Source organism: Ursus maritimus, unplaced genomic scaffold, assembly GCF_017311325.1.
Source record: "Ursus maritimus isolate PB19 unplaced genomic scaffold, ASM1731132v1 scaffold_20, whole genome shotgun sequence".
Taxonomy (NCBI): Eukaryota; Metazoa; Chordata; class Mammalia; order Carnivora; family Ursidae; genus Ursus; species Ursus maritimus.
The window spans coordinates 17,653,005-17,721,498 of NW_024424453.1; the positions used below are offsets into that span (position 1 = coordinate 17,653,005).

The 68,494-nt window shown below is 37.4% G+C and overlaps 1 protein-coding gene and 1 long non-coding RNA gene across 8 annotated transcripts in view; both read left to right on the top strand.

Moving 5' to 3' along the window:
- Positions 1–1,476, top strand: part of LOC103678262 — a 76,244-nt gene extending 74,768 nt beyond the window's left edge. For all 3 annotated transcript variants that reach the window (XR_005836550.1, XR_005836551.1, XR_005836552.1), the window contains one exon: positions 953–1,476. This is a non-coding gene — a long non-coding RNA (uncharacterized LOC103678262). The remainder of the gene's footprint in view (positions 1–952) is intronic.
- Positions 1,477–12,461: 10,985 nt separating this feature from the next.
- Positions 12,462–54,420, top strand: PLSCR4 (phospholipid scramblase 4). 5 transcript variants are annotated; one of them, XM_040636704.1, is made up of 11 exons: positions 12,462–12,554; positions 13,047–13,095; positions 34,192–34,411; positions 34,991–35,018; positions 35,925–36,035; positions 44,809–45,044; positions 47,738–47,780; positions 48,707–48,930; positions 51,522–51,683; positions 53,304–53,462; positions 54,325–54,420. In XM_040636704.1, the coding sequence occupies exons 4-11, from the start codon at positions 35,012–35,014 to the stop codon at positions 54,370–54,372; spliced, it is 990 nt and encodes a 329-aa protein (XP_040492638.1). In that variant the 5' UTR covers positions 12,462–12,554; positions 13,047–13,095; positions 34,192–34,411; positions 34,991–35,011; the 3' UTR covers positions 54,373–54,420. The 5 variants fall into 5 exon arrangements, with proteins under 5 accessions (XP_040492638.1, XP_040492640.1, XP_040492642.1 ...); XM_040636706.1 differs by having other exon boundaries at positions 34,195–34,411; XM_040636708.1 differs by lacking the exon at positions 34,192–34,411.
- Positions 54,421–68,494: the final 14,074 nt, after the last annotated feature.

Genomic DNA, 68,494 nt, shown 5'->3' on the forward strand with positions numbered 1-68,494 from the left:
TTTTATTGCTTTTCTCATTCTTCGATGAGTTTTTCACGTATTTCTTCTGATATTTGCTCTAGATTTTTGATATGCACTTCACGCACTGGAAGATTCAATCTGGTTTGGACATAATTTCTTTTTAATTTAATTTCTATAAGCCCCTTCTCTTTAACTTGGTACCTACTTCTCTGTATCCAAATTAAGAAGCAGTGTTCGCATCACCCAGTTTTGTTACCTTAATGTCTCCTGATCTATCCCTGAGGGAGATAAAGATTGATGTTCGTAAAGGGTATCTTCACATAATTTAGATTTTGTCTGTTAATGTCCAGCAATTTGCTTAGTCATAAAGTAAACATAAATATTGTGAATCCAAATATTTCCCTTAATGCAAACGTTAAAAAAAGTCACCATGCCTTCATTCTAGGATGATGGTGTTCGTTTTTCTTATGTTCATACACAGGGGCCAGTTACCTTACTTCCTTCAAGTCCCGCTGTGACCGTGTATCTGGCCATCTGTGTGACTGACCAACATTCAGAGCGGTTGCCATCACAGTTAGTGGTTCAAAAGCATTGCTTTTGTACATCGTATTTGTTTGATTGGTTACTTGTTTTTGTACAGTATATTTCAATTCTCTGGAATCTGCCCTAAAATAGAGCACTCAAAATGTGTTCACTATGTTAAGAAGATTTTTTTTTTTTTTTAGAACTCAACAAGTGAGGTCATGCCAAATTTTACTTCTTTCACCAAAATGTTCTTTTAGCATACCTGCCTTTTAGTTATGCTATCATTGTGTTTAATTGACATATCCTACTTATTTGTACCCCAGAATTAATCTCATTTTCTCTTCCCTCTCTTTTCACTGTGTCCTACTGTTCCATTGGCTGAAATTTCTCTTTTGGTGCCACTCAATGAGTCAGAAATTCATGGTTATCAGCAAACCTTTCATTTTTGTTTGTTTTTGTTTTCTAGGAGATAGAGAACTCTTTGATAAAAAGATGGAGAATTCTTCCATTTTTTTATAGGTGGACAGATTCACTGTTTCCAAACAGCCTAGGAGAGGAACATATCCAAAGTATATTGCAAGGAATATTTTAATGTACTGTCCCACTGGGAGGAAATACTGTTTTGTAAATTTGGCAGACATGTTTTATTCTATCAGCTCAGAAATGATGGCCAGGTAATCTGAAAAAGTGAAACAAAGAATTAATCAAACCAGCAAGCTAAGAAGATCCCAAAGAGAAGCGTTCTTTTCAATGCTGCTAAAAAGTCTCATTTGAATTACTATTTAACTGAATGTTCAGCAAGTACTTATTAATTGGCTGCTGTGCCAGGACTGTACTAATTCCTGGAGATTCAGAAGTGAAGAAACTGTACTGATGGACTTGCAGTCTTATCTCCTTAAATCATCGAAAGATTCTTTGATATAGGAGGGCTGGGATTAATGTGTCAATAATAAATAAGAATAAAGATCTAATGGCTTGTCATAGATCAAACTGGAACTTAAATGCCTTTATTCCTTTTTCGTGGTTTTTTTTTTCCCCCAAACTATAGTAATGTAATTTTGTTGTAATTTTTAAAAAACTATTATCAAGACAGTAAATGAAATTTAAAGCAGGAAAGAAACATTCTTAACTGATACCATTCAGATTCTGTTCTTTTTATCTTGAATAATTTACGGTTTGAATTAATATAACTTGGTTGCTTATTTCATAAACTCTTCCCCAAGCAAGAAAGTCAGACATTTTAGCTATGGGTACTCCTCCTTACTTCTTTACTTGGACTCATTCCTTTGTTCTGTAAATAATTTAGTGCTAGTTATGTGTCAAGCTCTATGCTTGGTTCTGCTCAAACTTCTTCCAAATTAATGAAAGAATCGGCACAGACTTTCTGCAGCCCGATTGCATATTCTTTCCACTAAAACTTCTGCACTTGTTCTCATCTTCTGGTACATCTGACAGGTACACTCTGTACAAATTAAACTGAAAGTCAAGAGGTCTGTTGGATCTGCTTTTATGAAGCTGTAGTGTTCCTCCATCTGTGGTGTGTTCAACACACTTCTCATGCATTAGGAAATCTTAATTCTTTGGCGTACTATGCATGTATTATCTCCCCTCCACTGTAAAATTATAGACTACTCTTTCCAAACTCTTTCTTATACAATCCAAAGAACACACCTAATATACTAACTTAATGAGACATGCTTTCTTCAAATTGTATTGTAGATTTTCATTTTTATTGAAACGTGGGCCCTGTAGACACTTTACAACTATATTCTGCTGGACAAACATTATTTAGGCTACTCCAGGTTAATACATTGTTTCTCAGTTCCCTGCCCTTCATCTGCCCTTCTCTACCAGAAAGTGTAGTAAGATTGAGGTATTGTTGAAAAAAGAAAGATAACAGTAATCTCAGTTATCTTATTTTTTTTCTTTTACAGGTCAAGGATTTTTTTTTCTTTTTATTTGTAGATATGGTATATTTATCTAATCCGTGAAGCTTGGTAGAGAGGTGAAAAAGTGTTAATATGGAAGAGATGTGAAACTAAGAACTGATAATCAGACTGAACAGCATCCCACAAGACAGAGGTATGGTGGGAGCAAGTGGTGGCTAGTTGAGAAGCAGGCAGTAATGATTGCATTATTAGGGTCACAAGGCAAATTTCTATCACCTGTACCCAACCCAGAGTCTCTTTTGCCTATGCCTTCCTAGGTGTAAGACAGGGATCACATATTTCTGAATCAGTTTTGTTATTCTTGTTCTTTTATACATTCAAAAAATGTTTCTTTTTTAAATTTAAGTTTGGTGCTTTCAAATGGAAGCATTATTCCACTATTTGTCCCTTACCTGATTCCCAAGGAATCCATACAGATGGCTCAGGAGAGATACTTTTAAAGTATCTGTTGAATGAATGATAACAGAATAACAATTTGATGTATGCTTCAACTCTCTTGTTTCATTGGAGTGCTAAATGCTGAATTTATTAGCTTTCCAAATTATGTACGAATATGGGCTTATATTCTTTACTGTATAAATTCAACTTCAAATCTTCTGCAGCTTTTTTAGTTTTCTGGTTCTAGATTCTTCCTTCTTGCAAAACACCCTGCAGACTCCGTTGAAATTATGGCATCTTTTATAACTGTATCATGTGCATTGCTAAGTGTAATAATGATAACATTTCAGAATATATATGGTTGAAGTATATATCAAATTTAATTCATCACATATTCACACCTATAGACCATAATTACAAAAGAAATCTGCAGGATATAATATCACTGTGAGAATTTCAATGCTGATAATTTGTTCTATGTTAAGCGGGAATCACAGACGTAAATGGAAATGGAAAAGAACATAAAACTCCTAGAATAAAACATAGGAAGAAACTTATATGAGTTTGGGTATGATGATGTCTTTTTAGATCAAGATTAAAAACAAGATCCATGAAGAAATCATTAATAAGCCAAGCTTCATTAAATTAAAAACTTATGCTCTGTGAAAGACATTGTCAAGAGAATGAGAAGGCAAGCCACAGATGGGGAGAAAATACTTGAAAAAGATATCTGATACAGGACTGTTATGTAAAATATACAAACAACTCTTAAAACTCAACAATTAAAAAAAATAAACAATGCAATTTTAAAAATGGGCCAAAGACCTTAACAGACACCTCACCAAAAAAGATAGACAGATGGCAAATAGGCACATGAAAAGATGTTCCACACCATATGCCATCAGAGAAATGCAAATTAAAACAGTAAGATACCACCACACACTAGAATGGCCAAAACCCAGGACACAAACAACAAATGCTTGGCAAAGACGTAGAGCAACAGAACCCGTCACACATTGCTGATGGGAATGGAAAATAGTACAGACACTTTAGAAGACAGTTTGTTGGTTTCTTACAAAACTAAAAGTCTTAGGACCCAGCAAGTAAGTGGGCTCCTTGGTATTTGCACAAATTAATAAAAAAATTGTGTCCTTAAAACAACCTGCACCTGGATGTTTATAGCAGCTTTATTCATAATTGCCAAAACTTGGAAGCAACCAGGATGTCCTTCAGTAGGTAAATAGGCAAATAAACTGTGATACATCCAGACAATGAAATTATTCAATGATAAAAAGAAATGAGTTGTCAAGCCATATAAAGACATGAAGGAATACTAAATGCCTATTAGTAAGTGAAAGAAGCCAATCTGAAAAAGCTACATACTGCATGATTTTAACTCTGTAACATTCTAGAAAAGGCAAAACTATGGGGACACTAAAAACATGAGTAGTTGCCTGGGACAGGGTGGAGGGCAAAGGGATATGAATAAGCAGAGTAGAGAGGATATTTAGAGCAGTCAAAATACTCTATATTATAATGATAGACATATGTCAATATGCATTTGTCCAAACTCAATAGAATGTACACCAAGAGTGACCCTAAAGTAAACCATGAATTTGGGTTATTATAATGTGTCAATGTAAATTCATCCTTGGTTAAAAAAAAAAAAAGTACTATTCTGGTGAGTGATGTTGATAGTGGGAAGCCTATGCATGTATGGCCTCAGAGGAAATACAGGAAATCTCTGTACCTCCCTCTCACAATTTTGTGATAAACCTAAAAATGCTCTTTAAAAAAAAATCTTATTTTTCAAAAAAGGTATGGAGCTTACCCTAAGCATTCACATTTCTGAATATATTTGTAAAATGTCCATAGCTCTGATTCAGCCAAAAACTTTTAAATCAGTAAATAATTCACTTTGCATACAAATACAATACAGAAAGATGCTCTGCTAATAAGTTAATGAATTATCTACCTACATTTAAGGACAAAGACCAATTCTTAGGTCTTTAGTCACAACATGAACACTCATTTCATTGAGTCTTAAATTCTGATGTCATAATAATTGTGAAAATGTGGCATTTGGAACTGCCATGTGTAAAAATTGAATTTGAGATACCCTTCTCATCTACATATAGTTAAATATTTATCTGATTTCAAGAAATATTTCCTTTTCTCCTTTTTGCTTTTGGAAGTGCTGACCTCTTAAATTTCCTAGTTCTTTAAATTTTTATTGAAGTGCCTTGGGTATTTTGGGATTTTGCAAACATGCATAAGTAAATATATGATGACCACATGGCCTAGTTGATAGTGTCTAAGAAATATACTTTCATTAAAGAATATTTTATATGTTCCATAGACACACATAAGAATCAGTCTGAAGTGGACCTAAGATTTAAAAAAAAAAAAATTGTTAGATAAAAAAAAGTAAGAGTAAGTTTTAAATACACTTATGTGAATGGACAGAAAAGTTATTTAATATGTTCTATGAAAGGAAAAATAAGAAAATGTAATATAGGGGCTCCTGGGTTGCTCAGTCATTAAGCATCTGCCTTCGGCTCAGGGCGTGATCCCAAAGTCCTGGGATCGAGCCCTGCATTGGGCTCCCTGCTCCACTGGGAGCCTGCTTCTTCCTCTCCCACTCCCCCTGTTCGTGTTCCTTCTCTCGCTGGCTGTCTCTCTCTCTGTCAAATAAATAAATAAAATCTTTAAAAAAAAGAAAATATAATATAATTAGATTTCAAGAACAGAACACATCTTTTTAAAAAAGATTATTCCAATGTCCCTTTCTACATCGAAGTGAGTATCATAACATTTAGAACAAAGCCTATGACAATAGTCTCAATATTCAAGATAGAGTTGGTTCAGATCTCAATCCTATTACCTGCTGGGCCAGTTACCTCATTGTCTCTAAGCCACAGTTTTCTCATTCCTTCCATCTTTCCACCACTGCCACATCCCACATAGCCCATGTTTATAACAGCGTGGTGTTCTTCTATTTTTTTTCTCCAAGCTCATAAATTATATATGAGCATATCTAGTGTATGCATACATCTATGCATGGTGTATATACCTATGTCCACATATATGCATGTATACAAGATATCTTTTTAGCAGAGAATCACCCCATGTTTTTGAGTATAATTTTACTTCAGAAAGAATTATGTTCTCTTTTTCTTCTTGATCAATCATATCTATTTGTGCCTCCTTGAGATGATATTGAAATCATTTTGATTAAGGTTCTATGTGTTCCCCACTCAGTCATTCTTTTCCATTCTTTATTGCTATGTTCTTGGAGTTGCAACTCACTTTCTACTTCATGTAGCATGGCAGTTGATCCAGATGGTATAAATGAGTTTAAGCTTTTAAAATCATATAAACTACATCCATGGGCACAAAATAACATGAAAATATATCTTTGAAACCACTGTCAATTATATTTTCAACATCATAGAATATGTGAAGACTCAGAAAACTTGTGAATGGCAAACTCTTCCAATTCTGGAAATCCAATTTTCCAGAGGATAAAAAGCAATATTGACTTGTAGAAATCACACACACACACACACACACACACATTCTATTTTAATTTTCTACGGTTGCTTTAACAAATTACCACAAACTAGATCACATTAAATAACAGAATTCTACTCTGTCACAGTTTTGGGGGCTAGAAATCTGAAGAAAAGGTGTTATCAAGGTCGATTCATTCTTGTGGACTCAGGAAGAATCATTTCTATGCCCCTCTCCCAGGTTCTGGTGGTTCCTAGTAATCCTGGGTGCTCCTTGCTTTATACATACATCACTCCAATCTCTGCCTCCACTGTCACATGGTACTTTCCTATGTCTGCCTCTGTGTTCCAATTTCTCTCCTCTTGTAAGACACTAGTCATTGGATTAGAATCACCCCAATTTAATATGGTTTCATCTTAATTTAATTACATCTGTAAAGGCCCTATGTCCAAATAAGACCGATCACATGCACAGGTACCAAGGGTTAGGGTAGTAACTGATCTTTTAGGGCATGCCATTCAACCCACAATATACTGCAATGTCAATTTCAGGCAAATTTCTAGTACTTTTTTAAAATAATAGTATGCGAGCACTTAGCAAAAGGAGTGGTGAACGATATTAACAATTTTGTGTTCTCAAATATCAAAACTCATAAAACGGACACATTTGCCTTTCCTGCTTGTAACTATAAAGAGATCATGAGAACACCATGATGAACATTGTTTTTAACATACATGTAGCAGAAATTTTCATTTTAATTGCTTTGGGCAAGGAAAAAAGTGATTACATAACAGGACAGTCTAAGTAAATTTTTAACTGATCGAATGATTATAGAATTCAGTAATCAACACTGAATTTCTGTCATCCTGAGATTAGCCTCTAGTAACAACTTATCAGATTCTTTATTTGTCCCAGCATTTGTATCAATGACATGAATGTAGACATAAAAAAAGCAAACATAAAAAAGTCAAATTTTAATGACAAAGTCTAAGAAAAAAGCTAACATGATAGGTTAACAGAATACAAATTCAAATTAACCTTAATAGGCTACATCTAATTTTAGTCATAAGGCTGAGGAGCTAAATGGGTTTAATGAAGAAGATGAGATTATATAGGCAAATATGAGTTTCTGTTTCTAAAATTAAAAGTCAGTTGCCCATACAGAAACTCTATCTATAGCTTTAAAGAGCTAGTTTGATGATATCACCCATAAATGGCTAACCAGATTGTGTTCTTAAATTGCCATTAAATGAATTTCTGGGTGATGGGGCCTGGCTGGCTCAGTCAGTTTCGCGTCTGCCTTTGGCTCAGGTCATGAACTCAGGGTCCTGGGATGGAGCCCCACGAAGGGGCTCCCTGCTCCCTGCTCAGGGAGGAGTCTGCTTCTCTGTCTCCCTCTGCCCCTCCGCCCCTCTCCCCTCCAATTCTGTGTTTGCTCTCTCTTTCTCTCTCTCAAATAAATAAAATCGTTTTTTAAAAAATGAGTTTCTGGGTGAGACCTCCCTAAATTAGCCCTAAGTGAGCAGGTAAGATTCCAAAGAGAGCAAAAAACTTCTATTACTTGTGGTCTGGAGAGAAACAATTTCATGACAAGGATTTCTGTTTTTATTGACTGGTTAATGTGCGAGAGAAGTTAGTTTGAAACACAGCATTTATGTCAAGTCTGTCCGTAATGAGAAACCTGACAATGAGAAACTTTACTGTGAAGCATATGGTTGCTGGCATCCTGTTCATATCTAATGCTGTGCACAAACAGAAATATTTCCCATTGTCCAAATGCTCTTATCATTGCTGGCATCCTGTTCATATCTAATGATATATAGAAATATTTCCCATTGTTCAAATACTCTCCTTACACTGATTAGTTGGAAGCAAAGTTTATTTTCTGGGTCAGTGTTATAATGTATGAAGACTGTGGGAGCCATGGAGTACTTTAACTCCAAAAATTTTGAGAGCAGCAAGGAAGATTATCATTGAAAACTGGGCAATTTGCCGTATATTGTTTGCTGGCAAAACCATTAAGCTATTACTCTAGTTGCTGGGAAGAGTTTCTCTCCCATGCTCATCTCCCTCCACCCCCAACTTCAGCCTACTCTCATTTCTTGTTACCTTTATTTGCTCTTTTGTTAAAATTCTTTGGGTTCCATTTCCCCTATCCCTTATATACAGACCTTACTAAAGAACTGAGGTCATATACCAAATGCTAGTAAATAAAAGGTCATCTACCAAATACTAATAAGTAAAATTTCTCTAGTATACAATGAAAAGACAGACTCCACGGTAACTAATGTTGGGATTTAATCACCACAAATATACTAGAAATGGTTAATATGCTGATAAAGCTAATGTAATTGGGCCTCATTAATAGAGCCCTATTGATATTTCATTGTGTTACATAAGTATCAGACCAACTATTAGAAAGCAATTAATACCTCTAAGGAAAGTAATCTCAATGTAAGGAATCTGTGATTATGACAAATAGAAATAGCAAAAAGAAGGTGTTCAATCTTAGGAAGAAAATATCTAAGGAAAAGTGGATAACGACTTATAAAAACTCAAAAGGCTACTGAATTAAAGTTAGAAATATATTCTCTTTTGGAACAAACAATAGAGTCAAGAAAAAACAATGTCTTCTGGATATAGATTTTGTTTAATAAAAAGAGCTTTCTAACAGTTTGGTTTATCTAGCAATGAACTGCTTAAAAATGTTATGAGTTTGTGAGAGTTAAAGTTTCAATAATGGTAAGTTAGCTTGTACAGGGATAACTCTCCCATTGATAAGAATTAGTAAACCCGAAAAAAAAAAAAAACACAGCTATTTGAAGACATTGGACAGCTGTCAAAAGCTGACCAAAACTGTAGGGGATTTGACCAGTAAAAGAAGGTAATTATAATAACCGAGTGAGATGCATGTTTATACAGCCTTTTCCCTGTGGACATTCCCCAGTCCTCAGGTGCAGGGCAGCTAGAACTCAAGTAGAATGCTTTAGTTTTACCGACCTGTGATGTCACTGAAGAGATTTCAGGTAGCACATTGAGGGTATCAGACAGTAGATGATACCGAGGGAAGAACATTAATACCTGCCTATAAAAAGCCCTAAAATCCTTGACTGACCATTGAATTATACATGTGCTGGAGATACTCCAGTGATGTCAGCAAAAAGTAGCAGGTGAAAGAACTGGACAGAAATTTCAGTTGCTGTTCACTGCAAGCAAATAGAATTTGGAATATGAGGACTGCCAAGGATAGAGGGGTTTGTTAAAACCTTCAGGCATTTGACAGATTGGTGTTAACAAAGCATAAACCAAAGGCTCCAGAAGTTAAAGATGATTTGCCTTCAGTTACATATCAGAGAATAATTAATTCTTTTCAGAGGAAGAAGACCAAAATCAGAAACTTTACAATATATTATCCTTAACATCCTATACACAATACAAAATTAATATATATCCTAAGAAACAGAAAATTGTGGGTGTTTGTGCTCTGTCAAAAAAAAAAAAAAAAAAAAGAAAAAAAAGCAACCTATAGAAACAGATCCCAAGATGAATCACCTATTGGCATAGCGTAGTAAACAGGTATTATAAATATGTTTAATAATTTAAAGAAAATGATGGTCAAAATGAATGAACAGGTGTGCAATCTCAGCAGGTACATAGAAGCTGTGAAAAAGAACCGAACAGAAATACTAGAACTGAAAAGTGTAATATCTGTAATGACCTTAATAGCAGATTGAAATAAGGCCAGTATATTATGAAAAGCAAGCCACAGAAATTATTCAACTTAAAGAGAAAAAAATTAGAAAAAAGTAAACAAAGTCTTGGTGACATGAGGCAATATTAAGTAAGTAGTCTAACAAACATTTCATTGGATTCACAGAAGGAAAGGAAAGAGCAAGAATGGGCTACGGAAGTAATTTAACAATAATGGTTGAAAGTTTACCATGATCAACCTACATACCTATGACACTCAGAGGACTCTAAGTAGGATAAATACAAGGAATACCACACATCATAAACTAACCACAGAAAACCAAAGCTAAAAAATTTCATCTCAAAACCAGTAAGATGAATCCCATCAGACAAAAATGGAAGTTAAAACTGGAGGGAAAGAAAAAAATCTGTTTGCCCAAAATTCTTTATCTAGTGAAGATACCATTAAAATGCATATAAAATAAAAATACTTTCAGATTTAAAATTGAGAGAATTTCTAAGTAGCTGTTCTGAACTACAAGAAATAGTAAAGAAAATTCTCCAGCCTGAAGGGAAGTGAGATAAGTTTCTATCTACAAGAAAAAATGAAGAGCAAAAATTATGCATATCTGGGTAAATATAAAAGTTATTTTTTTTCTTTTCTTAACATCTGTAAAAGACAACCAACTGCTTTATCAAAACAACATTTTGTTACATAGTTTATAATTTGTGTGCATGTAAAGCACGAGAGCAAGGACACATAGTACTGAGGAACCAAAAAGTCTTGTGGCAAATTTTTAAATTTTATATGAAGCAGTACAATATTAACTCTAAGCAGAGTTCGGAAATGTAGGAACAACTAGTAAAAAGAAAATACAAAGAGATGTAGCTAAGAACAACTAGAATAGGATTAGTACAAAAAAATAATTTGTCATTTCTTGAAAGTATCCAAGTAGAAATGTCATCAGATCAGGAATCTCAGGAAGACTTGGGTTCGAATCATTTTTATTCCCCACAAAACTTCTGATTTGGGCATAAGACACACTTTCATTAATTTCTTTTCCCGTCCCCCTCAAGGCAGTATGTTTCACAGGGCATGTTTTGCTTTTGAATTTTTTGCCATCTTTCATGTGGCCATTGTGGATGTTTGCATTCATAAGCTCAATTTCTTGATTACTCATGAATTCAGAACAAAACTAATAGTAAAATATTTTGCTGCAGTTTTGGCACCAGTTTGTTTTATGCTTTCCATATAACTTTCTGTATTTATGTAATGTCTTGTGCAATTATTACTGAGAAATACAATATAAATTTTTAAAACCTATTCTCACGTGCATACTAACAAACAGCATACAAAGAAAAATGGAAAATTCCAGAAATCCACTCCCATATGCCTTCCCCTATCCAAACTTTTGCTGCAGTTTTGGCACCAGTTTGTTTTATGCTTTCCATATAACTTTCTGTATTTATGTAATGTCTTGTGCAATTATTACTGAGAAATACAATATAAATTTTTAAAACCTATTCTCACGTGCATACTAACAAACAGCATACAAAGAAAAATGGAAAATTCCAGAACTCCACTCCCATATGCCTTCCCCTATCCAAACTTCTCTCATAGTGAAGCACTGCCAAGTACTCTTCAGATCTTAATCTAATTTACTTCTGCCCAGTTCTGATTTTTTTTTTTATAACGTCAGGGACCTTTTTAGGCTCCCCAGCTTTAGTCAGGGGATTGTGCTTCTCCCCATGGACCACCCCAGAGCTGAACCCCAGGAGTTTGGATAAAAAAGCATTTGTGCTCAACAATGGTAATTAACAAATGGCAGTTTTCTCCCAACTCAAAAAACTAGGCAACCCTGCTCCCCTTCCCTTTTTCCTGGACTCCCTCCCTCCAACATCAAATTGGCCTCCTCCAATCCCGCGGAAAAGAAAACAGAATGCCTGGGCCTGCGCCTGAGTGTTTCCAGCCAGCGTTGCATTGCCAAGGCCAACTCTCCAAGCCAAGGGTCTAGCGGGGTGGGAGCAGATGCAAATTAACCGGGCTGTTGCGAAAGAGTGGTTTCTTCTTTTCCTTTCCGTGCACAGTAATCTCAGCAAAACTCTCAGGCTGTGGAACTTGCCTCCCTCATTACAGGCAACCGTCGACAGGTCCTTACCTTTCTCTACACCTCACACTAGAGCTGTGACAACTTTTCTCTCCGTGTCCCCGTCCCCCTTTTTTTTCCTGTGGACGCCCACGCTAGTGGCGCCCCGCGCCTCCCGGGACAACCCACCCGCGGCGGCCGAGCTCCAAGCGCGGGGGGCGGGGTCCGAGGCCAGCGCGACCGCGCGCCCTGGGGGAGGGTCTGGGCGAGCCGGGACCACGCCCCTGAGCCCCGCACCGCCCCGTCCCCTCCGGGCACTAGTTTGTTTTTAATTTGAAAAGTCCTCCTCTTCCTTCTCTCTTTCCCCGCCCCTTGTCTTTACCCCGCTCGGCGGGGAAAGTTAGACCCCGGGCCTGGCGTCGTGGGTGCGGAGAGGACAGCGAGCCGGGCGGTGAGTGGGGCCCAGCGGCGGGCGAGGAGCGGGGTCCGGGAGGCGCGGGGTCCGGGAGGCGCGGGCGCGGAGCTGCGTGATGAGGGGAGGCCGGGAACTGGCGGACGCCGGGACGCACGGCGCTGTGGGCTGGCACTCGCCCGCCCGCTGTGCCGCGCGCTGCATCCTCAGGTGCTGCGGGAGTTTCGGGGCTCCGGGCGCGCGTCTGTCCGGAGACGCGGCGGGGGACAGGCAGAGCCTGTTTCCATCCCTGGGTTGGGGGTCGGGCAGCGGCAGCGGCCCCGGAATGAAAGCTTCTGTTGGGAAGACCGTTCTTCAGGAGCAAAAATGCGCTCTGGGAGAGTTGGCTGCGCTTCCCGGCCCTCCCCGTCTCCTTTCTAGCGTGTCCCGCGGGAGGAAGGCGCGTTGCTTGGGGGCCGCCCTGGCCACCCGAGGATCTCTGCCCCGCAGGCCGGGTCCTTCCTGACCGGGCTCCCCTTGCGTCTCTCGCAGGCATCCCCTCGGCGCAGCACTCAGGTACTCCTTCCAGGCTGATTCGCAGGTAAAAGGGTTTGTGGTAACTTCACAGATTTGGCGGGCGGAGGGGCGTGGGTTACAGGAGAGAACCCTTCTCTCATTTTAAAAATGCGGACAAACTGAGGAGATGTAATTTATCTTGGGGTGTACTTGGTATGTTTCTATAAAACAAGACGTTTATGTTTCAAGACTTAGATTTTTCTTTCGTTTACTTTTCTGGTATTTTTATCTTAGGATCTACAGTTCAGTTGAGTTTTTGATTCTGTATTGCATATTTAAAGTGTAGCTACCAAAACGAGTACAGATGAAGCTATTAGGATTGATTTCATACCATATAAAAAAAAAGATTGATTTCCCACCTACTTAAGACTATGGATTTAATATTTCACTCAATTGTCTTCGTTAATTTTGAAATATTAGCGTCATTTCCATTAGATTTGGAAAAGCCAAGAATGCTCATGACATTCTGTGACGTTGTGAATGGTATATATAGGTCAGTGATATCTGGCAAGGGAACACATTAACATTCTGAGTAGGGGAAAAAGAAACGAAATTATTTCTTTTTACACATAATGTGATTGTGTATCTTGAATGTCTATAGGAAACAACTGAAAATATCCTAGAAAAAGAATTTAATGAAGTGTCCAATTGCATCTAGCCTATAGATAGATTATAGGATCCAATTGCATCTAACTAATAGGTATCAATAGATGTTACATAAACAAAAAAATACAACTGAACAAAATAAACCATTTTAGCCTGAAATAACACGAAATTGAAAACTTACTAAAAAAAAAGGTAAAACTACAGACGTGAACATACAATGAATGCATAAGTAAAAATGCTGTAAAATACGGTTTTTCTAAATATACAATTTCTTTAAGAGAATATATAAATTAAATAGATTCCTGATTTTTTTTGTTTCTAAGTCAGCTGTTTAGCCCATGTGCAAAAACAGTAGATATTCTTTACTACATAATAAAAGGTATTATCAAGCTATAGTGGTTAAAAGACTGTGGAATAGGGAATAGACCAGACAAGTCAATGAAACTGGACAGATTTCAGAATAAAAGGAATGCTCCCATTTTATAAACATACATGTTAAATCAGGTGGGGAAGAAATGTCATGTAATTGATCATATTTAAATAATGTATTTATTTGGGAAAACTCGTAATAAAACTGGAACTTTCTTACTCTTAGCACACAAATGTAATCTAGATGACTTATTAATTTTAATCTTAAGGTATGAAACCTGAAAGTAAAAGAGGAAAACCCAAATGAATATTTGTGAACATGGCATGTGGGTAAATTTTTTTGAGGTTGATACAAAAACCTACAGCCTATTTAGGGACATGATTCTTACTAACAATTTGCGTTCAGAAAACATACAAATAGGGAAATTGTTAACAGAAAAAGAGCTAATTATACTAGTATGCCTAGAATTCTCATTAAGACTTTTAAAATCAACAATCAATTTGAGGACATAAAGAGTCAGTTCAAAGCAAGAGAAATGCAAATGGCAAGCAGTATACTTGGCCAGGCTAATTATCAGAAAAGTACAATTAAAGTGAGAGTTTTTATGTGTCTTACTGATTTTGAAAGTCTGATAATATTCAGTATTGTTGATAATGTAATGAGAGAAATACAGTCTAACAAACTCTTAGTGGAAGTTTTATTGGTAAAGCTTTTTTATGGTGATAGCTATTAAACTTTTCAAATATTCAGTCACTGGAGTTTATCATGCTCTTAAGCGTGCAAATAAAAGTCTGTCAAAGATGTTCACAGCATTATTTGTAATACAGAAAACTTGGAAACAATTTCATAACCATTGTTTGGAATTTGGTTACATAATTTATGGTACATCCAAAGGTGGGATAATGTATAGTTTGAAACATTTAATAGCTCTAAATGTTGGTGGAAATATGTCCAAAGTATATTATAAGTTGGAACACAAAAAACAAGTTGAAACAGTATATATATATATAAATAGAATATATATACAGTAACAACATTTTTGTAAATAAAATGTAGAACCAGACTGAATTATATTATGTGTATTCACGTTCTCTTAGTTCTGTAATATATGTGTGTCTAAGGGAAAAGTGATGTTATTATAATAGGAAAAATAATAAATAATAAAGGTCCTGGAAGTGTATTTAGTAATTTATATAGATTAATTCCTTTCTGGATATATTAGTTGTCATTCAATGTGGAAAAAATATATTTTCTTTCACAAAGCTTTCCATGTTGTTCTCTTCATTTACTTTATTTTTGAATGTCCTCTTTGTGTCTTCCTTTGAAAATTCCTTCCTTTATCTCCTTTCTTAGTATTGAGTACTATGATGTTTCTTAGAGGCACACAACTGAAAACTTTTGCCTGAGGGATTTTACAGCCTGTTAACTTTCTTACAAATAAAAAATGCAGGGAATGTTCATGTTCTTAATGTATTTCAGCAGCATTGTACTAAAAATTAACCTTTACAGTACTTCAGGATAAGAGAGAGATGCTTAAAAAGAAAAATAAAATTGGACTACAAAAAGTAGAAAAGAGTGTATGGCAAAAATGAAGAAAAAATAAATGACAAATTTGGGGGAAAACATTCTTAAAGTTCTAATACTATTCATATGAATAAAATCTAAAAAAAAAAGACAAACAGAAAAATGGACAAATGACAAACAGTTCACAGAAATGGGGTTGCATATTACTTTTAAATGTAATAAAAACTGCTCAACTTACTCATAAGATCTAGAAAATAAAGTGGTTTTACTTTTCAGATTGGCAATGACAAAAATGTTGATAAAACATCATATTAGGAATCTCACACATTTTTGTCTCATATGAACCAATTCAAATTGTTTGGAATACAATTTGAGAATATATGTCAAAATAAAAATGTACAATACTTTGATCCAGCAGTCTGCTTCCAGGAATTTAAGACTCAGGCACAAAAAGAAGTATATATAAGTCTATTATAGCATGCTTTTAATTGCATGTATTTGGAAACTATTTAAATTTTCATCATTAATAGACCAGTTAAAACTGATGACTACCAAAATGGAGCTGGGCAGGCAGATGGGTTAAATAGGTGATGGGGATTAAGGAGGACACTTGTGATGAGCACCAGGCGATATATGGGAGTATTGAATCACTCTATTGTACACCTGAAACTAATATTATACTGTGTTTACTAACTGGAATTTAAAATAGGCCAATTAAATTGTACAGCCATTCAAAAGAATAAGGTTATATGAATTGTAGTCAACATCAAAACATTTTAACACATGCAGAAACAAAGTGCAGAAAGGTATATAGAAGACTGTCATTTGTATTAAAAGATATATTAGTTTGTGTATACTTAGAAAATCTCATGGAAGACAAAAAGTCCATCTATGGTTGCCTTTTGAAATGAGAAATGGGGATCTAGGTAGGAGGGATTTTTACTTTTCATGGTATAAGTATATGTACTCCTTGACTACTTGATTAATTTCAGTGTTTGTTTGCAGATAATACCTATTTTAAAATATGTTCTTATAAATGTAAGGTTTCTTATCAAAATGACTTAATTGTAGGTCATATACCATCATGTTTTGGTACAGTTTTTAATACTAGAAGACTAGCCAGAAAATGACACAATAAGGCATTTTATGGTAATCTTCCAGGTATCATAATTGACATGGTAATGTTTCCTTAAATGTATTGTATAAATATTATGAATAATATTACTCTTCTGGTATTTTTGTACTCCAAGTAACAAAAACATTTCTCCCTTGAAAGCTAAAATGGAGAAGCCTAATATTCTTTTCAAACAATTGAAACCAATTTAGTGTCTAATAAAACTATTTACGAACTGTGGCTGTCACTTTGCTTAGAGAGAGAGGTGTGGGCACATGCACAGGAGCGCTGCAGGGAGGGGCAGAGGGAGAGAGAATCTCAAGCACACTTCCTGCTGAGCACAGAGCCCTATGTGGAGCTCAATCTCAGGACCCTGAGGTCATGACCTGAGTCCAAATCAAGAGTCAGACACAATCCACTAAGCCAACCAGATGCCCCACTTTGCTTCTATTTAATCTCATTCTCTTATTTTATTTATTTATTTTTTTAATGTTTATTTGAGAGAGAGAAAGTGCACACACGAGTGGGGAAAGGGACAGAGGGAGAGGGAGAGAAGCAGTCTCCCTACTGAGCATGCAGAGCCTACCCTAGGGCTTGATCTCAGGAACCTGAGGTCATGACCTGAGCCTAAACCAAGAGTCAGGCACAACTGACTGAGCCACCGAGGCACCTCCTAATCTCATTCTTTTATTTTAAAACAAAGCCAAATAACCAACCTCCAAGATTCTTCTCTGCTAAAAAGAAGTAAATATTCCACCACAGACCTTTCATTGGGAAGGAATCATGGTGTGACCAAAATAAGAAATATGTTTATATCGATTATAAAAACATAACAGTAAAAATTGATTAGATTTTGCCAACATTTTTGTTCCTAGTGAAAACCACAGTTTCTTTGAAGTTTTTTGTAGGGCTGATTTCATGCAAAGATATAATTAAATAAATACATGTTCTACAAATAGTCTTAATGAGAGATTCTGTGCATCTTCGGGACATTTCTACTGCATATTTTATCCTAAAGTAACAGACCGAGGTTTATCTTGTTAGTGCAAGCCTTTGTAATAGCTTTTTGAGTTGGATAGTTTCTTAATTCTAGCTATGTGACAGCAACCTATTAAGTTGCCAAGGTGTGGAACAGAGTGACGGAATTCTTCAGTCATAGGACTTTAATCCATTCATGTTGAGCCCACTCAACTATCCAGTTCCCTGGTAACCGAGAAACCCGTAAAACTAATCAACACAATTATACATACTTACAGGAGCCAGGATTTTGGCTCAAAGTCTATAAAGAGAATCGTACTTGGAAGTGTGTGTAAAACATTTCAACTTTGCTGAACTTGAGATCTAAATAGTTACAGAGTATATTGTTTTATTTCTTTTTATTCTTTTTCAATTCAGATTATAAAATCTATTAGATTATATTCCTAATACAAGAATGAGAATGCATCACTTAAAAATTTTACAGCGTATCTTGGATTTCTTTGGAACTTCAGAAGAGATTTACTTGGGTTTACCAGTGAGGTTTGAGGAAAATTAGATAGGTGTTGCATTAGTAAATTGAAGATTTAATGGAGTTTATTAAGATATGATTCCTTTCGAAGATGGATTTTTACTGGAGAAAGAGAGGTTGTTAATCTGTAGTTATGGATGGGTGGGTGTGTGGTGAGGGGTATATCAGACTCACTTGGGAAATGGTTTCAAGCCTCATACACTTAGAGAAAGAAGTCCCTTAGATTTGCGGTTCTCAGAGTGTGGGCCTAAATCAGCAATGTCAGCATCACCTGGTCTCATGTGGTATATGGCATATTTGGAATAGTTCCAAATTTCTTTAATACACCTGCTTCTTCCTCCTTGAGACTTAATGTACTTGATTGCTGAGGTACAGAATTTTGTGTGGGAAGGAACTTTGGAAATCAATTTGTTCAAACTTTCAGGTTTGTATACCTAACACATATTTGTCTGTATGTGTTCTATCTGACTGAAGTTCTCTTTATGAAATGTTTGCATAGTTTTTTCAGTTTCAATGTGATGAAAATTTTGTAATTTTTACATTCACAACAAACTGGACCATATTATTTAATAACATACTTAGCAAATTTGACCTTCTTAAATATTCTTAACAGTATTGGATTAAGAAGGCAGAGAAATGTCTACGTTTATTTTGGAAATGTTAACATCAAATGGTGACTTAATATTTGGAATATTTTTGTAGGAAAGTTGCATATCCTATTAATCTTTTAAAAATTTCTACTATGTCAAGTAACTTTGAATAGCATTTTAGCAAAAGTTTAAAAAAAACTTTATTTTATGTCATAATCTAAGAATATTTATTTACTTAAAAATATCCTTAGCAACTCAATCCAGCTAAAAAATCTACACAAAACACCACTATCATATTGAGCTGTAGAAGGTGTTAATTTTTATTTCAGTTTTATTTTCTCAATTGTTTTTGTGTTGTTTTAATGTTGGAGGTTTATATGCTTATAAAAGTTTTGAAAAGTTTTCCCAGTAGAAAAGAAATAAAAGATCTGCAAATTTGATTTTGTCCCAGACTTTTGAAATCATTTTCTTAGTTTATAATATGTGCTTATGCATTCTATGTTTCTATTTTGAATAATTAAATATTCCCAGTAGAAAAGTATTTTCTTTCTAATTGCAGTGTTGGGCCTTTATCCAAGGAAGGATAATAAGATATTTAAACAGGTGATGACTTTATTGAGGCATAATGAGGTGGATTTTGCTGGATTCATCATGCTGTTTGCTTTGTGATACATATGGAAAGTCCTTAACCTAAACTATGTATACAGTGTTTTTGCAGACTATTTCATTATTGTGAAAGAACTGACCCCACACAGAATCTAATATATGATCATTGCAATAGCTAAATCCCAGAAAGCTATTAAGGTTGATAAATTTACCCTGGGACAATCACATTTTTAAGAGGAGAAGGAAATTGTTAATATTGTTAAGTGGTTTTCCAAATTTAAATGTAAATCAGTTAGTTTGCAAGTAGATAATAAAAGATGGTATCAGTAGTATTTCAGCTACCCAAGGAAGTTATATTAACTGTAGTTGAAATCCACACATGAGGTCAGCTTTGGGGGAAATTGCTATATGAATAACTTTCAGTTTATAAAATCTTTAGAAAATGTATATACTTCTGGAAGTTCACCACATTCATGACCTATTGTTTTCATTCAGTTCAAAATATTTTTCTTATTTCCCTTGAGATGTCTTTTTTGACTATGGATTATTTAGAAGTGTGTCGTTTTTATTTCTAAGTGGTTGGAGATTTTCCCGTTACTCTTCAGTTAGTGATTTCCAGGTACATTACAGTATAGTCAGAAAACACACTTTGTTTGATTTTAGTCCTTTGTCATTTTTTTAAGATTTTATTTATTAGAGAGAGAGAGCATGAGGGGGAGGGGAGCGATAGTGGGAGAGGGAGAAGCACAGCGTGGAGCCTGCCATAGGGCTCCATCCCAGAATCCCGAGATTATGACCTGAGCCGAAGGCAGCCACTTAACTGACTGAGCCACCCAGGTGCCCTAATCCTTTTTAATTTTTAAAAAATACTTTATAATTTTTAAAGGTTTGTTTTATGACCCAGAATCTGGCCTGTCTGGGTGAAGTTTCCATGTGTTGTAAAGAATGGGTATTCTGATGTGGTTGAGTGGAGTGTTCTATAAATATCGCCGTTGGCTGATTTCAGTTCTTTAGTGTTATAGCTGAGTATCTCTCCACTGGTGCTGTAGATTCCTGAAGGAGAAAGTAAGTGTTCAAGACTCCAGCTGTAACTGGGGACTTGTCTGTTGCTCCTTTCAATGCTGTCAGTGTTAGCTTCATGGATTTTGAAGCCCTGTTTTTAGGTGGAGTGACATTTAGGATTGCTATATCTTGGTTTGACTCCTACTTTTCAATGATGGCCCTCTGATAATTTTCTTTGCTCTGAAATCTACTTGTGGAATATTAATTCCAGCTTTTTTTCTCTTAATAACTTCATTGAGATATGGTTCACATGTCATAAAATTCATTTGTCTAAAGTTTATTGCTTTTTACCGTACTCACAAAGTTTTGCAGCCCTCACCACAATCTAATATTAGAAAATTTTCATAATTCCAAAAACAAACTCATGCCCAATAGCAGTCATTCTGCATTCCTGTCACTTTCCCTCCAGCCTCTTGCAACCCCTAATCTTTCTACCCTTATAGACTTGCCTATTCCGGATAGTTCATGTAGAAGGAATCAGTTATACAGTATATGGTTTCTGCATTCCTGTCACTTTCCCTCCAGCCTCTTGCAACCCCTAATCTTTCTACCCTTATAGACTTGCCTATTCCGGATAGTTCATGTAGAAGGAATCAGTTATACAGTATATGGTCTGTTGTGACTGACTTCTTTCACTCTTTTACTTTCTTTCGGTTAATGTTTTCAAGGTTCATTCAAGTTGTATGTATTAGACTTTATTATCATTTATGGCTGAACAATATCCCATTGTGAGGATATATCACTTTTCAAAGTTTACCCATTCAGCAGTTGGTGGACATTTGAGTTGTTTCCATTTTTTGGCTATTTCAAATAATGCTGCTATGTACATGTTTTTGTGAAAATGTTTTTATTTCTCTTTAGTATGTACCTAGGAATAAAATTGCTGTCATATGTTTAACCGTATTAACCATATTAAACTCTATGTTTAGTCTTTCAAGGAACTGCCAGACTGCTTTCTAGAGCAGCTGCACCATTTTGCATTTCCACCAGCAGTGAAGGAGGGTTTCCAGTGTCTCCTCATATTTGCTGACTCTTGTTATTGTCTGTCTTTTTTATTATAGCTATCTTAGTAGATGGAAAAGTTAATTGTAGTTTTGATTTGCATGCCTTTGATGACTAATGGTGTTGAGAATCTTTTTATGTCCTTATTGGCATTCATGTATCTTTCCTGAAAAAGTGTCCAAATCCTATTTTTCAGTTGGGTTGTCTTTTATTACTGAGTTCTGAATGTTCTCCCTATATTCTGGATAAAAGTCCCTTACCAGATATACAAATATTTTATCTCATTATGTAGATTATTTCTTTTTAATTTTCCCGATGGTATTCTTTGAACCACAAGCTTTTACAATTTTGATGAAGTCCACTTTATTTATTTCTTTTTTGTTGTTGCCTATGCTGTTGGTGTCATATCTGTGAAACCATTGCCTAACCCAAAGTGATGATGATTTGCTCCCATTTTTCTTTTAAAATTTCTTAGTTCTACCTTTTACATTTAGCTTTATGGTCCATTTTGACTTAATTATTTTGTATGGGATATTGTAGGGGTCTAAATCCATTCTTTTGTATGTAGATACACAGTTTTCCCAACACTGTTGAAAAGACTACGCCTTCCTCGTTGAATGGTCTTGGCACCCAGTTCTGTTTCATTGGTCTATATGTCTATCATAGGCCAGTACCACACTATTTGGATTACTGTAGCTTTGTGTAAGTTTTATTTATGTATTTATGTATGTATTTATTTATTTATTTAATTTTTTTCAAATTTGTATTTAAATTCTAGTTAATATAAAGTGTCATAATTGGTTTCAGGAGTAGAATTTAGTGATTCATCACTTACATATAACACCCAATGCTCAACACAAGTACCTTCTTTAATCCCCATCCCCCATTTAGCCTACCCCCCACCTCCCACCTCCCCTCCAGCAACCCTCAGTTTGTTCTCTGTAGTTAAGAATCTCTATGGTTTGCTTCCCTCTCTTTTTTTTCCCCTTCCCCTATGTTCATCTGTTTCTTAAATTCCTTAAATTTTGTATGAGTGAAATCATATGATATTTATCTTTCTCTGACTGACTTACTTTGCTTATTTTGCTTAGCATAATACTGTCTAGCTCTATCCACATCATCGTAAATGGCAAGATGTCATTTTTTGATGGCCGAGTAATATTCCATTTATATATATACACCACACCTTCTTTATCCGTTCATCAGTCAGTGGACATTTGGGCTCTTTCCATAATTTGGCTATTGTTGGTAATGCTGCTATACACATCAGGGTGTATGTGCCCCTTTAAATCAGTATTTTTGTATCCTTTGGGTAAATAGTAGTGCAGTTGCTGGGTCATAGGGTAGCTCTAGTTTTAACTTTTTGAGGAACCTCTATACTGTTTTCCATAGTGGTTGCACCAGTTTGCATTCTCACCAACAGTGTGAGAGGGTTCCCTTTTCTCCACATCCTCGCCAACATCTGTTGCTTCCTGTGCTAATTTTAGCCATTCTGACTGGTGTGAGGTGATATCTCATTGTGGTTTTAATTTGTATTTCCTTGATGATAAGTGATGTGGAGCATCTTTTCATGTATCTTGACCATCTGGATGTCTCTTTGGAAAAACCATAGTAAGTTTTAAAATCAAGAAGTTTGAATCCTCCATCTTTGTTCTTTGTTTTTAAGATTATTTTGGCTTGTTAGAGTTTTCTTTTGTTTCCATATGAATTTTATGTTTAGCTCATTAATTCCTTAAAAAAGGCAACTTCAATTTTGATAGAGATAATGTTAAACATATAGATGAATTTGCGGGGTATTGTCATCTTAACTATTAAGTTGTCTGATCTATGAACTTGGAATGTCTGTGCTTTTATTTAAATCTTACTTGATTTATTTCAACATGATTTTTTAGTTTTCAATATACAAGTTTTATACTTTTTCATTAAATTTATTCCTACGTATGTTATTTTTTGGTACTGTTATAAATGGAATTGGTTTGTTTTATTCATTGCCAGTGTATAGAAGACACATGATTTTTGCATATTGATTTTATGTCCTGCCACATCGTTGAACTTGTTTATTACTTCTAATGGTGTTTACCAGATTCCTTAGGAATGTCTATGTGTAAGATACATCACTTTCTTCATTTCCGATCTCAATACGTTTTGTTATTATTTTTTTCTAACCTAATTGCTCTGGCTAGAAGTTCTAGTACAGGGGCACCTGGGTGGCTCCAGTCAGTTAAGTGCCTGCCTTTGGCTCAGGTCATGATCTTGGGGTCCTGGGATCGAGCCCCACGTTGGGCTCCCTGCTCAGCGGAGAGTCTGCTTCTCCCTCTCTCTCTGCACCAACCCCCCCCCACTTGTGCGCACACTCTCTCTCTCAAATAAATAAAATCTTCAAAAAAAAAAGAAGATCTAGTACAATTAAATAGAAGTGGTGACAGTGAACCTTCTAGTCTTGTTCTTTGGTCTTAGGGGGAGTGCATTCAGTCTTTCTCCATTGAATATAATCTTAACAGTGAGGCACTTTATAAATGCTTTTTATCAGATTAGAGAAGTTTCATTGCATTTCTAGGTTGTTTAGGGATTTTGTTTTGTTTTGTAGTGAGAAGGTACTGAGCTCTGTCAAATATTTTTCTGCATCTATTGAGCTGATTGTGTTTTTTACTTTTTTATTATTAAATCATTCCTTGATTTTTGTATGTTAAACCAGTATCTTATTACTGTCATAAATCCCACTTGGTCACAGTGTATAAATCTTTTTATATGTTGCTGTATTCCATTTCCTAGTGTTGAGGACTTTTGTAGCTATAGTCATAGGAGATATTAGTGTAGCTTTCTTTCCTTGTGAGGTCTTTGATTTTGATATCATGGTGTTAGTGACTCATAGAATGAGGTGCGATACGTTCACTTTTATTTTTTAGAAGAGTTTATGAAGGATTAGTATTTATTATTAAGCATTTGGTAGAACTCACCAAAGAAGTCATCTGTGCCTGGGCTCTCTGTGGAAATTTGATTACTAATTCAATCTCTTGTTATGGTTCTTTTCAGGTTTTCTTTTTCTTCTTCAGTTAGTTTTGGTAGATTATATCTTTCTAATAATTTGTCCATTTTATCTGGTGTATCTAAGTTTTTATTATATGATAGTTTATATTATTTCTTTACAATTCTTTTTTTTTTCACTGTAAGGTTGATAGCAGTATGCCTGCTTTTGTTCATGATTTTAGTAATTTGAGTCTTCTCTCTTTGTTTATTCATTAGTTCAGCAATAAGTTTGTCAGTTTTGTTGATCTTCTCAAAACAAAAAGTTTTGTTCATTTTCTTTTTTTTTCTGTTTTATTTCTACTTTAATCTTTACTATTTCTTTCCACTTGTTTTAGTTTTAATCTGCTTTTTTTTTATTTTCTTGAAGTGGAAGATTGGGTTACTGATTTGAGAAACATCTTTTTAAAAACATTGTGCATTGACTAGCATAAATTTGGGTTTAAGCATGGTGCTAGCTGTATTTTATAAGTTTTTGGCATTTTGTCTTTTCATTTTCATTCATCTCAAAGCATTTTCTAATTTTCCTTGTGAATTTTTTTCTAGTTTGTTGCCTATTGAGAAGTATATTGTTTAATTTCCACGTATTATGAATTTCCCCAATTTTTTTCTGTTTTTGATTTCTAAATTTAATTTCATTGTTTTCAGAGAACATTTTATATGATTTCAGTCTTTTAAGGTTTATTGAAGTTTGTTTCATGGACCGATGCATGATCTATCTTGGAGAATGATCCATGTACACTTGAGAAGAATGTGGTCTGCTGTTGTTGGATGCAATGTTCTATAAATGACAGGTTTAGTTCAAAAAATGTTCAAGTCTTCTGTTTCTTTATTGATTTTCTGCTCAGTTGGTCCTTTCATTATTGAAAATGGGATGTTGAAGTGTCAAACATTATTGTTGAATTGCCTGTTTTTTCCCTCACTTCTGCCCAGTTTTGCTTGTTTATTTTGTGACCGTCTTGTTATGTGCACATATATGTATAATTGTTCCATTTTCCTGGTGAATTGATCCTTTTATTATTATGAAATATCCTTGTCTCCTGTAATAGTTTTATCTTAAAGGCTGTAGCCACTGCACTTTTTGGTTAGGACTTGCTTGCATGGTATTTACCTTTTTGATTCTTTTACTTTCAACCTGTTTGTTTTTAAATCTTAACTGTGTCTCTTGTTTGCTGTGTATAGTTGGATCATGTTTTTTTCTTTCTTTTATACCCATTCTGCCAATCTTTGCCTTTGACTAGATCGTTTAACCCATGCCTATTAAGGTAGGATTTATATCAGATATTTTCTTTAAATTTTTTACTTTGAGTATAGTTATTACATTAGTTTTGGGTGTACGACATAGTGATTCAAGATCTTTATACATTATGCTATTCTCACCATAAGTGGAGCTACCATCTGTCACCGTACACCAGTGTTACAGTATCATTGGCTATATATTCCCTGTGCCGTGCCTTTTATTCCTGTGACCTATGCATTCCATAAATGGAAACCTCTATGTCCCACTCTGCCCTACCCATTTTTGCCCATCCCCAACCCCCTTCTCTGGCAGCCATTGGTTCTCTGTATTTATAGGTCTGATTTTGCTGTTTGTTTTGCTTTTTAGATTCCACATATGAGTGAAATCATATGGTATTTGTTTTTCTCAGTCTGACTTATTTCACTTAGCATCATACCTTCTAGGTCCATCCATGTTCTTGTTGCAAATGGTAAGATCTCATCCTTTGTTATGTGTGTGTGTCTGTGTGTGTCACATCTTCTCTATCCATTCATCTATTGATTGACACTCAGCTGCTGCTTGTTTTCAATTTGTCTTAACATTCCATCTTTCTTTTACATGTTTGCTTGGTATATCTTTTCTTTTTCCTTTCAGTCTACTTTATCATTACATTTGAATGAGTTTCTTTTTAGAGAGCATGTAATTGGATCATTAAAAAAATATCCATTTATCTATTTTGATAATGTATGTCTCTTCATTGTTATGTTTAATACATTACATTTAATGTACTATTGATAGATTTGAATTTATACCTGCTTGTTTTCTTTTTCGTTCTTCTGTGTCTCATTTCCTGTCTTTTTTTGGTTTTTTTTAGCATTATTTGAATATTTTTGTGGTATTTAATCTGTCATTGTGCTTGGATTTTATCTTTGTGTATTGGATTCTATCTTTATGAGTAGTGTTTTTAGTGGTGGCTCTCAACCCACATAAGTTGAGACTTTTCTGGTTTTTTGTACATGTGTACTGTATCCTGGATATTGTATTTTGAATATTATGTTAAAAGATTTGGAGTGTTGAGGCTCAGTCGTTAACGTGTCTGCCTTCGTCTCAGGTCATGATCCCAGCATTCTGGGATTGAGCCCCGCATCGGGCTCCCTGCTCAGCGGGAAGCCTGCTTCTCCCTCTCCCACTCCCCCTGCTTGTGTTCCCTCTCTTGCTGTCTCTCTCTCTGTCAAATAAATAAATAAAATCTTAAAAAAAAAAAAAGATTTGGAGTCTTATTAAGATGCTATGCAGGAAATTGATTTTCTTAATCAGTAGGTAACCATCAAAATTTAATCCTCATTAAAGCCCTTATCTTTCCCAAGCTGTTTATGCTTGTAACTGCTGCTAATTTTCTCTCTCCCTGTTCTCCTTAAGGTTTTTTACCAGGAGGCTCACTCTCCACTGCCCTGCCTGCTCTTATCCACTCTCGCCACCACATGGCACCACCTCCAAGACAGAAAAGTGTTTTCTTTTTGGTCCAGTGAGTCTATTGGGCCAGAGTAGAATAGCTGAGACCCCAGTACTTCCATTTATAAACATGATCTCCCCTTGGGCCAGTTCCCAGGAAGCATTTTCTTCCTGATCTCTGTTTATGTCATGAGAAATCTTACTGCAGAATTTTTTTGTGTGTGCAATGAATTCTTCACATATCTCATCATATTCAGTAAAGTAAGTAAACGGACTCAGTTTAACATTTGTAGCCAATATTATCCTTGGTAATAGCACGTATGAATTAGTGTATTTATAATCCACAAAACTTTTGGTGAGCTGAAATAGATGGATTAATATAAATGTGTCACCATTACTATAAGAACATTTCAAAGACCAGACCCACCCATTTATGAAATGAATTTCATATTCAAAAAGAAACATTCAAACTAGTTTCTGCCTTTTAATTCTACCGTCTATCACCAGAAACAAGGAAGAGTAGCTCATTAGATTGTATTTATTTTTCTAGTATTTTTTCCACTGCACCCTACCTTAAAGGTAAATATTGAAGGGTTCTGTGTGGCTGCAGTTATGGGGAAGAGGAAGGCTGAGGTGTAGCAGCAACGTGCTGTAGCCTGGGGGGAACTGGGTTACTGGTCAGATGCTGGCAGTACTTCTTAATGGCTGTGCACCCTCAGGGAAAAGCCTTTAAATAACTCCTCTGTGCCTCAGTTTCCCCCTCTGTTATAATACCTCATTTCTAAAGCTCTTTATGATTCTTGGGCATCCCAGCCTTTTTCATCCATTAATGGAAGATTAAAAAATGTAATAATAATAATAATGTCTAGTGAATTGACTGCATAAACTCTAAACGTATAAGAGTTAGGGAGATTTAGAGGCCATTTTTTTGGCTATTCCAGTCAAATTTGATTTGAACTAGTTTGTTCTTTGGCAGTGATTTTACAGAGGCTATCCTGAACATGTGTGTTAATTTGGATTTTCTTTCAGTAAGGTAGAGCTATTTTAATATTCAACCCAGAATTATGGGCAAGCTAAATAGGAACACAATGCACCTGTTGCTTTTAAACTTCCAATTTTGGGGACTCTTTATCTAGGCATCCATTAAATTTCCATTTGTCTTTGTCTTGCTTCATTCAAAGAAGTGAATAAAAGTTTTATATCTTTTAATTAGCAAGAGGTATTTAAAGGGTCACTTAAAAATGAAGAATCAACAATCCTTTTGAATGTGTAAATAAAAGTTCCTTCCATACAGTGCTGAGTACCTGCTATTTTGTAATATTTTCATGAGTGATTCTTTAAAATCTGTAAGCCACAATATCCATTAAAATTTCTCTTTCAGGAAGCACATTATTTTGAATAGTGATTGAATTAAGAATTGTGTTTAATGGCACGATAATACAAAATAAATTTTTCACCTAGCAAATTGGCAAAGTTTAAAGGGAGGTAATATTTATTAACACTGAGATGGTCACTCACATGATTTGTGTTTAAACTGAAGGAGCCTTGCTAGAAAGAAAATAGTTTGGCAAAATGTTCCCTAAGTTGTGAAAACATTCACCTATAGAACACAAATCGATTTCTTCTAAAATTATTTAATTATAAGAAGTTTGTACAATACTTATGTAAATTGAAATTTTATAACATTAGTCACAATACTAGAAAGGTATGAACAATAAAAATGGAATAGTTTGAATAAGTGAAGGTAGTCATTGGTACCTTACATTTAAACACATATATTTGTTAGTTCACAGTATTTCTAATAATGTTTATTATAAAACCCCCCATTCATACACACAGAAGCATAAAGTCATACACACACACACACAAACACACACACAGGATATTCACCAACATTTTAAGAATAGTTTTTTTTTGAAAGCGGGTTTAAGAGTTATGTTCATTTCTTTATACTTACTGATGCTTTACAAATGATGATGTTTTACTGTTGTGATCAGAAATATATATATGTACCTCTATTTGTAATAGTTCAGCAACTTTTCCAAAAATCTAAGCACTGAAGTTTAGTTCTGACACTAACCACCCAGAGTTAGGACAGACTCCACAAGTTTAAAGGTACAATCCCCAGTAAGACTGCTGCCACTGAAGCCCTAACCTCAGGGATTGCCAGGTCACCCATACTTCAGAGCAACTGGCTACAAATCACCCTCTCAGGTTTGATCATTCACTAGAATGACTCACAGAATTCTAAGTGCTACATTTACAATGCAGGTTTCATTATGAAGGGTAAAGATTAGGACCAGCCAAAGGAAGAGACACATTGGGTGAGATCTGGTAGCGTTTCAGGTATGAAACTTTCATGCCTCTTTCCTGTGGAGTCAGAATGCATTCGCTCCCAACATACTGATGTGTTTGCCACCTAGAAGCTCACTCCAGCTTCAGTGGCCAAAGTTTTTATTGAGGTGTCATTACATAGGCATGGTTACTTGGATCATTAGCCAAGTGGTTGAAGTAAATCTCCAGCCTCTCTCATCTCCCCAGAAGTTAAGAGATAAGTAAAATATAACATAGCTCAAAATATCACCGTCTTAATACAGTGACCTTTTGGCATGATCAGCCCCCATCCTGTGACATCTCCTTAGCATAAACTGAGGTGTGGTCCAAGGGCCCACCATGATTAATAAAGGCACTCCCATCGCTCGGAAAATTCTGAGGGTTCAGAAGTGTCTCCCCAGAGCCTGGGACAAAGGCCAGACAAAATCTTTCATACGCAACAACACAAAGTTACCTGAAACAACTGAACTTGAGTAGCCATCACTTCCTGTGGAAATGGAAGAAAATGATTAATACATGAGAGATTAATCAAAGCCTAATTAAATATTTCTTTTTTAAGCAAGGCATGTATGCATTCGTGGGACTATTAGCACATTAACTTATATTTACCCAGCATGGATTCTTGTGAAATAAGGTTTATAAATTGTGAATGCTTGAAAAATACCATTTACATTTAATAAGAGTTTCATCAAGGCTTTCAAATAAATCAAATGTAATATTACAGATATATTATCTCATTTGAATATATGCCATGAAGTACTACACTAATAAAGACATAAATACTGTTTTTTTTGTAATGGAGGGTAATTAAAAAATAACCTCACTATTTATATCTTGGAGATGTAATGATTATTGTTATTTTTAGAAGATGTCTTTAATGTAACTATAATTGTCTGCAATTTTTAAAGTCCATTACTGGATAAATCCAGTAGTGGATAAATCCAGTCATCTGAATAATATAATTAATGTCACTATCCTACTAAAATCTAATAGCAAATCCTTTAGACATGTAAGATGTGCTCTAAGTCATTTGTCTTTCATTTAGCTACAAATAGGAAAAAGCCCTCCAGCAATGCCTCCATTTTCTTTCTCCTAGTTTCTTCCAATTTGAAACTCATTACCAACAGCACTTGTAAAATCATGTCTGCTAGAACCATTCTCACTGCTGGTAGACAATGGGGAGTTATTGATGTCAGCTTGAAACCCAGAATAAAGTCTTCACCAGGGATGCTTAGTAATGCCTGTTAAATGGCTGAATGGCAAAGAGCTTTTTTTACACTACACTTGAAGACAGACACTTATTCTTGGTCTCTTCACAAGCTGGTTTATTTTACCTAGTGAAATTATAGTAATACGTGCTTGTTGAGGATTTGCTGTGTGCCAGGCACTGTTTTTAAAAGTGCTATCTGAGGGGGTGCCTGGGTGGCTCTGTTGGTGAATCGTCTGGGATTCAATAGGGAGCCTGTTTCTCCCTCTGCCTGCCACTCCCCCTGTTTGTACTCTCTCTCTCTGTCAAATAAATAAATAAAATCTTTTTAAAAAATAAAATAGAATTTTTAATGAATAAATAAAAGTGCTCTCTGAGTGTACCATTTCAGTCTTCACAACAGTTCTTTGAGGTGGATGTAGCTGTCATATTGCCCATGACACAACAGATAACCCAACTGCAGAATAATCACTCAAAGTCACATAACCATTAGGGATGCCTGGGATCTGTCTGTGTGAGCCACTGTTCATACTATCTGATTTCAGTGGTTTCATTGAGCTTTGCTTGCACGTCACTGTTTACAAAGGTGGAACTGAAGAACAAGGTACAGTGTCAGCTGCAATGTTGGATGCAGCAAGGGGTGTCCATGTAAATGATCTCTTGCTGTGGAATGCCATTTATGATGCCGGGGCTGCCTTGTAAAGCAGCAAACCACAGCTTCACCAACCTCGTCCTGTCTAGCCCATGTCTTCTTTGCTTCTTTACTGGGTTCCAGTTGGCTTAGATTCCCCTGTATGCAGCTTAAGCCCTAAAAATGCGGAAGACCTTTGGAATTAAGAGCTCTTGGAACTATATCATGCTAACTTGTTGTGGAGACACAGTTCAGTTTTCTAATCTGAATTCCATCTGTTGTAAAGCCAAAACCCCGTCTCTTTTCAACCTATGGCACTTTCTGTCCTTGCTGAGTGATTGGGAAATCTGAAAACGATCTACTGGATGTTACTGGGGAGGTAAATCCTGTGAACACCATCCCTGTTAAGGGATTTGTGCTTGTACCAACTAGAAATTATCCTGCCTTATGTAACAGTTTGGATAAAAGTATATGGTAAAATTTTTATAACAAAGGGAAGAGAATTTGAGGTGCAAAAGGAAAACAGCATCTCAAAGGAGAGGGGAGGTAAATCCTGCAAACACCTGCAACTTGTGAGGCAATGTGTAGGTATATTTTGATGTTAGTTGCTTTTTAAAACATTTATATTTTTTTTTAATTTAAAGATCGGTATATTTTTTCAAGGTGTGACTCAGTCACTTAAATCAGATTTGAATTCTAAGCTCTGCCTGACATGCTTGAGAACTGTTATTTTTCTGTACACAAGATCAGCCTCCAACATGCCTGAACACAGGGACTGTATTGAAAGTACAGATTTCCAGGCCTGAACCCCAAAAGTACTGCTTCATATTTGGGATCCAGAATTCTGTATTTCTTCCTTCAAGTTTTTACCCTGAACATAAAAATATTCAAATCTCTGTCTTTACCTAAATTCAGCAATTGTTAAAATGTGCTGCTTTTGCATTATACTCTACCATTTGCCACTATAGACAGTTGAATAGGTGATAGATGCATGGACGGATAATTCCCTTTCACTAAGGCACTGAATCATCTGTTCTAACTAGTTTCTGACACCGTTTCTTCATTGTTTACAGTTCCCAGGATTAATGTAGAAAGGAACAACAGATAGAAAGTTATACGCAACATAAAACTGTCAAATAGTTCTTTTGTATTGTGAAATCATGTCAGACACATAAATATACATATTTAAACATGTACCTTTTAAAGACTAGTAAGAACCCATCACCGCCCGTCTCACCACCCTGTAAACTAGGACATAAGGAGAAACTTCAAGCCCCTGTGGGCCGCAACGAAACACTTGCCCCACACCCTATCTCTGCATGTACCCATTTTCCTGAATTGTATGTTATTCCCTAACTTTTCTTCAAAGTTTCCCCTGTGTATGTATCAGAAAAAAAAATGTTCTGTTTCATTTTCCTACATTTGGACATTCTTAAATGATATCATATATGTGTTCTCCAATGACTTTTTTTTTTATTGTCATAATTTCGAGATTCATTTCTCTTGATGTATATGGCTACAGTTTGTTTTCACTACAGTATATTCTTGCATCATAGGAATGTACCATAATTTATTTGTTTAATGTACCATTGATGGACATTAGGAATGTTTTTAGTTTCTTTTAATGTGAACAGTATGTCAGCATTTTTGTATGTATCTTCTGTATACATGTTCAAGGGTCACTTGAGGGTATATTCCTAAGACTGTCCAGGATTTAAGGTTCTAGAAACATTCATTTTCTACACACCAGAGATTACCATCATTGAAGGAACAGGATCAATTCCTTGTTGTCCTTTGATTGGCCTGCAGTTTGGTCTGACTTTTTGATATGCCCCAGAATACCTTTTTTTTTTTAATGATTTTATTTATTCATTTGAGAGAGAGACAGAGCACAAGCAAGGGGAGGGGCAGAGGGAGAGGGAGAAGCAAACTCCCAGCTGAGCTGGGAGCCTGACGTGGGGCTCGATCCCAGAACCTGGAGATCATGACCTGAGCTGAAGGCAGAGGCTTAACCATCTGAGCCACCAGGTGCCCCTCCACCCGAATACTTCTTTAACCTTTAAGACACATAGGACTTTGTACAACTAGCTCTAGTTCCAGAGGTGAGTGGAAATGGTGCAAGACTGGTGGGATTCTGATCCATGCTTGGCAAGACAGTCATTTGAGCTGGAAATCTACATATATTGAGTCAACTCAGTATCCATATTGTCTACTGTCTTATATGGTAATCTAAAGTTTCTTTGACATACCTCATCTATATTGGTGACTTTCTTCTCAGCTTGAACTGCATAAATGATCCCATTTTGTAATCTGATAAACAGAATGACACATTGAAAAGAAAATCCAAAACAGACTGGATTTAAAAGTACTTGATTTTAGCAGGGTGGCTATTTATATATGAGACAGATAATATAATTAAAGATATGGAAAGTATTCAATGCTTTGCCTGACATTAGATAAGCATTCAGTAAATTATAGCCTTTGTTGATGTTGTTCATTGTTATCATCCAGAACTCAGAAATCCTGAAATTGCTTTCTCTGATAATGACTTTTTTTTCAATCTTGAAGGAATCCATGAAATCTCTCCCCCACCCTTTGTTTCAAATCTCATCTCAACCTCTATTTTACTTCTCTTGAGTTATACTCATAATGTTTTCATATATATACTGTTTATTTAAATAAAATAAACTTCTTTTGGTCTCTTCTTAAACAAAACATGCCTGTTTTGAGCTTTTGATTCCTACCTTCCCCAGTCCCTACCATTTCCCCACCATCTTCCTCTCTAGTTCAGTTAATGGCACAGTCATCAGCTCCGGTACCCTGGTCTGAAAACCGACACTCATCCTTGACTCCTCTCTTCCTTTGTCCATCAGCAGCTCCTGTAGGTTCTGCTCCTGACCACGCATCACCCTCCCCAGTCTAAGCCAGCATCGGTCTCACCTGGATTTCGGCTGCCATCCCATCCTCACTGCTTCCACTCTTGCCCCTTCAAGAGAAAGTATAAATCAGCTCTCATCACTCCACTGATTAAAGTCCTCCGAAGACTGCCCAGCTGCAATTACAGCAATTGCTCGGTCTTGCCTCGGTCTTCTGGTAGGATCAGACTTGTCTCCATCTCTTCATTCTGTTCTCTTCAGTCCTTGTGTCCCAGTCACGCCTCTTCCTCACCCTTGAGTACCACAAGCTCAGTGCCATCTCGGGGCCTTTGCACGTATTGCCTGTTTTCCTAGAACTCCATTCCTACATTTGTAGTGTCAGGCCTCCTTTCCTGGTTCAAACGGCTCGAAGGTTATCTCCTGAGAGAGGCTTTCCCTGAACCTCCTGGGACCCCCATCCATGTTTTTCCTGCACTTTATACTTTGTTTTCTTTATGTATCTGTACTATCCACATATAATCTTAAAATATTTGTTAATGTGTTTTTAATCTCATGCCACTAAAATATAATCTCCAGCATGAGGGATGGGCACCTGTTTTTCTGATTACTGCATTTTCAACATCTATGTTAGTGCCTGATATATAATAAGTGCTTAGTAAGTATTTGTTGACATAATGAAGGAATGAATTAAAGGTAACTAACAACTAAAAAAATTACAGATTTTTACATGTATCACTAAGTAATAATAGTAACTATATATATCTATCTTAAGGTATTAAAATGTTTTGTTTTGTAGGACTAAGTGAAATTCTCCAAAATGTCAGGTAAGATTTTATGAATAAATTTTAATATACCTTATTTTCAAATGTGAATTATGTGATATTTTCCTTAAAAATTGGAGTTTATTTCCTTTTGAAGTTCTTTTTTTTATTGTTATTTAGCATTTGGAGAAAACATATATGTGTTCATTTATATGTATGCACATTTCTATCTATCTTTGAGAGAAACGGATTAAAAGGGATTTATATTGGCACGTATGTACTGAAAGATCTCTAAAGTATGTGGGGAGAATTAAGTAAAGGAAAAAGTAAGAAAGTAAGTATGCAAAGAGGGGCAGTAGTAATAAGAGGCCTGTAGTGACGGCCTGCCCATATAGAGAAGGGCTCAGAATCAGGTCCTACATTTTCAAGCAGTGCAGGAGATGATGGAAGGAGAGAAACACCACATTTGTGGGATTCGTGTTTTTCAGAGATAAAAATCAGAGGAGAATCAGAATTTTTCCTTGTAGTGAGTACAGGGAGACATGTCTCTAATCGCAACAGGGGAGAAGATAGCATCATGGAAAGTGAGTTCAGTCCCCCCCTTGCTGCAGCTATAGTGACGGAGATCACTTTCCCTGGAGAGGTAGATAAAACGGCCTCGAACTGAGTCGTGTGTGGCACCATTGCTACATGCGGTCAGCTGAACCATGAGCATGAAAGGGTGTGGCTCTGATCATAGCACAATATGAATAATTGCTTTGTTTAAAAAGAAAAAAATATATATTCAGCCTGAAAATTCATCAATATATATTAATAGGTTAATACCTAATATACACGAGCTATGTGTCTTGTAAGAATATGAGTGTATTTCATATTATTTACATTCATTGATAAGAAAAAGTGAATATATTCTCTTACCACGTTATCACTTCCATTATAAATCATGTCCCCTCTACCTCTTCTCCCAAGGTGTGGTCCCCACCGCCCCTGAGCAACCTACAGATGAAACGGAGAATCAGATAAAGTCTCCTGACCCAAGGCCTGATGCTCCGCCTGACTACAGTTCCCATTTTATACCAGGTGGGTTAAATCAGAAAGATACTTCACCTCTCCGGGAAACCATACTAGTAGTTAAGATTGCTTTTAGAAGTAAGTAATTGAGTGATTCAGTAAATAAGTATTGAATGCCTCCAGGATGCCAAGTAGTTTACTAGATGTCCATTAGAATATATTTGTAGGCTGCTGAGGAAGGAAGTTATTCAAACACTGATGGCATTGTCTTCACTATGTTAGAAAAATACGAAGAGAATGTTGTAGGGCAGTAACTGACTCTACCAGGGATTTGAGGGAAGATATAACTGAGGAAGTCAGATATTTCTGGCTTGATAAGGAGTTTCTCACTCAAAGAAAAGGAGGAAGGGCCTTTCTGGCAGAAGGAGCTGTGTTTACAAAAGCACAAGGTCGGGTGGGGGGATGGGGTAGCTCATGATGGACATTAAGGAGGGCTCATGGTGTGTAATGAACACTGGGTATTATGTAAGACTGATGAATCACTGACTTCTACCTGTAAAACTAATTATACACTATATGTTAATTAATTGAATTGAAATTTTTTTTTAAAAGGGCCAAGGTCATGAAAGTCTGGCAGGAGACATATATGGGACAAATGGAGAAATGGAGGTGAATGGCCTTGAGTGCTGATTAAGTACTTATACAAATATTTATATAAGTCTGAATGCACTACTGGTGGTGACTCAGTGAAATGAATACTCATAATGCTAGTGGAAATCCGAGTTACAGTCTTTTTAGAAAGTAATTAGGCAGTGTGTAAAATTTTTTAAATTAGAAATATACTTTTGAAGTAAGGACGGAAATGATCGTGGTTGTATGCAAATACATTTCAGTGACCTAGAAAATGATAGTTAAGGTGTAGCAGCATTTCTCTAAATATATAGTTAAGTGTATATTTAGAGGTAGAAACCATTGAGTTAGTCTGTGAAAGAGGAGAAGACTCCCCAGTACCCACAGGATAATGGTAAAAATGTTTTGGCTCTAGACTTACGATCCATGGAGCTCAGTTAACCTCTGCTCTTGCAGTGTTTTCTGAAAACAGCAGGGCTTCCTTTTCCCGTTTCCCTTGTATGTATGCATATCTGATCCAATATAATGCCATTACTGGCTCAACTCCCGCTAAATCCAAGGTCTTGACAGTCCTACATTATAATCACGCTATATCTGACCATTTCTCCTAATTCATGGATAGCTCTGTATCCAAGAACCTAGATTCCACTAGAACAGAGGCTCTACCATTTCTAAGTTGCATTGGCTAAGTCATGTTCTGTTCGTCTGGGAAAGTACCTATTCCTCGTATCAAAAAATTAGCAAGAGCATAGGATATAGCATTCAAATCAAATGACTAGATAAGTTGAAAAAGATGATAGTGCAGGGCACAGAACTGAATTTTCAGTTATGAAATACAGTGACAAAAATTCACTGTGATCGCCACCTAGTGGCTGAACTATATACTTACTTATGAATTATTTATGTTATTCACATGAAGGAACTTGAAATACTATAAAGTATTTGGCTTTAAATAATTTCTTTAAATTCAGTTATTTAATTTCTACTTGCATTAGAGTACTGGCCATGTGTTCCCACTGAAAATAATTTTGTCCCAAATATGTGTGAAAGAATAGCTAATAAAGACACTTTTGTTACATGTAGTCTATTTAAAGAAAAGAAATGACATAATTTCTTGAAATAAAAAAGGATGATAGTATTCAAAATAACCGAGAAGATACAAATCCCACAAAGCGGTATTTTTCACACTAGTATTGGTAGGACAACGCTCCATAACAGAGTTATTTATGTAAATAAATATGAGATATTATAGTTACACAGAATTAACCATTTTGCTTTGTTTTGGTTTCCTACAGAACCAATCAGTATCCTTAATGGTAATTTCAAAGCTCAAAGGGGAATATAATATACTGTTTACCACACATAATTTGATCATGTTTATTCCTTCAGCTCTCATAACATCTGTGAGTAATAAATATAACAAAAATCATTTGATTACATAAACATGTATATAATTTTTCTTAGAAATATAATCTGTGCTGAATAGCCCCATAATCTAAACTATAATTTTCTAATTTATTGATCCTCAAATTTTATTACATGAGGTACTTTTAGGTTAAAATCACATGGCTAATATAAGAATTAAGCAACTCACTGAGGTGATAAAACAGTATTCTTAAGATCATTATATGACTTTTAGTTGAATTGTTTTTAATAGTTCAGAAAAAGGGGTAGGGATATCTGATTTCCAGTCTAATTTGGGTACTCTCTTAAACACAGTTCTTAAATGAATTGAAGTATATTCTTCATGACAAACTGAAACATGTAATTTCTTCCATTTGTTCTAAAGACACTAGAGTTTTTTGTTTTTGTTTTTTCTCAGGTAGCTCTAATTTGACATTGTTTCTAGTTACTATTATTTTTCCTTTAGTCTCTCCTGACTCTCACTCTCTGTCAACACCTATACGTCTTCTAAAGAACTGGTGTTCCCCAAGGTTGGGCGACTCCCCTGCCCTGCCTTGTCTCCCTCTTCGACCTAGCCCATTCGCCGAACCTTTTTACACACTCTCCTGATCTTGGTAATTTGCCTTTAACCACTTAAGAATCCCTTAGCACCCACCCATATCAGTCTCCTGTGCTCTGAACCTGCATTTCCAACTGCCTAGAGACCATTTGCCCTGGAAGGACCCTGGATCTCAAACTCAGTGGTCTGCGATTCAACTTTGGCACGTCGCTCCAGAGCACATACCCTCTATTCTTTCCGTCCTCTGGAGATTGCAGGGACCCACCTCAGAACTTGAGAATCTTCCCTCATATCCAGTCTGTTACTGAGACAGGACTATCTTTTCAGTGTTGCTTATTACTCTTCCACTTACTCCTCCTTACATTACAAATTAACTTGCCTTCCGTCTGCACTCCTGTAGGCACCTCCTGCCTAACTGAACCTCGTTCATAGAGGTTCTAAGTGTAAGTCCAATTACTTCACTTTCTATTTTATTGGTATACAGTTTACTCTTTGCACAGAGTATAGGTCTTTCATAATCTTCACCCCCTCCCCACCTTCCTTTCTAGCCTGTCTGCTAAATCTCTATACGTAGCCTTGACCGCTTGCAATACTGAGCCTCCTCTGTGCAACTGTTCATTTTGCACCTACTGTCCCTGCAAAACCTTTGCCCATTGTGGAGGTGCTGTCTGGGTCTAACAGGTCAGCACTCACATCATAGGGTACCTTCTCTGCCTAGGTTGAGCACCCTTCCTCTCTAATCTCTTCACACACTATGAATCTACCCCTGATCCCACGAGTTACTTGCCTCATGATAACCATTCACGTTTTCAAAAAAAAATCTGTGTATTTTCTGCAGAACTGAGTGTCCTCAAAGACAGACATGTCTTTCTACATCTTTCTGTGTCTAGCAGCAAGCACAGCAGCTGGTCCTTGAGATGGAATTGTGGAATGTTTCCCAAATAAAGAAATGTCTGATTTATTTCATGACTTTGTTGTCAGTATTAGAAGAAATAGTTCCACAATTCACGATGCTTCTGAGTGGGGTTTTGACGAGTAACCAGAACGTCCCAGGCTTCATGAGCATCAACAGCCACTCCTCCCTTTAGTGCCCAAATCACTGGAATCTGACCCTCTGTCCAATTTGCCTTTCAGGAAGTACGATCTGTATTTATTTCTCATCCCAGACAACTTCTGGAAGTCTTGGGGAATGTCCCTTCCTGGTGGTGGCTGGTTTCCTCAGCATGGGCTGACCCCAGACCACTGCTTTGCCTCTATGTTGGTGACCACTAGCTCTTTCTGAAGCCAGCTTTCTGCCAGCTAAGCTGTTATTTCTGTGACATCCCCTAGGAGAGGTGTGTGTGTGTGTGTGTGTGTGTGTGCGTGTGTGCGTGTGCGCACGCACATGCATATGCACACAAAACTTAAGGCCTAAAAAAACAGCTGCCAGCTGGAGTTGCTCTTCTAGTCTGTAGTTTCACGGCCATCCATAGAGTCCTATTTTGGATGTTCCACGCCTCTCTGATCTAACGGGAGTATTAGCATAATTTAATCAAGGGTGCCTCCGCAGTCAGAATGCTTGAGTTTTAATTCTGACTGTGTCACATATTGACATTATTGATTCTTTAGCAAGTTACTTATCCTCCTATGCCTCAATTTTCTCCTCTGTAAATTAAGGGTAATAGTAATAGTCCCTGCCACATAAGGTTGATGCCTAGATTACAAGATTTAATACATGTAAAATAGTTACAGTAGTGCCTGGACCACAATAAAAGCTCAGCAAGTATTAACTATTACTAGCCTCCTCCAGCAGGAGCTCCTTCCTGGTGTGCATGGTGTTCAGGATCCAGTTATTTGGGTTCTCCAAGAGAGAGCGTAGTCTCCATCTTACCCCACTCTCTCAGGTCTTTTTCATTCTGTAGGAGGGACCTTTTCAAAGAACAGCCACCAATGCACTGTTCCCATTTTTCAGGAAATATCAGTCCCTGCCCTGCACAGCTGTGTGGCATTGCTTTCTGATTACAGAAAGATACCGGATTCCCCTGTCTGTAGAGCCACAGGCCCAGAGCCTGGGTTACTTTGGGAACTAAGACAGCATTTATGGGCCTTCAGCATCACAGCCCAAGCTACAGCTCTCCCAGGCTTGTTCCCTTTAGTGCACTTACTCAGACAGGAGATGAATCTCGGCTTCTGACATCACTTGCTGTCTTCTGGACCAACATCCCAGTGTAAGAAAACAAAGATACATGCACATACACACGTTATAAACAGGAATTTTATAGACAAGTAGCAATTTTCAGAAAGAAACTCAGTTTAACCTGTATTTACAGAAGATTTGTTTTTTCCCTTCAAGGAGAAGATCCACAAAACTATTTGCAACCATGGTGAAAACAAACTCCTATGTGATTATGCATCACAGTTTTGTGACATTGTCTCCATCTTTCCCTTTCTAAAATAGGATCTTTTCTTTTGTATGTTGGTTTAACAGAAGGGTCTTTAAATCACTGGCTTTCAAACATTCTTTCTTTAAATTTTTTTAATTAAAAAAAAATTTTTTTAATTAAAAAAAAAATTTTTTTAAAGTAATCTCTACACCTACCATAGGGCTCAAACTCAGCCCCAAGATTGAGATTCACATGCTCTACTGACTGAACCAGCCAGGCGCCCCCTTAAACATTCTTTTTTTTTTTAAAGATTTTATTTATTTATTTGACAGAGATAGAGACAGCCAGCGAGAGAGGGAACACAAGCAGGGGGAGTGGGAGAGGAAGAAGCAGGCTCATAGCAGAGGAGCCTGATGCGGGGCTCGATCCCATAACACCAGGATCACGCCCTGAGCCGAAGGCAGACGCTTAACCGCTGTGCCACCCAGGCGTCCCCCCTTAAACATTCTTGATGACAATCTGCTGTGACCCAGAGTAAACAATATATATGTATGTATATATTTATATATAAAAATATTTATATATATGTAATATATATATGCTATATATAACATTTCACCAAGCAATATTCAATACAGTGAGTATGCAGCATGTGGGAAATACAGTTTGATTTTTTTCTATTTTATTTTATTCTAGTGTAGTAAATTTTATTTAAAAAATTTTTAATTGTGAATCATTAAATTGATTTCACAGCTCACAGATTGTATGTACAGATTGTAAAACACTATATTAGAACAATGTTTCTCAAACTTCGTTGTTAAGAATTAGTGAAATAGCTATACTTATATCAGACAAAATATACCTTAAGGCAAAAATTGTTACTAGAGATGAAGAACATTTTACAATAATAGAAGTGTCAATCCATCAGAAGACATAACAATTATATACATGTATACATCTAAAAACAGAGCTCCAAAATATATGAAGCAAAAAATGACGGAATTCAAGAGTAAAATAGACATTTCAGTAAATAAGAGTTGGAGACTGCAATACCCCACTTACAGTAATGGATAGAACAACTAAACAGAAGGTCAAAAGGGAAATATTATACACCAAATTAAACATAGACACGTATAGCTCACTCTACCCAACAACAGTGGAATATACATTCTTCCCAAGTGCACATGGGACATTCTCCAAGAGAGATTACTGATTAAGCCAAAAAACAAGTCTCATAAATTTAAAACTGAGATCATATTGATTTCACAATGGAATAAAATTAGTAATCAATAAAAATAGAAAGAAAGTTGGGAAATCTGAGGAAATTAACACACCCTTAAATAAGCAAAAGGACAGAAAGAAATTACAAGAGGAATTGGAAAATACTTTTGAGTAAATAAAACCTCAATATACCAATATACCAAACCTCAATATCCCTTATGGGATACAGCTAAAACAGCATAGAGAGGGATGCCTGGGTGACTCGGTTGGGCATCTGACTCTTAATTTCAGTTCGGGTCATGATCTCAGGGTTGTGAGATTAAGCTCCACATCGGGCTCTGTGCTCAGCAGGGAATCTGCTTCAGATTGTCTCTCCCTCTCTTCCTCTCTACCCCTCCCCTCTCTGTCTCTCTCTCTAATAAGTAAATAAATCTTTAAAAAGAGAAACACAGCATAGAGAGAAATTTATAACTATCAACACCTATATTAAAAAAGAAGAAAGACCTCAAATAGTAACCCAACTTTCCACCTTAGAGAGAAGCCAAACCCTAAGCAAGTAGGAGGAAATAACAGAATTTTAAAGTAGAAGTAAATGAAATAAAGAAAGGAAAAGCAATAGGCCAAACTGACAAAACCAAAAGTTGGGTCTTTGAAAATATCAACAAAATTGAGAAATCTTAAGCTAGACTGACCAAGAAAAAAAAAAAAAGACTCAAAGTGTTAATATCAAGAGTGAAAATGGAGACATTACTAACAAGCTTATAAAAATTAAAATGTATTACAAGAGAATACTATGAACAGTTTCATACCAACAAACTGGAAAACCTAGATGAAATGGACAAATTCGTAGAAAAACACAAACAACTGAAACCGACTCCAAGAAATAGAAAACCTGAATAGAGCTATATAGCAAGAGATTGAATTAGTCATTTAAAAATTTCTGACAAAGTAAAGCCCAGGTCTGGATGGCTTCATGAATTCTACCAAATGCTTAATGAAGGGTTTAATACCAGCCCTTTACAAGAAATTTAAGAATGGTGAACACTTATTTCCCAGCCCATTCTGTGAAGCCAGTATTACCCTACTAGCAAAATTAGACAAAGACATCACAAGAAATGAAAACAATAGAGCAATATTCCTTATAAGTTAATACAGATGCAAAAATGCTCCACAGAATTCTAGCAATGTAGTAACCAAATCCAGCAATATATAATAGGGATTATATACCATGACCAAATGCAGTTTGTCCCAAGTATGAGAGATTGGTTCATCATTCGAAAATCAGTCAATGTATGTACCATATTAATGGAATATAGTACAAAAATCATATGATCATATCAATAGATAGAGAAAAAGTATTTGACAAAGTGAAACATCCTGCATAATTAAAACACTTAACAAACGAGGAATAGGAGGGAACTTCCTCAACTTAATAAAAGGCATCTATGAAAAGCATCATGCTTAATAGCAAAAGCCAAAAGCATTCCCCCTAAAGTCAAGAACAAGACAGGATATCGCCTCATGCCACTTATATTCAACATTGTACTGGAGGTTTTAGCCAGGGCAGTTCGGCAAGGAAAAGTAATAAAAGTCATCCAGATTGGAAAGGAAGAAGTAAAGCTATCTCTATTTGCAGATGACGTCATCTTGTATGTAGATCATCCTAAGGGATACACACATACATGCACACACAACTAGCACTAATAAGTGAGTTCAGCAGTAGGAGTGTAAAACAGTGAAGCCACTTCGGAAAACAGTTTGGCATTCCCTCAAAATGTTAAGGCTAATTCCATTCCTACTCGAGAATTGAAAACTTATGTTCACACCAAAATTTACACTAATTTCACAGCAGTGTTATTACAAATAGTAGCCAAAAGGTAGAAACAACCCAAATCATTAATCGGTTGATTAATGAATACATAAAAAGTGATGTGTCCGTGCAATGAAATATTACTGAGCCACGAAAAGGAATGAACTACTAGTACATGCTACAACATGGATGAACCTTGAAAATATCATGCTAAGTCAAAGAAACCAGACACAAAGGCTACATGTTACCCGATTTCATTTATATGGAATGTCCAGGTTAGGGAAATCTGTAGTGACATGGTTTCCAGGGGCTGGAGCAGAAGATGGGAAATAATTGCTAATGCGTGTGGGCTTTCTTTCTGGAGTGATGAAACTGTTCTGGAATTACATAGCTATCATTAAAAACATCCCTTTAAAGTTACTATCTTTGTGACCCTAAACAAAAACAACAGTAAACTTAATAACATAAATGTACAGTGCTAATTATGTGCTAAGTCTTGTGCTAATCCCACTACAGCCTAGTGAAGCAGGTATATTATTATCTCCAAGGGAGAAACCTATTACAGAGAAGCTAACATGTTACTTGATGTTTCAGACCTTATCTCTACACCTCTGTATAGAATAATTATCTTACAATCAGGGATTAGGAACCTTTAAGAGGATTAAATGAGTTAATACATAAAGCCCCTTACTTAATACATTGTCTGTGCATGGTACACATTCAGAAAATGGGTCGTGTTTTATCCCAAAGTGGGTGTTGTGTGGCACATATATTTTTCATGTAAAAGGTCATTCTAACTTGCAATGTGTTATAGTGTTAGTAGTGTATAACACTTTCCTTTGTTTTTGGATACAGGAGCCCCTGGACTAGCTGTCCCTCCACCTGCAGGCTACCCAGGAGGCTTGCCTGTGGGATACTACAGTCCGCAGCAGCCCTGTGCCTTTCCCTCGTACCAGCTACCTGGTGGTATCCATCCTATCCAGTACCAGCCTGGCAAATATCATATGCCAAATCAACCTGTTCCAATCACATGGATGCCAGGGCCTGCTCTTATGCCAAACTGTCCTCCTGGTCTGGAATACTTAACCCAGGTACTCCACACAAATCCAAATAATTTTCTTATATGAAACATGACTGGGGATCTGACAAAAAGAGATCCAGAGCTGGATAGAGCGGATGAAGGTGATGGGTCAGTGATGACAAGGGTCCTGTTTGTGAGACCGTGGGAGTGGTGGTACTGATTTCAGATATGTGAAGGGAAAATGAGTGCAGGAATGTATTTGGTGGGATCGGTAGGCTTTCTAAAGGATGTATGCTGAATTTTAAGATACGTAAGGTGTCCTGGGGAAGGCAGTTTAAAAAACAGGAGCAGAGGAAAAACTATGGAAGATGCTAGATGAGGTGTTTGCATAGAAGAGTTAACACCAAGAACAGCAACAGTAGAGCAGAACAGTAGACCGTCAACGAGTCACTGAGTGCCTCTGCCCATCCCTTTTTCAATCATTACCCACAATTTTTATTAGCCACTCCTGCCACCCTCCAAACATAAAATGTCAATAAAAAGAGAACTACCAAGGGTTTTGCTTCAGGCCAAATTCCAGAGACCCCTCTTCCCACAACACAGTGAATTCTTATTTTCCATCCCTATAGACATTCTGAAGCTATCAGGATATCCGGCTCAGGAACTGGGGCAGTATGTCAAAGCCATGTACCAAATGGTATCGCTTAAAACCACATGTCAGAGACTCAAAGGAATTGCTTAATGAAAACTAGATGAAGCAAGTACTGGAAGTTCCTTAGAACCTATTGAATTATGTTTGGTTTTAGAAAAAGGAGATGTTGAAATACATTATAAGCAAGGGACTTGCCAGTTTTCTTAATTTGCCACGTTTTAAATTCCTTCTATTACTCTGACAAGGAGTTAAATGAACATATTTTATGAATTCTGTTTTCTCTTTCAGCGATGTTTTGAATTTAAAAAAATAAGTGAAAAAAGCAACAAAAATGTGTGCAACCAGGCAAACCTGGTTTTAAATTCTAGCTGTACTCCCTCCTCACTCTGCAACCTTCAGTAACTTTCATAAGTTACCTTCAGTAACTGTTGGTGCTTGAATTCCTCATCAATAAAATAGTACTAGCAATACATACCTCGTTGGGTGGTTGGGAGAATTTTTCAGGAGCTAAGATTTATAGTGCACCTACTATTTTTGGCACACAGGGCCCATCCAATGGGCGGTAGCTTGTGGATGTTATTAGTTGAAACACCTCAAATGCAAACAGAAGACAGAACCATTTGCTTTATCATTTTCCTTATCCTCGCCTTTTTGCAATCTCTGATGTAGATTCCATGAATCATTATCAGGACTGTCAAGATTCTGGAGCATTCAAAGTAGCAGGATTATATTATTTCTAGAGTATTGGCTTGGCCAGTGACTCCACCAATTGGTTAGAGAACTGAGCCATAGCAACCATAGTGTCTTACTGGACAAACTTCTTTTACATTAACAGGCATTATTTCTTTAGAATATTTTGCTCAGCAGTGGATGCTTTTATCAGCAGTGAATATTTTTGAGTTCTAGGTTTTAACATTCTGGATTTTTAAAGGAAGTATAAACCACCTTAGTGACCACTTTTGGCATTTTAGAAGACATGGTTAGACCTCCTCACCTGATTGTGTTTTCATATAAGAAAAAGTTTTTAATGAAGGAAGGATTGTATCCTCTTCATATCCTCCTGTAATCATACACCACAAAATATTTATGTCTGGTTAAGTTATTTTTAACTTTCTATTATTACCACATTCATGTACTTTTTTATCAGTTAATGTATTCAATGAGTATTTGGTGAAATATGACATTTCAGGCAATATTCTGGGCTCAGGGATTAGGAATGATCTATATTATCTAAAGTTATATAGATATAATTACTCTGTCCTCAAAGAGGTTTCTTCTTTTCTGCTAGGATATTCTCAAGTATATCAGGTAATGAGCCCATCATACTGTCTTTAGAGTGATTCCTAAGTGAAGTTAAGGTAGGAGTCTATCGGGTGATATTCCCAACACCCTTTTCAAGAGATCCCATCCCAGAATGTTTCTTCCTCTTTGCCCTAATCCTAATCACATGCTTCCAGCCTTTGTGGACCCTCTCCTTATTAAAGTATGCACCCAGGGAAGACCCTTGCATTAGTAGCTCAAATGAGTGGAAATCAGTGTGTTAACATCTTCCAGGGGTACCTGTGAAAATAATGTAAAGCTGGATACTCCTGTGTGAGGTTCCTGGCTGATTTGCTCTCCCTAAGCCACTGAGAAAATAGTTTCCTCTGTGGCTGGTCTGTGTTATTCCGTCCTGAACTTTCTGAGCACCTCCAGGCTGTGAGTGTGAGTGACCTGTCAATGAGACCAGTGAGTAGGGGCAGAGCTAGAAACAATCTGTATCAACACAGCTTCTTCTAGGTGCTGTTACTATAGCAGGATGATGATTTTCTGATGTACCAGGCAACTTCTTTTTTTTTTTTTTTTAACTCTTTTTTTTTTTTTTTTTTTTTTTTGGTAACTTTATCTTTTAAAGTGGAGAAAAGTGATTTTCCTACCTGGACAGCTCTGCTGACTAGGTACAGATAGGCTAATTTCACTTGATAATTTTTTTATTCCATTCAATTTCAAAAAGATATTTTGGTATCAATTAATACATTTTAATACCTCTCTCATCAGCTTCTTTTCTAACACTGATTTGATTTAATTATGTTATTTCTATTTTTCCTAATTGCTTTGTTCTATCCCAACAGTTGGACAACATACACGTCCTTCAGCATTTTGAGCCTCTGGAAAGTAGGTATAATTTTGTAGTGTTCAGCAGTATTTGAATCAGGTGAAAATTTGCATTACCCAATATCTAGTTCCTTAATATTGATCATCTCTTAGTGGTTCAAAGGGAAAAGACTATCTTCTTTTACCCTTCCTTCAAGAAAGTAATAAAGGGAATTATTTTGTATAATTGTATCTATTTATGTATCATACATAAGTTCTTAGACTTGAAAAAGACTTACATTTTATCTGGCCAAACCCCCCCATTCCGCATATTCATCTTTCATGGAAGAGGGAAAGAAGGAATCAAGAGACTAAATGAATTAGCCGGGGGCCCCACAGTCAGCTAATCAGTGGTAGGGCTGGAAATAGAATCTAAATCTGCTAAGCTCTAGTCCAGTGCCCTTGCTTTAGAAGTAAAAAGAAATCACAGTAAACATACTGCTTGATCTCAGTTCATCCTCACTAGATTACTGACCCCCACGTTACCACCAGATCTGCACATGCATTTGACCACCACACAGAGCCTCTGAGTTTCCTTGGTTCATTTTCCTGTTTGCAATTATGAATGACCCTAACCATCTCAGTATATTTCTTGAGCTGACTACTTTATGGTAAAATGTATAATTTCATTTACATGGTTTTATAATTTAAGTTTTCTAAATTCAGGTACTCCAGGAATATAGATTTAGTCTTTGCATTTGTATGGAAAAGTTTTAAAAATCATTTTGTACTGATCTCCTTAAAAGAAATGTTTTAGATTTTCAAAATTACCAGGTATTTATTCGGTATCTGAATCATTTTGGTGTCCTAATCAATTGTAATATTTCACTTTAAATTTTTAAAAAGCTATTTTGCTTTAAGCCCCTAAGAAATACTAGAAAAGGACTTCTTGACGCCCATTTTAACTGCTTCTAATTTAAAGTGGTTTTCTTATTTTATTTTTTTAGTGATGACATCTTTTGAAACTAATAATAGATATGATATTAAAAACAACCTGGACCAAATGGTTTACATCGTAACTGAAGACACAGATGACTTCAGAAATGCTTATCGGACACTAAGGCCCTTCATCCTCCGGGTCACCGACTTTATGGGCCGAGAAATCATGACAATGCAGAGACCTTTCAGATGCACCTGCTGTTGCCTCTGTTGTCCCTCCTCCAGGCAAGAGGTCAGAGAATGCAGGTCTTATCCCTGGTTTCTCCTGATCCAAGTCTTCACAGCACGCTTGTGCTCCTTCCAGAATGACAATGAGGGGATTTTCACTGGGTCTGCTGGTCAGCATGAAAGAAGGGAGTGGGGAGGAAGGAGGCCACATTGTTTCACCCAAGGAAAATCACAGAGGGCTTTTTCTTGTGGGCTCTTGTCTTCTGGCGGGTCAGACAGAAATTAGGGTATTTATTCGGTGACCACAATTTTGTCACTTGTATCTCTTGAATTGGAATTGTATCTGTGACCTAGAACAGAAGTCACGTACATGTGTCCAGATGTACCTACATATCCCCAGGTAAGATGTCCCTAGACATCATCGAATGCTTTTAGAATAGGAAGAGACCTTGGATGACTTTACACTCCCCATCCCAGTCCACACCTTGCCACAGATAAAGAAGGGGTGGCTCAGAAAGATGACGTGCCTGATGAGGATGTTACAGGCCCCCGAGTGCTGGAACTAGAGAGCTGACGTTCTGAGTTACAGTCGGGTTGCTCTTCTACAGCCTGTGTGGCTCTAGGAAGTTGTTCTCTGAAGGGAAATGAAGCAGCCTTAGCGAGAGGTCCACCAGAATTTTGAATTCTAGATTTGTCACCTACTTAAATTGTGCGATTTACTTAACTTCTTTGGAGCTCCATGCTCTTGCACATAAACTATGCACAACTATACCCCACAGGATTATGGGGATATTTAGAAGACACAGTAAGTGCCAGCACTTACTAAATGTTAATTTATTTACAACCTTCTCTGTGTTTTGATTTCCTTTGAGATGGAGATAATAATAGCATCTATCACACAGGATTGCTTTGAGGATTAAATAGTAATAAGTAAATGTTAACTCTTCATTACAGTACCTGGCAGATAGCACGGTGCTCAGAGAATGTTGTTCCCAGTCTTACTCCTCTCTCGTTACTGTTTTTGTAATAACAGCCTGTTATTTGAGATGAATCTTCACCTTTAATCCTGAGTCCTTTTGGGTATAGTAGGAATTCTTCATGAGTTGAATTATCTTCTCAAATGAATTTTTAAGTAGTTTACTTGTATACAGTTTTTATTTTTCTTTAGCTCTGAGGCCTAAACTTGTATAAGATCTTAATCCTAGGCAGCTATCAAATTTATATGCTTAAGTATATGTGTGAATGTATATATATGAACAATAACATCTTTTTTTTAAAATAATATCTTGATTTGAGGGGTCCCTTGGGGGCTCAGTTGGTTAAGCATCTGCCTTCTGCTCAGGTCATGATCCCGGTCTTGGGGTCAAGCCCCACATCGGGTTCTCTGCTCAGTGGGGAGCCTGCTTCCCCCTCTCCCTCTGCCTGCTTCTCTGCCCACTTATGCTCGCTCTCTCTTTGTCAAATAAATAAATAAAATCTTTTTAAAGAAATATCTTGATTTGACAGTTCATGAAGCTATGTAGTCCTGCCCCATGATGAGACCTAGTGGAAACTCTTAGAAAAGTATATATGACACCAGAAAAGCTACCAGTAGAACTTGAACTCTGACTCTTGTTATTACTAAATATGAAGATCTTAGTTCTTCACAGAGGAGTATTGTAGAGATGCTTAGCCAAAACAGGGCAGTGGACAATTTTGAAACTCTTTTTAAAATGGCTTTATGGGGGCGCCTGGGTGGCACAGCGGTTAAGTGTCTGCCTTCGGCTCAGGGCGTGATCCCGGCGTTACGGGATCGAGCCCCGCATCAGGCTCCTCCGCTATGAGCCTGCTTCTTCCTCTCCCACTCCCCCTGCTTGTGTTCCCTCTCTCGCTGGCTGTCTCTGTCAAATAAATAAATAAAATCTTTAAAAAAAATAAAATAAAATAAAATGGCTTTATGGAGTGTGTGGGTGGCTCCGTTGGTTAAGCATCTGCCTTTGGTTCAGGCCATAATCCTGGGGTCCCTGCTTAGCGGGGAGTCTGCTTCTCCTTCTCTCCTCTGCTGCTCCCCTACTTGCGCTTTCTCGCTCTGTCAAATAATAAAGTCTTTAAATCAATCAATCAATAAAATGGCTTTATATATTCATTCACACATTCTGTTGTTTTCACAATATTCAGTTTTCAGAATGCCTCTTTTTCCATTTCTCTTATAATTGTCATGTCTGTGATTTAAATCTAAGAAGTTACCTTGCTTGCTTTGTCATGAATTGTGCCGGAAGACGTGAGACACCTAGAGCAGAGACAAAGAACTTCACCACAGCACAGTAAACAGCATGAGTGTCTTGAGCAGTATGTTGGTGTAGGTCCCCGTGCCCCCAGGTTCTATAGGTTGACTCAGAGGAGCTCACGCAGGTGCTGCACACAGCTGAGCAGTCGTGAGCTTGGAGAACTGTCCATTGTATGGTAAGCAGTCACTTTGTTCCAAAGGGAAATGTGACCTCCGCTCTCAAGGCTGTTCTGACCTACAGCCCTAAGAGCGAGCCTGGGTAAAATGGAAGGCTGTCTTCCAGTAACAATTTTTCTAGTCCGTGAAAGACTTAAGAGCACATCTAGGTGGTGTGTATGCGTATGGGTATCTCTGTAGCGTCCTCCCCTCTGTCACGTCTTCATCTGCAGCTGGAGGTGCAGTGCCCTCCCGGTGTCACCATTGGCTTTGTCGCGGAGCACTGGAACCTGTGCAGGGCAGTTTACAGCCTCCAAAGCGAGAAGAGAGAAAACGTGATGAGAGTACGTGGGCCGTGTTCCACCTACGGCTGTGGTTCTGATTCGGTTTTTGAGGTAAACAAATATAAAAATGACATTTTTACTATTTCTTCTACATGTACTAACAGACCTTAGAATTATTTGGTTTTAGATTATGTTTTTATGTGAATGAATAAAGTAGAATGGGGAAGAGTTATTGGTTGACATCAAATCATTTTCAAATTACTGTTCGTGGATTGCTTACTGTTTTCCAAAGTGCGAGCAATTTTTTTTATGATTTCAGTGTTTGATAAAGATAAGAAGTAACCATTTAAAGCACTAAACCTGAAAGAAGAGACTGGTGGAATCCATTTATTTATTCTTGGTTGTATTTATTTATTTTATTTATTTATTTTTTTGAAGATTTTATTTATTTTATTTGACAGAGAGAGAGAGACAGCCAGAGAGAGAGGGAAAAGCAGGGGGAGTGAGAGAGAAAGAAGCAAGCTCCCAGCGGCTGGGAGCCCGATGTGGGGCTCGATCCCAGGACTCTGGGATCAAGCCCTGAGCCAAAGGCAGATGCTTAACAACCGAGCCACCCAGGCGCCCCTTGGTCATATTTAATTAACCATTATTACCAAAGATTTGCAGGATTGTCGGTCCTGATTAACAGAAATGCCCAACACATCACAGGACATATGGAGCACCCCCAAGATTGTGTACATTGTTTATTTGCATGGTAGAAGTTGTCTGTGTCCTTACGAGAGAGGATAACACTGATAACATGGATAAAACTCATAATAGGTTATAACATTTTCTCAGGAAAATGAAAAATCCTCTTGTTTTGCCTCTATCTTAGTGAGTACAAAATGCGTGCTTATTATCCTATGAATCTGACAAAGGCAATGCCTAGAAATATTTCCTGAGCTGCTTAGAGAATCCTTCTGGAATGCCTTACAATTCAGCAAGGCTCATTATCTAAAGTTGCTCATTCAGATATTTCCTATGACACCCAATAAACTTTTTTAGTTCTTCAAGCATTGCTTATTTATTAAAAGCCCAGTGTAGAGAACTAGAAAATGTAGATAAGCCAAAGTGTAGGGGTGGGTGTATGGGATCATTCCAATCACCAGAAGTTAATATTTGTGTATTTTCCCTCTGGCAAGTGCCAGAATCCCCCTTTTACAAGCCAAAGCCCTTTGAGATTCTGACATACTTTAAGAAGACAGGGTGGATTTGGCCCACAAAACTTGAGTGATTTTTTGAAATTTGTGAAGTACATAGAACTGTTTCCTTACTTTTGCTCACGTGTTTCCCTAGACTGTAGAGACTCCTTTCCAATCCCCAGTTCCCACCCTTCACTATATGAAAAAGAATTTCAGAATCAATTCAAATCATACGTCCCTAATAACTCATTTGAGGATGAAGTAAGAACTCCAGCCCGAGAACTGTCAGATATACCGCAGCTCAGTTATTAACCAGTTTCAAGGCACTTAAGCCTTCTTGGCCCTAATTCCCTATTACTTTACAGTAATGTATTACTTTATAGTTATTAAATTACAGTAGTGTAATTATTACTATATTAATTTCCTGTTCTGTATTTATGCTTTTGCAGTGTAAACTGCTAATTAGAGGAATGGAATATGAAATGAAATATGTATTATAATATGTATAATATTTTTCAATCATCATAAAGTCACATTCTTATCTTTCTAGGTCAAATCCCTTGATGGCATGTCCAACGTCGGCAGTATTATTAGGAAGTGGAACGGTCTGTTATCAGCAATGGGCGATGCTGACCACTTTGAAATTCACTTCCCGTTAGACCTGGATGTGAAGATGAAAGCCATGATTTTTGGAGCTTGCTTCCTCATTGTAAGTCTTTTGCTTCTGAGTTGTCTTGAGAGAATCACTCTTTATGATGAGATGCAGTGTAGTGTGATAGAAAGGCAGTAACAATGCCTGTCTCTGCCACTTACTAGTTACGTGTTTTACAAAGTGCTTAGCATGTCCAGGCCTTGTTTGCCTTACCTATAAAATGGAGATAAAAATACTTATATTTTTCAGGGCAATGAACACGAGCCCTCATATGAATAAAGGGACCAGAAGAGTACTTGGAGATATTGGGCATCCAGTGGGTGTACTTGTCCTCATTGCATGTTGTTTGTCTTTCCCATGACTTAAAGATGCCTATCCTAGGACTTCTTAATGAAGTAAATAACTCTAAAGCTGATGTCCTTTCCCTCCACCCTACTGCCTCTCTGTCACTGGACTCCTTGGTGTTGTATCTTCCTTAGATTTGTTAGGTAAAGTTCCCTTGCTGTGTTAATGACTGATCAGTGGTTAATATTCATAAGTCAGGCACAGAAATAAAATGGATGTGTTTACCTTAAAATGTAGCTAACATATTGCAATTGGCATATTTAACATATTTAATATTGATTGTCAAGTTTTTTTTTTCCTTTTAACAACGAAAATTTAGTTAATCGGTACCCCCAGATGGAATGTTACTAGCTAACAAAAGTTCCAAGTCTGTAATTTCTGGTCTTCATGTCAGGTCCTCTTCATAAAGGTTTTATTAGATTTATTTATTCTTAACTAGAATGATGATCACCTGATAAATTATAAAGGGTAATACTCTATGCATTGCATCTAATTATGTATGTATCTATATACGTACAGTTATCTTTCTATATATATATTATATATGTATGTATAATTCTTTTTCTGATTTCAGGACTTCATGTATTTTGAAAGATCTCCACCACAAAATTCATCAAGATAGATGGACACAGCAAATCAGCAATAATGGCTAATAAAAATTAGAAAAGTTGGATGGGGCTTACAATCCCCTGAATTATTTGCAAATATATGTGTCTGCTTTTGCAGATTATTTTCACTGGGTATTAGCTCTAACAGGCTAAGAGTGTGAGGGCAATACAATCTAAACATGTTTCAATTGATTATCTGTCCATTTGTCCTCTTGGTAGACTAGGAGTTCACCTTGAAAAAGCTATGACTCATTAACCAAGTAAACACATTACAATGAGTTTCAAAATGCTTTACCATGACGTAAGGGAAAACAAATCCCAGCGGTTTCAGATTAATAGGTCATGAAATGGTGAGCTTTTTAGAGCAATCTTTGAGATAGAGTAATAGAGCTTTTATCCGTAACGCTGTCCTACCTCTCCTACCTCTTGTCCTGTTACTGAAGACAAATTTAATTCCAGGTGAAAAGAATGATACTCTTAATCTTTAAAAACAAAAAGGAAAGCAGACAGAAATACTGCATGTTTATTGTACAAGGAAAAATTCACTTGTGCATATGTATCAAAACCTTGTTTTGCAAGTTTCTAAGTTTCCATAGAAATTTTGATTTTATTACCAAATAAAACTTTTTTTTTTTTTAATCATAGGGTTTATATTTTCCATGCATACTCCCTCATTCACTAGCATGGTCAGTCAGAACCTGCCTGTATATGGAGTCAGGGTCAGACTATCAGGAAAAGAGGTGACATGGGCCACAGCCAGTCTAGATCTCTGAGTAATTTAGAGAATTACTCAGATGAGAAATTTAGACATTAGCGCCCTTATAAGGAGCTTGCGTTTAATCCATTGAATCTCTCTTGGTCACAGATGCCTTATATTTAAAATATGTTTGGCCAAATCTCTAAGATTGCCTTCAAACCTTCATATCTCATTTGATGTGACACAGAGACGATAATCGGGTTTTTTTACCTTTCAAAAAGATCCCTGATAATTACCGTGTTTTTCTAATAGCTGGAGTTAGTTTTGTTTCTAAATTTTGAAATGTGACATTCTGTGTAGCACTTTGTAAAAGCAAAACCTACAAATCTTCACATTGTTTAATATTTCTTCGCTGCTTTTTATCTGATGATAGATAAATCTATATCTATGCAAAGAAAAGAATAGAACACAGCAAACACAGCAAGCGTATATTACTTCTGTGTGAACTATAGTTTAACAGTAAAATTATGTAGGATCACCATAGTTAAAGTACAAACGTACCTGTTTTTAGTAGCTAGTTAAGAGCATAGTCTATTAGTGAATAGACTGATGAATCAGCCTGCCTCTTTTGCACTCTACCTTCCTATCTGGACATGGACTGTGTTCTTTCAACACAGGCAGTATGTTGAATGAAATGTATTTTCCTCGTTAAGTAAAACGAGCCTGAGTGTTCTCAGATGGAATTATTGAGAGATGAAGGCCTTTGCCCGTAGTTCCTCTTGAAGTCAAAGAAAGGTGCTTCATTTTAAAATTATATTTATCTTTTATGGTAAAGTTGTTTTACTCAGTTTCTGATAATTTTTATTTTTAGGTGCTACTAGCTTTTTAAAAAAAATGTAAAACTGCTGCTTTCTAAAAAAAAATAATTACCTTATATTTGAAAATATAATTGCAGTCTTAGACATATATATTATTTCCTATAATAATGTTTGACATTTTATATATGAAATCAGACAAATAGTATAGAGAAAGTTTATCATATAAACCTCCTTTTTACTTGCCTATATCCCTACATCCCAAGACATGCTGCATAATACTAAAAAAAAATTTATTTTTAACATACGACATTTTAAATTTGTTTAAAGTTTTTGTAGTATTAAGTTGTCTCTTACAGTTATAATTCCACTTTCTTTATAAGTAATACTGTGTGTCTTGGGGCGCCTGGGTGGCTCAGTCGGTTAAGCGTCTGCCTTCGGCTTAGGTCATGATCCCAGGGTCCTGGGATCAAGCCCCACATTGGGTTCCTTGCTCAGCGGGGAGCCTGCTTCTCCCTCTGCCTGCTGCTCCCCCTGCTTGTGCTTTCTAGTTCTCTCTCTTTCTGACAAATAAATAAAATCTTTAAAACAAAAAGTAATACTATGGTCTTATATTTTTATACTACAGTTCATATTGTAATTTCTGTATTTCTTAATGGCATTTCATTGTGTAAAATTGATCAAATTCACTAAAAACAAAAGCTACTCTGAAATTTGTGTGTTTTCATGCTTCATCTATTGTTTTTGGCTTTTAAATAAATATATGGTTTATAGTAAAATAGTTTTTATTTTTTGATTTGTGATTGAGTCTTTGCTATAGACTGAATGCTTGTACCCCTCCCCCCACCCCAAACTTATGAATTACCTCAGTGTGATGATGTTTGGTCGGTGTTAGGTCATGTTGGTGGAGCCCTCTCTCACAAATGGGATTAGTATCCTTATAATCTGCCAGCACCTTGATCTTGGATTTCCCAGCTTCCAGAACTGTGAGAGAGAAATATTTGTTGTTTAAGCCACCCAGTCCACAGGATTGTTGTCCAAACGGATTAAGGCAGAAATTGGTACTGAGAAGTGGGGGTGCTGCTGTAAGAAATACCTAAAAATGTGGAAGCAGCATTGGAACTGGGTGATGGGTAGAAGCTGGAAGCGTTTTGAGTTGCATTTTAGAAAAAGCCTAGACATTTTAACAGAACATTAAAGGTGATTCTGGTGAGAGCTCAGAAAGAAAAGAGAGCTGTAGAGAAAGCCCCGATGTTCTTAGAGAATAGCTAAGTAATCCTGAACAGGAGGTTGGTAGAAATATGAGTGGTAAAAGCCATTCTAATGAGGCCTCAGATGAAATTGAGGAACATGTTATTGGAAACTTGAGGAGAGGCCCTCTTTATTATAATGTGGCAAAGAACCTGGCTGAATTATGTTCATGTTCTTGTGTTTTGTGGAACATAGAATTTACAAGTGAGGAAAGTAGATGTTTAGTGGAAGCAAGTTCTAAGCAGAGTGTTGAAGATGCAGTTAGGCTTCCTCTGACTTCTAGTAAAATGCAAGCAGTAAGAAGTAACTTAAAGACAGAATTGTTAAGCAAAAGGAAGCAGAACATAAAGACTTGGAAAATTTTCAGCTTATCCATATAGCAAAAAATGAGAACACTGAGGGTGTGGCCAAGGTACTGATAAGGAGGTCAGTGTGAGTGAGACTTCTGAACAGAAGCCAGGAGACTATTCTCCAGGACAATGGAAGAATGACCCTGAAGGCAAATCGGTGGTCAACAGAGCCACTACTCCCATTACAGGCCTGTATTGCAAGGCCTTAGGGGGCTGCGTGGTTCAAAGGAAGGGCCTTCAATAACTGGAACCTTCTTGCACACTACCTGGCCCTACCTCACATGGGGAGCTCTGCTCTCTGCAATCTCTTGCTGTGCTCCTCTGCCACCCCAGCTGTGGCTCTTGTGGGCCCTGGTATGGCATGGCTACCTCTCCGGAGGGTGCGGGTCCATGTGGCCCAATCTCTTTTGATCTTCATAGTGCATAGGTCAAGGGGGCATGGCTGCCTTCACCTAGATCTCAAAGAACAGGGCCATCTGGGAGAACCTCAGTCTTTGAACCCCAGTCCTGGAGATCCACAGGGCCCAGGAAGAGAGTCTCTGCAGGGAAGTCCATTCCGCTGAGCCCTGTGGGTAACATGGGCATCCCAATGGGCCCAAAAGACAGAGCATTGAGTTAAAAATAATTCTTGAGCCTTAAGATTTAATGTTGTTTGTGCTGTTTGGTCTTGGACTTACCTGGGATCTGTCACTCCTTTCTTCTTTCCTATTTCACTCTTTGGGAATGGGAATGTCTGTCATGTGCCTGTCCCACCATTTTATCTTGGAAACCCATAATTTGTTTGGTTTTGTAGGTTCATAGATGGAGAGAACTTTGCCTCAGGATGACTCGTACCTTGAGTCTTACACATACCTGATTTAGATGCAACTTTGGACTTTCAGACTTTTGATGCTGGAACGAGTTAAGACTTTTTGACTGTTAGGATAAAATGAATTTATTTTACATGTGAGAAGGACGTGAATTTTGTCCTGACCAGGAGTGGAATGCCATCGACTGAATGTTTGTATCCCCTTAAATTAATATGTTGAAATCTAATCCCCTAATGTGATGTATTTAGAGGTGAGACTTTGGGGGTGATTAGAATGTGAGGATGGAGCCCTTATGAATGGATTAGTACTTTTATTAAAAAGAAGGCAAGGAGTTCCCTCTGCCATGTGAGGACACAGTGAGAAGATAGCCATCTATGAGCCAGGAAGTGGGCTCTTACCAGACACAATATCTGCTGGGCCTTGATCTTGGACTTTTAGAACTGCAAGAAATAAATGTGTTGTTTATAAGCCATCTAGTCTATGGCATTTTTGTTATAGCAGCCAAAATAGACCTAAGACAGTTTTTTTTTAACACTTTTCTTCAAAGGGATTTTTGAAGGTATTTCTTATTATCAATCAGTTTCCTTCAGGATCCTTGTTTTCTTATGTAAGTTTAATTCCAATAAATCATTTTTGTAGTGTTTTATAGTAGTGACTGGCTTTCTGATATAACCAAGTTATTTATAAATGCTTATTTCTCTTACACTCACTTAAGGCACCTTTAAATTTTAAGTATGATTTCAATAGCAGTATTTCATGCAGGAAAGCTGCCAGAATTTATAACTGCCAGTGAAGGATGCATTTTAAGACAATTTTAATGACCAGATTTCCCAAAAATTATACAAAAAGCTGGTTACGAGACGAGTTGAATTTTTCAACCAACTGGATGTTAAATTAAGTTCAAGTATAGAATGAGCAGTGATTCCAGGGAACGACATCCTGCTCTGCTGGGACAGCTGGCTACGTTTTAGTACCTGCTGCCCCTTCCCCAGTGTTTAAAGTTTAATTTAACTTACATTGAAAGATGCAAACTTGAAAAATCCATAGGTGTGGATTTAATAAGCTAATACCAAATTCAACTTTTTGGCTAGTGATAACTAACATTGAAAATGGATCTTTCCCATAATTTTGTTGACCTTCACAGAAACTGTTTCCCATTTATTTGCCTCTAGACCTCTTTAACTGTTAATCCCAAAAAAAGAGAAAAACAGAATGATACCTTCATGATAATGCTTAGCATGGTTAATAATAGCACCTGGTAGGCATTCACTCAGTAGCCCAATGAATAGCAATGCAATCAGTGGCTATATTTTTGAAATATTTATTATAGTACCCAGTAAAAAGTTTCACCCTTTAAAAAATACATCCCTCTCTCCACTATTTCATTCTATTAATAATTACTCTATTGAATCTCTACTAAATTCAGGCACTGAAATATTTCTGAAGGCAGAGGGAAAAGCAATGTAAAAAATACATAATTACTACCTTCAGGCGCTCACCGGCTGATGGATGAGACAGACTTTTAAACAAAATGCACATTTTTGAGGACCACATGGACACGTGTTCAATGGGATATTGGCACATTCCGTAGAGACCATGTCACTTGCACCATCTCAGGTGCTATATAATATATTTCTATCCCGTTTAATCGATAGTTTAGGCTGGCTGGTTATGTCATTTGCCCAGGTACACTTCCTGGCAGTGCCAGAGGTGAATAAGATGGATTTTACAGTCCCGTCTGCAAGCTGAATACATGGTAAATACAATGGAAAAGGTCAGTTTAGCAAATTTTCATCAAGCAAAGCAGGGATTGAGTGTTTATTACAGTTAAACACAGAGCCCAAGAGAGTGGTACATCTGAGATCCTCAACAAATATTTGTTGCATGAGTGAAAATAGTTCTAGTATGTGTTTGACACTGTGCTAGGTGTTACAGGAGACAGAAATGAGAAGGTAGTCCTCTATCCCTCAGCAAGGATAAAGCAAGTAAGTATGCAATTGCAGCACAAATTTAAAGAATTACTGCATAAACTAAAAATTATTTTGTTTGAAAATATATATTACTTGATTGTCACAACTGCATCATGAGATAAACATCAATACCATTTTTTCAAAGGAAGAAACAAACTTCATCAAGAGGTAATAGCAAAAGATGGGGTGCTAAGGAATGTCCTCTCCCCTGTTGTAATTGCAATGAAGGAAAATTGAAATGATAGATAGAAGGTGAGAAACAAACAGCTCCTGGAAGATAGAGAGCACAGCGCGTGGAAGAACATGTAGAGTTGCCCTGTCTCAAAGTCCGACCAGAAATCTGATCAGGCAGCCTAATCTCCTCACTCCCTTTTCCAGTCGTCCAGAATGGATTGGTGGTGAGTACTCACTGGAGGGTGTGGAAGAGGTGGGGTAGGTGCTAAGGTTGGGGTGGTGGTGGAGCCTCTTCATATAATATCTAAACAAAAAGTAAACAGCAAATTCTAAAACATTCTGTAACTAGCTAGCCCATTAACTTTTCTTGTAGGTCGTTCTGCTGCTTATCAACAAGGGAGCCGGTCATATGAACTCATATAACTTGATATGTGTAGTTGCTGGGCTTACCTCAAGATTCAATTCTAGGGTAGATGAATATGCATCTGGGCACATATGGAGGAAAAACAGCCTAATCATGAGACAGGTGGTATAATGTGATCAACTAACTGTGATGATGATAGCGATGGCGACGACGATGATGATGGTAGCAGCTAACTTTCTTTTTTTTTTTTTTTTTTAATGATTTTTTGTTATGTTATTCACCATACAGTACATCCCCGGTTTCCGATGTAAGGCTCGATGATTCATTAGTTGCGTATAACACCCAGTGTACCATGCAATACGTGCCCTCCTTACTACCCATCACCGGTCTATCCCATTCCCCCACCCCCCTCCCCTCTGAGGTCCTTAGTTTGTTTCTCATAGTCCATAGTCTCTCATGTTTCATTCCCCCTTCTGATTACCCCCCCTTTCTTTATCCCTTTCTTCTCCTACCGATCTTCCTAGTTCTTATGTTCCATAGATGAGAGAAATCATATGATAGTTGTCTTTCTCTGCTTGACTTATTTCCCTTAGCATTATCTCCTCCAGTGCCGTCCATGTTGTAGCAAATGTTGAGAATTCGTTCTTTCTGATAGCTGAGTAATATTCCATTGTATATATGGACCACAACTTTTTAATCCAGTCATCTGTTGAAGGGCATCTCGGCTCCTTCCACGATTTAGCTATTGTGGACATTGCTGCTATGAACATTGGGGTGCATATGGCCCTTCTCTTCACTACGTCTATATCTTTGGGGTAAACACCCAGTAGTGCAATGGCTGGATCATAGGGTAGCTCAATTTTTAACTTTTTAAGGGACCTCCACACTGTTTTCCAGAGTGGCTGTACCAACTTGCATTCCCACCAACAATGTAGGAGGGATCGCAGCTAACTCTTTCTAACGCTTCCTATACCGCAGGTACCATACTGGTTGTACAGACTTTCTATATACTAACTCATTCAATTCTCACAATCCTGTGAGATAGATTGCTATAATAATCCCAACTTTACAAATGAAAAAAGGGGGGAAGGGGAGATTAAGGTATCTTGCACAAAGGAACCCAGCTAGCTTATGTCCACAAAGCCATTATTTGAAGGCAGCTCCATAGGCTACAGTCTAAACCACTATGCCTTGTGCTTCTTTAATCTCTGTGTCATATGTGGTTTTTCATTGTGTGTTAACTCAGAAATATAGGGAAACAGAAATAGGGGAAGACGGTGGTGTGTTACCTCATCTGTTCTCTCAAGTTGAGGATTATGGTCGGGAGCCCCTGAGGCTCTGAGGGGTTTTGTCTGAGGGTATGTTCTCTCCTAGAGGTATGCTTTTGCTTCTGCCGGTATCCCAGTGGTATTTCCGACTGAAGACCACTTTTATGCTGTTCTGTCCATTTGGTGCTTCCCAACTTGTGTATGCATTTTAAATACGAAAACCAAAACAATGAAGATAAGTCTTCGTTACAGATTCTCAGTGAGCCATTTTTTCTATACCTATAGCACAAACCCAAACAGTCAAACTTTCTCTTGAGCTCTGTTTGCCAGTGGGGAATTCTTTTCTAGTTCACACTTTACACTGGAGTGTGTGTCTTTGAAAGTTCCCATTTTATTGGTAGTCTCTGTTCCAATACTACGTCTTTGCTTAAGCCCATGGCTCATCTCCTGTCTCATCTTAGGAGGTGAAATCTAAACCACGGCCAGTAAAGGTTGGTAACTCCTCTCTGGGATGTCAGAGAAAGTGTCAGCCTGTATTTAATAGTCAGAGACTTCAGATTGTGCCTGATTTTGACCTCTGCTAAATTCTCTTGCCCTCTTAGGAGCTACACTTTGCATTTGCATAGCTTTTGGATATACTTTAGCTAGACTTTTTGGCATGCTGTTGCAAAAGCATTTTAAGATGATCTCGGCAACATTGCCAGCAATGAAACTGATATATATATATACATATATATATATATATATATTTTTTTTTTTAACAGCACACAATTTTACATAAAATAAAATATTCAGGAGATAATGCTTTAACATAAATACAAAATTTAAAACAATTTTGAACTTTTATATTATTACTATTTGTTAGACCTAATCTACAACTAGATTTTTGTTCTATTCAAAATGATGTATATTAATTATCTATCATATTATTGAATTCCAGATTCTCTTAAAATATGTTTAATTTTTCTAATACTGTTGTTAGATAAAAAGAAATTCATCTAAAATGGTACCACCTCTTCCGCAATCCAGGCTCAGATGAATTTATTTTGGAAAATTATAGAAACAGTCCTTTCCTTGAGTATTGTTAACATGTTTGCTCAAATTGTCTTAGCTAATAGTTATTCAATATAATTTGAGTTTTAATTCTTTTCATTATAACTGTTAAAAACAGAAATTAGTTTTTAGAATTCTTGATTATGCAGGAGTAGGCGCATAGAGAGTGACTGAGAGAAGCAATTTGAATGACAAAGTATTTATCTAGTTTCAGCCCCCCTTGTCAGTCTACTACAGGGGGCAGCACCCGCTCTTGGGCTCTTCAGTAAACTAGGCTCATTTTTTTTTCCTCAGCCAAGAACTTGGTACTAATCTAGAAGTTTTAATGAATAGAATCAAAGGATTTTACAGTTAGAAGGGGCACTAAGGACTATCTGCTTTACACTCTATGATATAAATGAAGAAATTGAGAGAGGCCTAGATAGTGCCCAAAGTTACGCCATGAATTCATACTTAGAACCAAAAGTAAAAGTACAGATCTCCATGTGTTACTCCAGTTTCCTTCCACCACACCAAAAATTTAGCAGTGGTTTAAAACATTGTGATGCAATATCTTTCATAACATTGGAATCTTAGCAGAAAAAAAAACCTGTTTCAAATTATTCTAATGTTCTAAATCATTTTTTAAAGTTTATTTTATTAATAAATTCTCTCTCCCCTCCAAACTTTCTCCCGAAAATAAATATCCCCTCCTTTGAAGGTTGGTGGGCAGTGTCCTAGGGCCAGCCCCCGAGTATTAGAAGCAGTCCCTAACTCTTCAGACTGAGGCACTGGGGTGAAATTTCAGTACATCTGAGTGGGTGGGGCCTGGTATTGTGCCTGTCCCTTAGGTCAGCCTGGCCCTCAGGCCGAGGGTGTGGGGTGGGAGTGGGAGGCCTAGTGCAAATGCTGAGGTTTCTTAGTGTCAGCTGTCCGGTGTGAGCCAGCTCGGGTGTCCTTTTCTATGCTGGAGCCAGAGACTGTATAGTCGGACACCCTCTAAGGGTCCTCTGAAGCAGAGGCCCAGGCCTCGCAAAGGTCATACTCCCCATCCTTACACACCCCTGTTTGCTAGAGTCTGGCTCTGGCTATCTGGGGGCTGTCTCAGGAGCAGACTGGGGGGCAGGGGCTGGCTCCAGATGAATGAATGAATGTATGATGAATGGGTGGGGCCTCCTGTTGGCAGGCGCTAGGGACTGTCCCTGGATTATCGCCCTTTCAGGAAGGCACTTCCTGCCCGCCTCCTGGATGGGAGTAGTAAACTTCACTTTTCTGCAGCACCCGCCCCAGACCAAGAAGCCAGAAGGCAGTCCTAGCACAAGGGCTTGGCTTAGCCTCCCCACTCCCTCAACCCCCCCACCCACACACACACAAGATGGGCTACTGCATTGAGAAGGAAGTGTCCTCATGCACTGAAATGAAGTTCTCAGACAAGAATCTAAGCGGCTGAGCAGGGCTGCCTCTGCAAGGGACAACAGCAGCAGCTGAATCCTGCATGTAGTTGTTTTTTTATCAGAAAAGCAAGGACAGATGCCTCAAAGGGTGGGAAAGGAGTACAAAGGGATGGCAAGTATCGAAGCAGGCTTGCATTCTCCCCCAAGCATACGCTTGCAGGGAGTCAGTCATGGGATAAGGGAGGAGCGGGATGTTTGGGCTAGCAATCGCCAGGTGCAGAAAGGGGGGACTGAGAGTCACATTCCTTCTTAGCTCCTAACTTATGCCCTGTCCCTGGGGATCGTGGAATCCTGCTTCTACCGGGCCATTGCATTCAATAGCCAGAGAACAGGAACGATGCTGACCTTTCAGCTGCTTCCACAGTTACTTCTTAGGGTTTACAATGTATTTTCTAAGGATAACTCCACACCAAGCTAGAGGGGCTGCGGAGAAGCCCAGGCAGAAGTCACTGTGAAGTCGCATGGGGGGCATGCCATGCAGTCCATGAACTTGTCGAGGGCCGCACTCCAGGAACTGTCCCGAGGCCAGGGGTGGTGCCTGGCACCTGCTCCTAGGCGGGGCCTCCCAGCAGCGCCGGCTCCTGTCCCAGCACCAGGAGCCGCAGGAGCAGCGGCAGAAGCGGGCTTGGAACCATGGTGCGAATCTGGTGGCTGTCTCTGTTCCAATGTTTTCGGTTTTAAGCACATACTTATAGTCTACCTCAATAAACCAGAGTAATTTCACAGAAGTCTAACTATAAAGATGAAACGGAATTACTATCTTATAACAGCAACAAAAATATTTAAAATGTTTATGTCATGGGTAACATAGAAGTTTATGTATTCACCCATTCATCCATTGATACAATAATGGATATGTATGTATATGTGTATATGTATACATACATACATACATACATACACACACACACACACATATATATTTGTGAATATATGTACTTGTAAAAAGCTACTTGTTGTTTGCTAGATTTTCGTGCTTTCAAGAAATGTAATTGTAAGTCCAAAATGAATAGCAGTTGGGCAAAGACAATCCTGCCATTACCCTACATAGGGAAAACTAATAGAGCTCATGGAAAATGGAGCACAACTCTTGCCCAAATGTGACCTAGTCTACCTATTGGCCTGACAGGTGACATACAGATGACATGGCTGGATGGGGAATATTTTATTCAGGAATCAGGCACATGGGATGACAGCAATATTCCTGGCAACTTCCAGTGTCTATTTTATCCCCTTCAATTGCTTTGCTATTATTTTCTCTACTAGTAAAAAATTTCTGTTTTTCTCTGTATTTCATATGTTTGCGTATCTCTCCCCATTCTATTTGGCTTTGTGATTTTCTGTTTATGACATGTTCATGCCATTAGTTTGAGATGTGGTCACAAGACCTGCCTCGACTTGGAAATCAGGAGAATTTATGGTGTTTTCTTCACTGATAACTCTATAACTTTCAAAGGGAAACTATATATTGCTGGTGTTTTGAGAGATTACTTTGTGAATGAAATCATTTGCAAGAGATAGACACAGGAAGGAAATACAAAGTATTTTTATTCTGACAAGGCTATTTTAAGGACATGTGGTGTTCTCTGGCAACGAAAGGTTTATGGAATGGTATAGAATCAGAATTACCCTCTTCTTCTAGGCAGAGCTGGAAAACCAGAGGGATCCCTGATAGAGGCTTGCCCGTATAAAACATACCCCATAGAGGAGCTAGGAATGTGCGTTTTCCACAAGACAAGCTGCCTCCCCAAAGAGACACAAAAAGAGTGGATGGAGCCACGTAGACCCAGTTCCTTTTTCCAACTCAGTGGCTGGGTTAGTCATTCCTGCTCTCTGAGGCAAGTGCATAAGGAGACAGAGAATGGTCAGGAGTGCTCTCTAAGGCCATGCCATTACATGGGGATGTCAGGACAGGAATATGATTGTGGTAGAGGTTGTTTTGTCCTCTCCCATCTCTTCCCCTTCTCCCCTTATATTATACAGCTCCTGATTTCACTGGTTCACAGTGAAGCCTGGAAGAAACTCAATATTTCCCTAAAGAGTTGAGGTGACAAAGTTCTCGTCCATTAAAAGTGAAGTGTGGCAACTTCTTTAAAAGATAACTGAGACATATCATTTGCTTCTCATCAATCCTCTCCTCCTCCCTTTATGCTTGGCCTAGGAAAAACACATCAAGGCTTTGACAGTGGATACCTCTGGAAAGTAGAACTGGGGGAGTCATCTTTATTTTAGATGCTTCTTTATTGCTTGAATTTATTATAATAAATATTAATTTCATAATTTAAAATATTAAAGATAAACTTTTAAATGTTTCCTATAGATGGCCCTCCTTAGGATGCCATATTTTAGGACTTCCTAACTTTTGAAGGAACATTAGCATTCATTGGGAGATTTTCCTAAATTGCAATGTAGGGGACCCACCCCCCTTCCTGCCCCCTCCCCCCACACTGATTTATTTGCTCTGGGGTGGATCTGGGTATGGGATCTGGGTGGGATCCAAAAGTCTCTTAGGTCTTTGTTTTGTGTAGTGCAGGATGACATCCATTGGACATCATCACCAACTCCTCACTGGGGCACATTAGTGTCACCTGGAATGCTTTGAAAAATCCTGTGCCCTGATTGAATCTCAGAACACCACCACCAGAATCTGGACTTCCTCAGGTGGTTCCAAGGTGCAGCCAAGTTTGGGAATAGCTGTTACTGCCCAAAAACCTCTTGGAAACTTTCTTCCAATTTGCAAGTAAGCCAATAAAATAAACTTTTTGTTTTGTCTTATCTATGTCTTCGCCAAATGAATAGGGTTGCTAGATGAAATACAGGAAATTCAAATTGCAAATATCAATTTTTAGTAAAAGATTGTCCCATGCAATGTTTGAGACTTACACACATAAAAAAATATTCATTGCTTATATGAAAATCACATTTAATTGGGCTTCCTATATTTTTACTTGTGAAATCTGGCAACCCTACAAACAAAATAAAAATGGTACTCCAAAAATCACTGAAGAGTACTATAGATCTTCTCTGTATGTAAAGGAGTTTTTAGAAGATTGAACAGTTGGGGTGCCTGGGTGGCTTAGTTGGTTAAGGGGCTGCCTTGGGCTCAGGTCATGATCCCAGGGTCCCGGGATCCAATCCTGGATTGGGCTCCTAGCTCAGCGGGGACTCTGCTTCTCCTTCTGCCCCCACCCCCATACCTGCACACACACGTGCTCTGTCAAATAAATAAATAAAATCTTTTAAAAAAAAGAAGATTGAATACTTAAGGAAGAAGCAAAGAGAGATCACCTTGCAAATGCCCAGTAAAACAATCGACAAGTTGTCATTATTTATCTTTCCTCCCCAGTATTCCTAGATTTTATAACTGGCTCAATTCCTTTGCTAATTTCCTCTGCTCAACTCAATAAATAAGCAAATAACTCCTCAACCCCACTCCTATCTCTCCCACTCCACCTTTAATCCTTCCTTCTTTCAGCCAACTAAACCAACCTATTTTAAGATTTTGATCGTCATTTTTTCTGCACCACACAGAAAAGATTCTAAACCAAGGAAATGCAAGACTCTTTTTTCTTAAAGGTATCATCCCGCTTTTATTCGTGTGGGAATGTAACCTTCAGGGTCTATCCTGTCAGTGTTAAAATAGGAATTTAGGTAAATGTATCTTCTAACTGCTGCTTTTGGTATCAGTTTCAAACATAAACCACAGAGTCTCCTTTAGTAAATGGTCTATTGAAAAGAAAGAAGTACTATTATTATCTGTACCAACGTGAAAACTCTATTGCCTGGAATTCATTATTAACCACATGAATCACCACTACAGATAACAAATATATGATAAGGGAACAAGGAAGGCTTACACCGCGACAGTGTCCAATATTCAGCTGGGGGTGGGGAACCGTGTATCTAGCAAGTATTAGATGTGTTCTGGAGAGACATGTGGTGTGTCAGAAAG

Excerpts from the sequence above, each read along its gene's own strand:
- PLSCR4 (XM_040636704.1), top strand. Across the intron at positions 45,045-47,737 it reads GTCTGGAATACTTAACCCAG|TTGGACAACATACACGTCCT; the intron begins GTACTCCACACA and ends CTATCCCAACAG. Across the intron at positions 47,781-48,706 it reads GCATTTTGAGCCTCTGGAAA|TGATGACATCTTTTGAAACT; the intron begins GTAGGTATAATT and ends TTATTTTTTTAG.